This window comes from Somniosus microcephalus, unplaced genomic scaffold (assembly GCF_052327205.1).
Source record: "Somniosus microcephalus isolate GS21.2 unplaced genomic scaffold, FLI_Smic_1.0 scaffold33, whole genome shotgun sequence".
Classification (NCBI taxonomy): domain Eukaryota; kingdom Metazoa; phylum Chordata; class Chondrichthyes; order Squaliformes; family Somniosidae; genus Somniosus; species Somniosus microcephalus.
Genome location: NW_028225220.1, coordinates 773702 through 845790, shown reverse-complemented (window position 1 = coordinate 845790; position 72089 = coordinate 773702). Strand labels below are relative to the sequence as shown.

The 72089-nt window shown below is 49.6% G+C and overlaps 1 protein-coding gene across 1 annotated transcript; it reads left to right on the top strand.

Annotated features, from left to right (window-relative positions):
* The first annotated feature begins 40719 nt into the window (after positions 1 to 40719).
* On the top strand, positions 40720 to 61765 carry LOC147083874 (poly(ADP-ribose) glycohydrolase-like). Its single transcript, XM_085980084.1, has 5 exons — positions 40720 to 40799; positions 44130 to 44238; positions 46288 to 46393; positions 59502 to 59630; positions 60986 to 61765. Exons 2-5 carry the CDS (start codon positions 44194 to 44196, stop codon positions 61099 to 61101), a joined length of 396 nt encoding a protein of 131 aa, XP_085836210.1. The 5' UTR covers positions 40720 to 40799; positions 44130 to 44193; the 3' UTR covers positions 61102 to 61765.
* Positions 61766 to 72089: the final 10324 nt, after the last annotated feature.

The window sequence follows — 72089 nt, the reverse complement described above, 5'->3', positions numbered from 1 at the left end:
GTTAGATACATAGTAAAGCTCCTTCGATACTGCCCCATCAAACACTCCCAGGGCAGGCACAGCACGGGTTAGAAACAGAGTAAAGCTCCGTCTACACTCTCCCATCAACACTCCCAGGGCACGTACATCTCAGTTTCGATACAGATTAAAGCTCCCTCTACACTGTCCCATCAAACACTCCCAGGGCAGGAACAGCACAGGTTAGATACAGAGTAAAGTTCGCTCTACACTGTCTCATCAAACAATCCCAGGGCAGGTACAGCACGGGTTAGATACAGAGTAAAGCTCCATCTAACTGTCCCATCAAACACTTCCAGGGCAGGAACAGCACCGGTTAGATAAAGAGTATAGCTCCCTCTAACTGTCCCATAAAACAATCCCAGGGCAGGAACAGCACGGGTTAGATATAGAGTAATGCTCCCTCTACACTGCCCCATCAAACACTCCCAGGGCAGGTGCAGCACCGGTTAGATACAGAGTAAAGCTCCCTCTACACTGTCCCATCAAACACTCCCCAGGGCAGTTACAGCACGTGTTAGGTACAGAGTAAAGCTGCCTCGACACTGTCCCATCAAACACACCCGGGGCAGGTACAGCTAGGTTTAGATACAGAGTAACGCTCCCTCTACACTGTCCCATCAAACACTCCCAGGACACGTACAGCATGGGTTGGATACAGAGTAAAACTCCCTCTCCACTGTCCCATTAAACTCTCCCAGGATACGAACAGCACGGGTTAGATACACTGTAAAGCTCCATCTATACTGTCCGATCAAACACTCCCAGGGCTGGTACAGCATGGGTTAGATACAGAGTAAAGCTCCGTCTACACAGTTCCATCATACACTACCAGGGCAGGAACAGTACGGGTTAGATACACAGTAAAGCTCCCTCTACACTGATCCATCAAACACTACCAGTGCAGGAACAGCACGGGTTAGATCCAGAGTAAAGCTCCCTCTACAGTGTCCCATCAAGCATCCCCAAGGCAGGTACAGCACGGGTTACAAACAGAGTAGAGCTCTGTCTACACTGTCCCATCAAACACTCCCAGGGCAAGTACAGCACGGGTAAGATTCAGATTAAAGCTCCCTCTGCACTGTCCCATCAAACACTCCCAGGGCAGGTACAGCTGGGGTTAGATACAGTGTAAATCTCCCTCTACACTGTCCCATCAAACACACCCCAGGGCAGTTACAGCACAAGTTAAATAGAGAGTAAAGCTAACCCTGCATTGTCCCAGCAGACACTCCCGTGTCAGGTACAGCGCGGATTAGATACAGAGTAAATCTCCCTCTACACTGTCCCATCCAACACTCACCAAGGCAGGTACAGCACGGGTTAGGTACAGAGTAAATCTCCCTCTACACTGTCCCATCAAACACTCACGGGGCAGGAACAGCACAGGTTAGAGACAGAGTTAAGCTCCCTGTACACTGTCCCATCAAACATCCCGGGCCAGGTACAGCTAGGGTTAGATACAGAGTAACGATCCCTCTACACTGTCCCAACAATCACTCCCAGGGCAGGTACAGCATGGGTTGGATACAGAGTAAAACTACCTCTACACAGTCCCATCAAACTCTCCCAGGGCACCAACAGCACGGGTTAGATACAGAGTAAAGCTCCATCTACACTGTCCCATCAAACAATCCCAGGGCAGGTACAGCACGGGTTAGATACAGAGTAAATCTCCCTCTACACTGCCCCATCAAACACTCCCAGGGCGGGAACAGCACGGGTTAGATACAGAGCAAAGCCCCTTCTACATTGCCCCATCAAACACTCCCGGGGCAGGTGCAGCACGTGTTAGATACAGAGTAAAGCTCCCTCTACACTGCCCATCAAACACTCCCTTGGTCAGTTACAGCACGGGTTAGGTACAGAGAAATGCTTCCTCTACACTGTCCCATCAAACACTCCCGGGGCAGGAAATGCCAGTGTTAGATACAGAGTAACGCTTCCTCTACACTGTCGCATCAAACACTCCCAGGGCAGGATCAGCACCGGTTAGATACAGAGTAAAGCTCCCTCTACACAGCCCCATCAAACACTCCCAGGGCAGGTACAGCACGGGTTAGAAACAGAGTAAAGCTCCCTCTACACTGGCCCACCAGCACTCCCAGGGCAAGTAGAGCACGGGTTAGATACAGAGTAAATCTCCCTCTACACTTTTGCTTCAAACAATCCCAGGGCAGGAACAGCACAGTTTAGATACAGAGTATAGCTCCCTCTACACAGTCCCATCAAATACTCCCAGGGCAGGTACAGCACGTGTTAGATACAGAGAAAAGATCCCTCTACATTGTCCCATCAAACACTCCACAGGGCAGGTAGAGCATTGGTTAGGTACAGAGTAACCCTCGCTCTACAATGTCCCATCAACACTCCCAGGGCAAGTACAGCTGGGGTTATATACAGAGTAAAGCTCCCTCTACACTGTCCCTTCAAACACTCCCAAGGCAGGTACAACACAGATTAGATATAGAGTAAAGCTCCCTCTACACTGTCCTATCAAACACTCCCAGGGGTAGTTATCTCACGGGTTAGAAACAGAGTAAAGCTCCGTCTACAGTGTCCCATCAAACAAGCCCAGGGCACGTGCAGCACGGGTTAGATACACAGTAAAGCTCCCTGTACACTGTCCCATCAAACACTCCCAGGACACGTACAGCATGGGTTGGATACAGAGTAAAACTCCCTCTCCACTGTCCCATTAAACTCTCCCAGGATACGAACAGCACGGGTTAGATACACTGTAAAGCTCCATCTATACTGTCCGATCAAACACTCCCAGGGCTGGTACAGCATGGGTTAGATACAGAGTAAAGCTCCGTCTACACAGTTCCATCATACACTACCAGGGCAGGAACAGTCCGGGTTAGATACACAGTAAAGCTCCCTCTACACTGATCCATCAAACACTACCAGTGCAGGAACAGAACGGGTTAGATCCAGAGTAAAGCTCCCTCTACAGTGTCCCATCAAGCATCCCCAAGGCAGGTACAGCACGGGTTACAAACAGAGTAGAGCTCTGTCTACACTGTCCCATCAAACACTCCCAGGGCAAGTACAGCACGGGTAAGATTCAGATTAAAGCTCCCTCTGCACTGTCCCATCAAACACTCCCAGGGCAGGTACAGCTGGGGTTAGATACAGTGTAAATCTCCCTCTACACTGTCCCATCAAACACACCCCAGGGCAGTTACAGCACAGGTTAAATAGAGAGTAAAGCTCCCCCTGCATTGTCCCAGCAGACACTCCCGTGTCAGGTACAGCGCGGATTAGATACAGAGTAAATCTCCCTCTACACTGTCCCATCCAACACTCACCAAGGCAGGTACAGCACGGGTTAGGTACAGAGTAAATCTCCCTCTACACTGTCCCATCAAACACTCACGGGGCAGGAACAGCACAGGTTAGAGACAGAGTTAAGCTCCCTGTACACTGTCCCATCAAACATCCCGGGCCAGGTACAGCTAGGGTTAGATACAGAGTAACGATCCCTCTACACTGTCCCAACAATCACGCCCAGGACAGGTACAGCATGGGTTGGATACAGAGTAAAACTACCTCTACACAGTCCCATCAAACTCTCCCAGGGCACCAACAGCACGGGTTAGATACAGAGTAAAGCTCCATCTACACTGTCCCATCAAACAATCCCAGGGCAGGTACAGCACGGGTTAGATACAGAGTAAATCTCCCTCTACACTGCCCCATCAAACACTCCCAGGGCGGGAACAGCACGGGTTAGATACAGAGCAAAGCCCCTTCTACATTGCCCCATCAAACACTCCCGGGGTAGGTGCAGCACGTGTTAGATACAGAGTAAAGCTCCCTCTACACTGCCCATCAAACACTCCCTTGGTCAGTTACAGCACGGGTTAGGTACAGAGAAATGCTTCCTCTACACTGTCCCATCAAACACTCCCGGGGCAGGAAATGCCAGTGTTAGATACAGAGTAACGCTTCCTCTACACTGTCGCATCAAACACTCCCAGGGCAGGATCAGCACCGGTTAGATACAGAGTAAAGCTCCCTCTACACAGCCCCATCAAACACTCCCAGGGCAGGTACAGCACGGGTTAGAAACAGAGTAAAGCTCCCTCTACACTGGCCCACCAGCACTCCCAGGGCAAGTAGAGCACGGGTTAGATACAGAGTAAATCTCCCTCTACACTTTTGCTTCAAACAATCCCAGGGCAGGAACAGCACAGTTTAGATACAGAGTATAGCTCCCTCTACACAGTCCCATCAAATACTCCCAGGGCAGGTACAGCACGTGTTAGATACAGAGAAAAGCTCCCCCTACATTGTCCCATCAAACACTCCACAGGGCAGGTAGAGCATTGGTTAGGTACAGAGTAACCCTCGCTCTACAATGTCCCATCAACACTCCCAGGGCAAGTACAGCTGGGGTTATATACAGAGTAAAGCTCCCTCTACACTGTCCCTTCAAACACTCCCAAGGCAGGTACAACACAGATTAGATATAGAGTAAAGCTCCCTCTACACTGTCCTATCAAACACTCCCAGGGGTAGTTATCTCACGGGTTAGAAACAGAGTAAAGCTCCGTCTACAGTGTCCCATCAAACAAGCCCAGGGCACGTGCAGCACGGGTTAGATACACAGTAAAGCTCCCTGTACACTGTCCCATTAAACACTCCCAGGGCAGGAACAGCACAGGTTAGATACAGAGTAAAACTACCTCTACACTGTCCCATCAAACAACCCCTGGGCAGAAAAAGCACGGGTTAGATACAGAGTAAAGCTCCCTCTACACTGTCCCATCAAACAATCCCAGGGCAGCTACAGCACGGGTTAGAAACAGAGTAAAGCTCCATCTGCACTGTCCCATCAAACACTCCCAGGGCTGGCACAGCATGGGTTAGATACAGAGTAAATCTCCCTCTACACCGTTCCACCAAACACTACCAGGGCAGGAACAGCACGTGTTAGATACAGAGTAAAGCTCACTCTACACTGTCCCATCAAACATTCCCAGGGCAGGTACAGCACGGGTTAGATACAACGTGAAGCTCTCTCTACACTCACCAATCAAACACTCCCAGGGCAGGTACAGCATGGGATAGATACAGAGTAAAGCTCCATCTACACTGTCCCATCAAACATTCCCAGGGCTGGCACAGCACGTGTTAGATACATAGTAAAGCTCCTTCGATACTGCCCCATCAAACACTCCCAGGGCAGGCACAGCACGGGTTAGAAACAGAGTAAAGCTCCGTCTACACTCTCCCATCAACACTCCCAGGGCACGCAAATCTCAGTTTCGATACAGATTAAAGCTCCCTCTACACTGTCCCATCAAACACTCCCAGGGCAGGAACAGCACAGGTTAGATACAGAGTAAAGTTCGCTCTACACTGTCTCATCAAACAATCCCAGGGCAGGTACAGCACGGGTTAGATACAGAGTAAAGCTCCATCTAACTGTCCCATCAAACACTCCCAGGGCAGGAACAGCACCGGTTAGATAAAGAGTATAGCTCCCTCTAACTGTCCCATAAAACACTCCCAGGGCAGGAACAGCACGGGTTAGATACAGAGTAAAGCTCCCTCTACACTGCCCCATCAAACACTCCCGGGGCAGGTGCAGCACCGGTTAGATACAGAGTAAACCTCCCTCTACACTGTCCCATCAAACACTCCCCAGGGCAGTTACAGCACGGGTTAGGTACAGAGTAAAGCTGCCTCTACACTGTCCCATCAAACACTCCCAGGGCAGTTACAGCACAGGTTAAATACAGAGTAAAGCTCTCTCTGCATTGACCCAGCAAACACTCCCGTGTCAGGTAAAGCGCGGGTTAGATACAGAGTAAATCTCCCTCTACACTGTCCCATCCAACACTCCCGGGGCAAGAACAGCACAGGTTAGATGCAGAGTAAAGCTCCCTGTACACTGTCCCCTCAAACACTCCCGGGGCAGGTGCAGCTAGGGTTAGATACAGAGTAAAGCTCCCTCTACATTGTGCCATCAAACACGCCCAAGGGCAGGTAGAGCATGGGTTAGGTAGAGAGTAACCCTCCCTCTACACTGTCCCATCAACACTCCCAGGGCATGTACCACTGGGGTTAGATACAGAGTAACGCTCCCTCTACACTGTCCCTTCAAACACTCCCAAGGCAGGTACAACACTGATTAGATAAAGAGTAAAGCTCCCTGAACATTGTTCCATCAAACACTCACAGGGCAGTTACAGCACGGGTTAGTTACAGAGTAAAGCTCCCTCTACATTGTTGCACCAAACACTCACGGGCAGCTACAGCACGGGTTAGATACAGAGTAAATCTCCCTCTGCACTTTCGCATCAAGCACTCCTCAGGGCAGCTACAGATAGGGATATATACAGAGTAACGCTCCCTCAAACACTCCCAGGGCAGGTCCTGCAGAGATTAGAGTAACACTCCCTCTGCAGTGTCCCATCAAATATTCCCAGTTCACTTACATCACAGATTAGAATCAGAGTAAAGCTCCCTCTACACTGTCCCATCAAACACTCCCAGGGCAGGTACAGCAAGGGTTAGATAGAGTAAAGCTCCTTCTATACTGGCCAATCAAACACTCCCAGGACACGTACAGCACGGGTTAGAAACAGAGTAAAGATCCCTTAACACTAGTTCATCAAACACTCCCAGGGCAGAAACAGAACGGGTTAGCTAGAGAGTAAAGCTCCCTCTACACTGGCCCATCAAACACTCCCAGGGCAGGTACATCACGGGTTAGATAGAGTAAAGCTCCTTCTATACTGGCCCATCAAACACTTCCAGGACACCTACAGGCCGGGTTAGAAACAGAGTAAAGCTCCCTCGACACTGACCCATCAAACACTCCCGGGGCAGGTACAGCTAGGTTTAGATACAGAGTAACGCTCCCTCTACACTGTCCCATCAAACACTCCCAGGACACGTACAGCATGGGTTGGATACAGAGTATAACTCCCTCTCCACTATCCCATTAAACTCTCCCAGGATACGAACAGCACAGGTTAGATACACTGTAAAGCTCCATCTATACTGTCCGATCAAACACTCCCAGGGCTGGTACAGCATGGGTTAGATACAGAGTAAAGCTCCGTCTACACAGTTCCATCATACACTACCAGGGCAGGAACAGTACGGGTTAGATACACAGTAAAGCTCCCTCTACACTGATCCATCAAACACTACCAGTGCAGGAACAGCACGGGTTAGATCCAGAGTAAAGCTCCCTCTACCTTGTCCCATCAAGCATCCCCAAGGCAGGTACAGCACGGGTTAGAAACAGAGTAGAGCTCTGTCTACACTGTCCCATCAAACACTCCCAGGGCAAGTACAGCACGGGTAAGATTCAGAGTAAAGCTCCCTCTGCACTGTCTCATCAAACACTCCCAGGGCAGGTACAGCTGGGGTTAGATACAGTGTAAATCTCCCTCTACACTGTCACATCAAACACTCCCCAGGGCAGTTACAGCACAGGTTAAATAGAGAGTAAAGCTCCCCCTGCATTGTCCCAGCAGACACTCCCGTGTCAGGTACAGTGCGGATTAGATACAGAGTTAATCTCCCTCTACACTGTCCCATCCAACACTCACCAAGGCAGGTACAGCACGGGTTAGGTACAGAGTAAATCTCCCTCTACACTGTCCCATCAAACACTCACGGGGCAGGAACAGCACAGGTTAGATACAGAGTTAAGCTCCCTGTACACTGTCCATTAAACATTCCGGGCCAGGTACAGCTAGGGTTAGATACAGAGTAACGATCCCTCTACACTGACCCAACAAACACGCCCAGGACAGGTAAAGCATGGGTTGGATACAGAGTAAAACTCCCTCTACACAGTCCCATCAAACTCTCCCAGGGCACCAACAGCACGGGTTAGATACAGAGTAAAGCTCCATCTACACTGTCCCATCAAACACTCCCAGGCCAGGAATAGCACGGGTTAGATACAGAGTAAAGCTCCCTCTACACTGCCCCATCAAACACTCCCAGGGCGGGAACACCACGGGTTACATACAGAGCAAAGCCCCTTCTACATTGCCCCATCAAACACTCCCGGGGCAGGTGCAGCACGTGTTAGATAAAGAGTAAAGCTCCCTCTACACTGCCCATCAAACACTCCCTTGGGCAGTTACAGCACGGGTTAGGTACAGAGAAATGCTTCCTCTAAACTGTCCCATCAAACACTCCCGGGGCAGGAAATGCCAGTGTTAGATACAGAGTAACGCTTCCTCTACACTGTCGCATCAAACACTCCCAGGGCAGGTACAGCACGGGTTAGAAACAGAGTAAAGCTCCCTCTACACTGGCCCACCAGCACTCCCAGGGCAAGTAGAGCACGGGTTAGATACAGAGTAAATCTCCCTCTACACTTTTGCATCAAACAATCCCAGGGCAGGAACAGCACAGCTTAGATACAGAGTATAGCTCCCTCTACACAGTCCCATCAAATACTCCCAGGGCAGGTACAGCACGTGTTAGATACAGAGGAAAGCTCCCTCTACATTGTCCCATCAAACACTCCCCAGGGCAGGTAGAGCATTGGTTAGGTACAGAGTAACCCTCGCTCTACAATGTCCCATCAACACTCCCAGGGCAAGTACAGCTGGGGTTATATACAGAGTAAAGCTCCCTCTACACTGTCCCTTCAAACACTCCCAAGGCAGGTACAACACAGATTAGATATAGAGTAAAGCTCCCTCTACACTGTCCTATCAAACACTCCCAGGGGTAGTTATCTCACGGGTTAGAAACAGAGTAAAGCTCCGTCTACAGTGTCCCATCAAACATGCCCAGGGCACGTGCAGCACGGGTTAGATACACAGTAAAGCTCCCTGTACACTGTCCCATCAAACACTCCCAGGGCAGGAACAGCACAGGTTAGATACAGAGTAAAACTACCTCTACACTGTCCCATCAAACAACCCCTGGGCAGAAAAAGCACGGGTTAGATACAGAGTAAAGCTCCCTCTACACTGTCCCATCAAACAATCCCAGGGCAGTTACAGCACGGGTTAGATACAGAGTAAAGCTCCATCTGCACTGTCCCATCAAACACTCCCAGGGCTGGCACAGCATGGGTTAGATACAGAGTAAATCTCCCTCTACACCGTTCCATCAAACACTACCAGGGCAGGAACAGCACGTGTTAGATACAGAGTAAAGCTCACTCTACACTGTCCCATCAAACATTCCCAGGGCAGGTACAGCACGGGTTAGATACAACGTGAAGCTCTCTCTACACTCACCAATCAAACACTCCCAGGGCAGGTACAGCATGGGATAGATACAGAGTAAAGCTCCATCTACACTGTCCCATCAAACATTCCCAGGGCTGGTACAGCACGTGTTAGATACATAGTAAAGCTCCTTCGATACTGCCCCATCAAACACTCCCAGGGCAGGCACAGCACGGGTTAGAAACAGAGTAAAGCTCCGTCTACACTCTCCCATCAACACTCCCAGGGCACGTAAATCTCAGTTTCGATACAGATTAAAGCTCCCTCTACACTGTCCCATCAAACACTCCCAGGGCAGGAACAGCACAGGTTAGATACAGAGTAAAGTTCGCTCTACACTGTCTCATCAAACAATCCCAGGGCAGGTACAGCACGGGTTAGATACAGAGTAAAGCTCCATCTAACTGTCCCATCAAACACTCCCAGGGCAGGAACAGCACCGGTTAGATAAAGAGTATAGCTCCCTCTAACTGTCCCATAAAACACTCCCAGGGCAGGAACAGCACGGGTTAGATACAGAGTAAAGCTCCCTCTACACTGCCCCATCAAACACTCCCGGGGCAGCTGCAGCACCGGTTAGATACAGAATAAAGCTCCCTCTACACTGTCCCATCAAACACTCCCCAGGGCAGTTACAGCACAGGTTAAATACAGAGTAAAGCTCTCTCTGCATTGACCCAGCAAACACTCCCGTGTCAGGTAAAGCGCGGGTTAGATACAGAGTAAATCTCCCTCTACACTGTCCCATCCAACACTCCCGGGGCAGGAACAGCACAGGTTAGATGCAGAGTAAAGCTCCCTGTACACTGTCCCCTCAAACACTTCCGGGGCAGGTACAGCTAGGGTTAGATACAGAGTAAAGCTCCCTCTACATTGTGCCATCAAACACTCCCAAGGGCAGGTAGAGCATGGGCTAGGTACAGAGTAACGCTCCCTCTACACTGTCCCATCAACACTCCCGGGGCATGTACCACTGGGGTTGGATACAGAGTAACGCTCCCTCTGCACTGTCCCTTCAAACACTCCCAAGGCAGGTTCAACACTGATTAGATAAGGAGTAAAGCTCCCTCAACATTGTTCCATCAAACACTCACAGGGCAGGTCCAGCACGGGTTAGTTACAGAGTAAAGCTCCCTCTACATTGTTGCACCAAACACTCACGGACAGGTACAGCATGGGTTAGATACAGAGTAAATCTCCCTCTGCACTGTCGCATCAAGCACTCCTCAGGGCAGCTACAGATAGGGATATATACAGAGTAACGCTCCCTCAAACACACCCAGGGCAGGTCCTGCAGAGATTAGAGTAAAACTCCCTCTGCAGTGTCCCATCAAATATTCCCAGGTCACTTACATCACAGGTTAGAATCAGAGTAAAGCTCCCTCTACACTGTCCCATCAAACACTCCCAGGGCAGGTACAGCAAGGGTTAGATAGAGTAAAGCTCCTTCTATACTGGCCAATGAAACACTCCCAGGACACGTACAGCACGGGTTAGAAACAGAGTAAAGATCCCTTAACACTAGTTCATCAAACACACCCAGGGCAGAAACAGAACGGGTTAGCTAGAGAGTAAAGCTCCCTCTACACTGGCCCATCAAACACTCCCAGGGCAGGTACATCACGGGTTAGATAGAGTAAAGCTCCTTCTATACTGGCCCATCAAACACTTCCAGGACACGTACAGCACGGGTTAGAAACAGAGTAAAGCTCCCTCGACACTGTCCCATCAAAAACTCCCGGGGCAGGTACAGCTAGGTTTAGATACAGAGTAACGCTCCCTCTACACTGTCCCATCAAACACTCCCAGGACACGTACAGCATGGGTTGGATACAGAGTAAAACTCCCTCTCCACTGTCCCATTAAACTCTCCCAGGGTACGAACAGCACGGGTTAGATACACAGTAAAGCTCCATCTATACTGTCCGATCAAACACTCCCAGGGCTGGTACAGCATGGGTTAGATACAGAGTAAAGCTCCGTCTACACAGTTCCATCATACACTACCAGGGCAGGAACAGTACCGGTTAGATACACAGTAAAGCTACCTCTACACTGATCCATCAAACACTACCAGTGCAGGAACAGCACGGGTTAGATCCAGAGTAAAGCTCCCTCTGCAGTGTCCCATCAAACATCCCCAAGGCAGGTACAGCACGGGTTAAAAACAGAGTAGAGCTCTGTTTGCACTGCCCCATCAAACAATCCCAGGGCAAGTACAGCACGGGTAAGATTCAGAGTAAAGCTCCCTCTACACTGTCCCATCAAACACTCCCAGGGCAGGTACAGCTGGGGTTAGGTACAGAGTAAATCTCCCTCTACACTGTCCCATCAAACACTCCCCAGGGCAGTTACAGCACAGGTTAAATAGAGTAAAGCTCCCCCTGCATTAACCCAGCAAACACTCCCGTGTCAGGTACAGCGCGGATTAGATACAGAGTAAATCTCCCTCTACACTGTCCCATCCAACACTCACCAAGGCAGGTACAGCACGGGTTAGGTACAGAGTAAATCTCCCTCTACACTGTCCCATCAAACACTCACGGGGCAGGAACAGCACAGGTTAGATACAGAGTAACGATCCCTCTACACTGTCCCAACAAACACGCCCAGGACAGGTACAGCATGGGTTGGATACAGAGTAAAACTCCCTCTACACAATCCCATCAAACTCTCCCAGGGCACCAACAGCACGCGTTAGATACAGAGTAAAGCTCCATCTACACTGTCCCATCAAACACTCCTAGGGCTGGTACAGCATGGGTTCGATACAGAGTAAAGCTCCGTCTACACTGTTCCATCAAACACTACCAGGGCAGGAACAGCACGGGTTAGATGCAGAGTAAAGCTCCCTCTCTACTGTCCCATTAAACATACCCAGGGCAGGTACAGCACGGGTTAGATACAGACTAAAGCTCCCTCTACACTCTCCAAACAAGCACTCCCAGGGCTGATACAGCACGGGTTAGATGCAGAGTAAAGCTCCATCCACACTTTCTCATCAAACACTCCCAGGGCTGGAACAGCATGTGTTAGATACAGAATAAAGCTCCTTCTTTACAGCCCCATGAAACACTCACAGGGCAGGTACAGCACGGGTTAGAAACAGAGTGAAGCTCGGTCTACACTGTCCCATCAAACACTCCCAGGGCAGGAACAGCACAGGTAAGAGACAGAGTAAAGCTCCCTCTACACTGTCCCATTAAACAATCCCCAGGGCAGGTATAGCACGAGTTAGATACAGAGTAATGCTCCCTCTGCATCGACCCAGCAAACACTCCCGGGTCAGGTACAGCACGGGTTAGATACAGAGTAAAGCTCCCTCTACACTGACCCATCCAACACTCCCCAGGACAGGGAAAGCACGGTTTGGGTACAGAGTAAATCTCCCTCTACTCTATCCCATCAAACACTCCCGGGGCAGGAAAAGCACAGGTTATCTACAGAGTAAAGCTCCCTGTACACTGTCCCATCAAACACTCCCGGGGCAGGGACATCTAGGGTTAGATATAGATTAACGCTCTCTCTAAACTGTCCCATCAAACACAACCAGGACAAGTACAGCATGGGTTGGAAACAGAGTAAAGCTACCTCTGCACTGTCCCATCAAACTCTCCCAGGGCAGGAAAAGCACGGGTTAGATGCAGTGTAGATCTCCTTCTACAGTGTCCCACCAAACACTCACAGGCAAGGTACAACACAGATTAGATACAGAGTAAAGCTCACTCTACAGTGTCCCATCAAACTCTCCCAGGGCAGGTACAGCACGGGTAAGATACAGAGTAAAGCTCCCTCTAAACTGTCCCATCAAAAACTCCCAGGGCAGTTACTACACAGATTAGATGCAAAGTAAAGCTCCCTCTACACGATCCTATCAAACACTCCCAGGCCAGGAATAGCACGGGTTAGATACAGAGTAAAGCTCCCTCTACACTGCCCCATCAAACACTCCCAGGGCGGGAACAGCACGGGTTAGATACAGAGCAAAGCTCCATCTACATTGCCCCATCAAACACTCCCAGGGCAGGTGCAGCACGTGTTAGATACAGAGTAAAGCTCCCTCTACACTGCCCATCAATCACTCCCCTGGGCAGTTACAGCACGGGTTAGGTACAGAGAAAAGCTTCCTCTACACTGTCCCATCAAACACTCCCGGGGCAGGAAATGCCAGGGTTAGATACAGAGTAACGCTTCCTCTGCACTGTCGCATCAAACACTCCCAGGACAGGATCAGCACCGGTTAGATACAGAGTAAAGCTCCCTCTACACAGCCCCATCAAACACTCCCAGGGCAGGTACAGCACGGGTTAGAAACAGAGTAAAGCTCCGTCTACACTGTCCCACCAGCACTCCCAGGGCAAGTAGAGCACGGGTTAGATACAGAGTAAATCTCCCTCTACACTGTTGCATCAAACAATCCCAGGGCAGGAACAGAACACATTAGATACAGAGTATAGCTCCCTCTACACAGTCCCATCAAATACTCCCAGGGCAGGTACAGCACGTGTTAGATACAGAGGAAAGCTCCCTCTACATTGTCCCATCAAACACTCCCCAGGGCAGGTAGAGCATTGGTTAGGTACAGAGTAACCCTCGCTCTACAATGTCCCATCAACACTCCCAGGGCAAGTACAGCTGGGGTTATATACAGAGTAAAGCTCCCTCTACACTGTCCCTTCAAACACTCCCAAGGCAGGTACAACACAGATTAGATATAGAGTAAAGCTCCCTCTACACTGTCCTATCAGACACTCCCAGGGGTAGTTATCTCACGGGTTAGAAACAGAGTTAAGCTCCGTCGACAGTGTCCCATCAAACAATCCCAGGGCACGTGCAGCACGGGTTAGATACACAGTAAAGCTCCCTGTGCACTGTCCCATCAAACACTCCCAGGGCAGGAACAGCACAGGTTAGATACAGAGTAAAACTACCTCTACACTGTCCCATCAAACAACCCCTGGGCAGAAAAAGCACGGGTTAGATACAGAGTAAAACTCCCTCTACACTGTCCCATCAACCAATCCCAGGGCAGTTACAGCACGGGTTAGATACAGAGTAAAGCTCCATCTGCACTGTCCCATCAAACACTCCCAGGGCTGGTACAGCATGGTTAGATACAGAGTAAGTCTCCCTCTACACCGTTCCATCAAACTCTACCAGTGCAGGAACAGCACGTGTTAGATACAGAGTAAAGCTCACTCTACACTGTCCCATCAAACATTCCCAGGGCAGGTACAGCACGGGTTAGATGCAACGTGAAGCTCTCTCTACACTCACCAATCAAACACTCCCAGGGCAGGTACAGCATGGGATAGATACAGAGTAAAGCTCCACCTACACTGTCCCATCAAACACTCCCAGGGCTGGTACAGCACGTGTTAGATACATAGTAAAGCTCCTTCGATACTGCCCCATAAAACACTCCCAGGGCAGGCACAGCACGGGTTAGAAACAGAGTCAAGCACCACCTACACTCTCCCATCAACACTCCCAGGGTACGTAAATCTCAGTTTCGATACAGATTAAAGCTCCCTCTACATTGTCCCATCAAACACTCCCAGGGCAGGAACAGCACAGGTTAGATACAGAGTAAAGTTCGCTCTACACTGTCTCATCAAACAGTCCCAGGGCAGGTACAGCACGGGTTAGATACAGACTAAAGCTCCATCTAACTGTCCCATCAAACATTCCCAGGGCAGGAACAGCACCGGTTAGATAAAGAGTAAAGCTTCCTCTATCTGTCCCATAAAACACTCCCAGGGCAGGAACAGCACGGGTTAGATACAGAGTAAAGCTCCCTCTACACTGCCCCATCAAGCACTCCCGGGGCAGATACAGCGCCGGTTAGATACAGAGTAAAGCTCCCTCTACACTGTCCCTTCAAACACTCCCCAGGGCAGTTACAGCACGGGTTAGGTACAGAGTAAAGCTGCCTCTACACTGTCCCATCAAACACTCCCAGGGCAGTTACAGCACAGGTTAAATACAGAGTAAAGCTCTCTCTGCATTGACCCAGCAAACACTCCCGTGTCAGGTAAAGCGCGGGTTAGATACAGAGTAAATCTCCCTCTACACTGTCCCATCCAACAGTCCCCGGGCAGGAACAGCACAGGTTAGATGCAGAGTAAAGCTCCCTGTACACTGTCCCCTCAAACACTCCCGGGGCAGGTACAGCTAGGGTTAGATACAGAGTAAAACTCCCTCTACATTGTGCCATCAAACACTCCCCAGGGCAGTTACAGCACGGGTTAGGTACAGAGTAAAGCTGCCTCTACACTGTCCCATCAAACACTCCCAGGGCAGTTACAGCACAGGTTAAATACAGAGTAAAGCTCCCTCTGCATTGACCCAGCAAACACTCCCGTGTCAGGTAAAGCGCGGGTTAGATACAGAGTAAATCTCCCTCTACACTGTCCCATCCAACAGTCCCCGGGCAGGAACAGCACAGGTTAGATGCAGAGTAAAGCTCCCTGTACACTGTCCCCTCAAACACTCCCGGGGCAGGTACAGCTAGGTTTAGATACAGAGTAAAACTCCCTCTACATTGTGCCATCAAACACTCCCAAGGGCAGGTAGAGCATGGGTTAGGGACAGAGTAACCCTCCCTCTACACTGTCCCATCAACACTCCCAGGGCATGTACCACTGGGGTTAGATACAGAGTAACGCTCCCTCTACACTGTCCTTTCAAACACTCCCAAGGCAGGTACAACACTGCTTAGATAAAGAGTAAAGCTCCCTCAACATTGTTCCATCAAACACTCACAGGGCAGGTACAGCACGGGTTAGTTACAGAGTAAAGCTCCCTCTACATTGTCGCACCAAACACTCACGGGGCAGGTACAGCACGGGTTAGATAGAGTAAAGCTCCTTCTATACTGGCCCATCAAACACTCCCAGGGCAGGTACAGCACAGTTTAGCTAGAGTAAAGCTCATTCTATACTGGCCCATCAAACACTCCCAGGACACGTACAGCACGGGTTAGAAACAGAGTAAAGCTCCCTCGACACTGTCCCATCAAACACTCCCGGGGCAGGCACAGCTAGGTTTAGATACAGAGTAAAGCTCCATCTACACTGTTCCATCATACACTACCAGGGCAGGAACAGTACGGGTAAGATACAGAGTAAAGCTCCCTCTACACTGATCCAACAAACACTACCAGTGCAGGAACAGCACGGGTTAGATCCAGAGTAAAGCTCCCTCTACAGTGTCCCATCAAACATCCCCAAGGCAGGTACAGCACGGGTTAGAAACAGAGTAGAGCTCTGTCTACACTGTCCCGTCAAACACTCCCAGGGCAAGTACAGCACGGGTAAGATTCAGAGTAAAGCTCCCTCTGCACTGTCCCATCAAACACTCCCAGGGCAGGAACAGCACAGGTTAGATACAATGTAAATCTCCCTCTACACTGTCCCATCAGACACTCCCCAGGGCAGTTACAGCACAGGTTAAATAGAGAGTAAAGCTCCCCCTGCATTGACCCAGCAAACACTCCCGTGTCAGGTACAGCGCGGCTTAGATACAGAGTAAATCTCCCTCTAGATTGTCCCATCAAGCACTCCCCAGGGCAGGTAGAGCATGGGTTAGGTACAGAGTAACCCTCGCTCTACAATGTCCATTCAACACTCCCAGGGCAAGTACAGCTGGGGTTATATACAGAGTAAAGCTCCCTCTACACTGTCCCTTCAAACACTCCCAAGGCAGGTACAACACAGATTAGATATAGAGTAAAGCTCCCTCTACACTGTCCTATCAAACACTCCCAGGGGTAGTTATCTCACGGGTTAGAAACAGAGTAAAGCTCCGTCTACAGTGTCCCATCAAACACTCCCAGGGCACGTGCAGCACGGGTTAGATACACAGTAAAGCTCCCTGTACACTGTCCCATCAAACACTCCCAGGGCAGGAACAGCACAGGTTAGATACAGACTAAAGCTGACTGTACACTGTCCCATCAAACAACCCCAGGGCAGAAAAAGCACGGGTTAGATACAGAGTAAAGCTCCCTCTACACTGTCCCATCAAACACTCCCAGGACACGTACAGCATGGGTTAGATACAGAGTAAAGCTCCGTCTACACTGTTCCATCAAACACTCCCGGGGCAGGTACAGCTAGATTTAGATACACAGTAACGCTCCCTCTACACTGTCCCATTAAACTCTCCCAGGGCACGAACAGCACGGGTTAGATACAGTGTAAAGCTCCATCTATACTGTCCGATCAAACACTCCCAGGGCTGGTACAGCATGGGTACGATACAGAGTAAAGCTCCGTCTACACTGTTCCATCACACACTACCAGGGCAGGAACAGTACGGGTTAGATACAGAGTAAAGCTCCCTCTACACTGTCCCATCAAACATTCCCAGGGCAGGCACAGCAAATGTTAGAAACAGCGTCAAGCTCCCTCTACACTCTCGAATCAAGCACTCCCAGGGCTGGTACAGCACGGGTTAGATACAGAGTAAAGCTCCATCCACACTGTCCCATCAAACACTCCCGGGGCTGGTACAGCACGTGTTAGATACAGAGTAAAGCTCCCTCGACACTGTCCCATCAAACAATACCCAGGGCAGGAACAGCACGGGTTAGATACAGAGTAATGCTCCCTCAGCATTGACCCAGCAAACACTCCCATGTCAGGTACAACACGGGTTAGATACAGAGTAAAGCTCCCTCTATACTGTCCCATCCAACACTCCCCAGGGTAGTTACAGCACGGGTTAGGTACAGAGTAAATCTCCCTCTACACTATCCCATCAAACGCTCCTGGGGCAGGAAAAGCACAGGTAAGATACAGAGTAAAGCTCCCTGTACACTGTCCCATCAAACACTCCCGGGGAAGGTACAGCACGGGTTAGATACAGGGAAAAGCTCCCTCTACACTGTCCCATCAAACACTACCTAGGGCAGGGAGAGCATTGGTTCGGTACAGAGTAACCCTCCCTCTACAGTGTCCCATCAAACACTCCCAGGACACGTACAGTATGGGTTAGAATCAGAGTAAAGCTCCCTCAACACTATTTCATCAAAGACTCCCAGGGCAGGAACAGCACGGATTAGATACAGAGTAAAGCTCCCTGTACACTGTCACATCAAACACTCCCAGGGCAGGTGCAGCACGGGTTAGATACAGAGTAAAGCTCCCTCTATACTGTCCCATCATACACTCCCAGGGCAGGTACAGATAGGGTTATATACAGAGTAACGCTCCCTCAAACACTCCCAGGGCAGGTCCTGCAGAGATTAGAGTAACGCTCCCTCTGCAGTGTCCCATCAAACAGTCCCAGGTCAGTTATGTAACAGGTTAGATTCACAGTAAAGCTCCCTCGACACTGTCCCATCAAACACTCCCAGGGCAGGAATAGCACAGGTTAGATACAGAGTAAAGCTCCCTCTACACTGTTCCACCAAACACTCCTAGGGCAGGTACAGCACGGGTTAGATACAGAGTAAAGCTCCCTGTACACTGTCCCATCAAACAGTCCCGGGGCAGGTACAGCTAGTGTTAGATACAGAGTAATGCTCTCTCTAAACTGTCCCATCTAACATTCCCAGGACATGTACAGCATGGGTTGGAAACAGAGTAAAGCTTCCTCTACACTGTCCCATCAAACTCTCCCAGGGCAGGAGAAGCACGGGTTAGATGCAGAGTAAAGCTACCTCTACACTGTCCCATTAAACAGTCCCAGGCAAGGTACAACACAGTTTAGATACAGATAAAGCTCACGCTACACTGCCCTATCAAACACTCCCAGGGAAGGTACAACACAGATTAGATACAGAGTAAAGCTCACTCTACAGTGTCCCATCGAACTCTCCTTGGGCAGGTACAGCACGGCTAAGATACAGAGTAAAGCACCCTCTACACTGTCCCATCAACAACTCCCAGGGCAGTTACAACAAAGGTTAGATGCAAAGTAAAGCTCCCTCTGCACTATCCTATCAAACACTCCCAGGGCAGGAATACCACGGGTTAGATACAGAGTAAAGCTCCTACTACATTGCCCCATCAAACACTCCAGGGGCAGTTGCAGCACGGTTTATGTACAGAGTAAAACTCCCTCTACACTGTCCCATCAAACACTCCCAGGACAGGAACAGCATGCGTTAGATACAGATTAAAGCTCCCTCTAAACTGTCCAATCAAACACTCCCAAGGCAGTATCAGCACCGGTTAGATACCGAGTAAAGCTCCCACTACACTGTCCCATCAAGCACTCCCAGGGCTGGTACATCATGGGATGGAAACAGAGTAAAGCTCCGTCTACACTGTCCCATCAAACACTCCCAGGGCAAGTAGAGCACGGGTTAGATACAGAGTATAGCTCCCTCTACACTGTTGAATCAAACACTCCCAGGGCAGGAACAGCACAGTTTGATACAGAGTAAAGCTCCCATAGCATTGTCCCATCAAACACTCCCGGGGCAGGTACAGCACGTGTTAGGTACAGAGTAAAGCTCCCTCCACACATTCCTATCAAACACACTCAGATCAGGTATAGCACTGGTTAAATAGAGTAAAACTCCCTGTACACTGTCCCATCAAATACTCCCAAGGCAGGTACAGCACGGGTTAGATACAGCGAAAAGCTCCCTCTACATTGTCCCATCAAACACTCCCCATGGCAGGAACAGCTCCGGTTAGATACTGAGTAAAGCTCCCTCGACACAGTCCTATCAAACACACTCAGATCAGGTATAGCACGGGTTAAAAAGAGTAAAACTCCCTGTACACTTTCCCATCATATACTCCCAGGCAGGTACAGCACGGTTAGATACAGAGTAAATCTCCCTCTACATTGTCCGATCAAACACTCCCCAGGGCAGGTAGAGCATTGGTAAGGTACAGAGTAACCCTCCCTCTACACTGCCCCATCAACACTCCCAGGGCAGGTGCAGCTGGGGTTAGATATAGAGCAATGCTCCCTCTACACTGTCCCTTCAAACACTCCCAAGGCAGGTACAACACAGATTAGATATAGAGTAAAGCTCCCTCTACACTGTCCTATCAAACACTCCCAGGGAAGTTATCTCACGGGTTAGAAACAGAGTAAAGCTCCCTCTACACTGTTCCATCAAACACTCCCAGGGCAGGAACAGCACGGGTTAGATACAGGGTAAAGCTCCCTCTACACTGTCCCATCAAACACTCACAGGGCAGGTACAGCACGGGTTAGATACAGAGTAAAGCTCCCTCTACATTGTCCCATCAAACACTCACGGGGCAGGTGCAGCACGGGTTAGATGCAGAGTAAATCTCCCACTATACTGTCCCATCAAGCACTCCACAGGTCAACTACAGATCGGGTTATATACAGAGTAATGCTCCCTCAAACACTCCCAGGGCAGGTCCCACAATGATTAGACTAATGCTCCCTCTACAGTGTCCCATCAAACAGCCCCAGGTCAGTTACATCACAGGTTAGATTCAGAGTAAAGCTCCCTCTACACTGTCCCATCAAACACTCCCAGGGCATATACAGCACGGGTTAGATAGAGTAAAGCTCCTTCTATACTGGCCCATCAAACACTCCCAGGAAACGTACAGCACGGGTTAGAAACCGAGTAAAGCTCCCTCTACACTGTTCCATCAAACACTCCCAGGGCAGGAACAGCACGGGATAGATATAGGGTAAAGCTCCCTCTACACTGTTCCACCAAACACTCCTAGGGCAGGTACAGCACGGGTTAGATACAGAGTAAAGCTCCCAGTACACTGTCACATCCAGCACTCCCAGGGCAGGTACAGCACGGGTTAGATACAGAGTAAAGCTCCCTCTACACTGTCCCATCAAACACTCCCAGGGCAGGTACAGCACGGGTTAGATACAGAGTGAAGCTCCATCTATACTGTCCCATCAAACACTCCCAGGGCTGGCACAGCATGGGTTAGATACAGAGTAAAGCTCCCTCTACACTGTTCCATCAAACACTACCAGTGCAGGAACAGCACGGGTTAGATACAGAGTAAAGCTCCCTCTACAGTGTCCCATCAAACATTCCCAGGGCAGGTACAGCACGGGTTAGAGACAGAGTAGAGCTCCATCTACACTGTCCCATCAAACGCTCCTAGGGCTGGTAGAGCACGTGTTAAATACAGAGTAAAGCTCTGTCTACACTGTCCCATCAAACACTCCCAGGGCAAGTACAGCACGGGTTAGATACAGAGTAAAGCTCCCTCTACACTGTCCCATGAAACACTCCCAGGGCAGGAACAGCCTAGGTTAGATACAGAGTAAAGCTCCCGCTGCACTGTCCCATCAAACACACCCCAGGGCAGTTACAGCACAGGTTAAATACAGAGTAAAGCTCCCTCTGCATTGACCCAGCAAACACTCCCGTGTCAGGTACAGCGCGGCTTAGATACAGAGTAAATCTCCCTCTACACTGTCCCATCCAACACTCACGGGGCAGGAACAGCCTAGGTTAGATACAGAGTAAAGCTCCCTCTACACTGTCCCATCAAACACACCCCAGGGCAGTTACAGCACAGGTTAAATACAGAGTAAAGCTCCCTCTGCATTGACCCAGCAAACACTCCCGTGTCAGGTACAGCGCGGCTTAGATACAGAGTAAATCTCCCTCTACACTGTCCCATCCAACACTCACGGGGCAGGAACAGCACAGGTTAGATACAGAGTAAAGCTCCCTGTACACTGTCCCATCAAACACTCCCGGGGCAGGTACAGCTAGGGTTAGATACAGAGTAATCCTCCCTCTACACTGTCCCATCAAACACTCCCAGGACACGAGCAGCACAGGTTATATACTGAGTAAGGCTTCACCTACACTTTCCCATCAAACACTCCCAGGGCTGGTACAGCATGGGTTAGATACAGAGTAAAGCTCCGTCTACACTGTTCCATCAAACACTACCAGGGCAGGAACAGTACGGGTTAGATACAGAGTAAAGCTCCCTCTACACTGTCCCATCAAACATTCTAAGGGCAGGTACAGCATGGGTTAGAAACAGAGTAATGCTTCCTCTACACTCTACAATCCAGCACTCCCAGGGCAGGTACAGCACGGGTTAGATACAGTGTAAAGCTCCATCCACACTGTCCCATCAAACACTCCCAGGGTTGGTACAGCACGTGTTAGATACAGAGTAAAGCTCCTTCTATGCTGCCCCATCAAACACTCCCAGGGCAGGTGCAGCACGGGTTAGGAACAGAGTAAAGCTCTGTCTACACTGTCCCATCAAACACTCCCAGGGCAGGTACAACACGGGTTAGATACAGAGTAAAGCTCCCTCTACACTGTCCCATCAAACATTCACAGGGCAGGAACAGCACAGGTTAGATTCAGAGTAAAGCTTCCTCTGCACTGTCCCATCAAACAATCCCTAGGGCTGGAACAGCACGGGTTAGATACAGAGCAATGCTCCCTCTGCATTGACCCAGCAAACACTCCCGGGTCAGGTACAGCACGGGTTAGATACAGAGTAAAGCTCCCTCTACACTTTCCCATCCAACACTCCCCAGGGCAGGTACAGCACGGGTTGGGAACAGAGTAACTGTCCCTCTACACTATCCCATCAAACACTCCCGGGGCAGGAGCAGCGTAGGTTAGATACAGAGTAAAGCTCCCTGTACACTGTCCCATCAAACAGTCCCGGGGCAGGTACAGCTAGTGTTAGATACAGAGTAATGCTCTCTCTACACTGTCCCATCTAACACTCCCAGGACATGTACAGCATGGGTTGGAAACAGAGTAAAGCTTCCTCTACACTGTCCCATCAAACTCTCCCAGGGCAGGACAAGCACGGGTTAGATGCAGAGTAAAGCTACCTCTACACTGTCCCATTAAACAGTCCCAGGCAAGGTACAACACAGTTTAGATACAGATAAAGCTCACGCTACACTGCCCTATCAAACACTCCCAGGGAAGGTACAACACAGATTAGATACAGAGTAAAGCTCACTCTACAGTGTCCCATCGAACTCTCCTAGGGCAGGTACAGCACGGCTAAGATAGAGAGTAAAGCACCCTCTACACTGTCCCATCAACAACTCCCAGGGCAGTTACAACAAAGGTTAGATGCAAAGTAAAGCTCCCTCTGCACTATCCTATCAAACACTCCCAGGGGAGGAATACCACGGGTTAGATACAGAGTAAAGCTCCCTCTACACTGCCCCATCAAACACTCCCAGGGCAGGAACAGCACGGGTTAGATACAGTGCAAAGCTCCTACTACATTGCCCCATCAAACACTCCAGGGGCAGTTGCAGCACGGTTTATGTACAGAGTAAAACTCCCTCTACACTGTCCCATCAAACACTCCCAGGACAGGTACAGCATGCGTTAGATACAGATTAAAGCTCCCTCTAAACTGTCCAATCAAACACTCCCAAGGCAGGATCAGCACCGGTTAGATACCGAGTAAAGCTCCCACTACACTGTCCCATCAAACACTCCCAGGGCTGGTACATCATGGGATGGAAACAGAGTAAAGCTCCGTCTACACTGTCCCATCAAACACTCCCAGGGCAAGTAGAGCACGGGTTAGATACAGAGTATAGCTCCCTCTACACTGTTGAATCAAACACTCCCAGGGCAGGAACAGCACAGTTTGATACAGAGTAAAACTCCCATAGCATTGTCCCATCAAACACTCCCGGGGCAGGTACAGCACGTGTTAGATACAGAGTAAAGCTCCCTCCACACATTCCTATCAAACACACTCAGATCAGGTATAGCACTGGTTAAATAGAGTAAAACTCCCTGTACACTGTCCCATCAAATACTCCCAAGGCAGGTACAGCACGGGTTAGATACAGCGTAAAGCTCCCTTTACACTGTCCCAACAAACACTCCACATGGCAGGAACAGCTCCGGTTAGATACTGAGTAAAGCTCCCTCTACACAGTCCTTTCAAACACACTCAGATCAGGTATAGCACGGGTTAAAAAGAGTAAAACTCCCTGTACACTTTCCCATCAAATACTCCCAGGCAGGTACAGCACGGGTTAGATACAGAGTAAATCTCCCTCTACATTGTCCGATCAAACACTCCCCAGGGCAGGTAGAGCATTGGTAAGGTACAGAGTAACCCTCCCTCTACACTGCCCCATCAACACTCCCAGGGCAGGTGCAGCTGGGGTTAGATATAGAGCAATGCTCCCTCTACACTGTCCCTTCAAACACTCCCAAGGCAGGTACAACACAGATTAGATATAGAGTAAAGCTCCCTCTACACTGTCCTATCAAACACTCCCAGGGAAGTTATCTCACGGGTTAGAAACAGAGTAAAGCTCCCTCTACACTGTTCCATCAAACACTCCCAGGGCAGGAACAGCACGGGTTAGATACAGGGTAAAGCTCCCTCTACACTGTCCCATCAAACACTCACAGGGCAGGTACAGCACGGGTTAGATACAGAGTAAAGCTCCCTCTACATTGTCCCATCAAACACTCACGGGGCAGGTGCAGCACGGGTTAGATGCAGAGTAAATCTCCCACTCTACTGTCCCATCAAGCACTCCACAGGTCAACTACAGATCGGGTTATATACAGAGTAATGCTCCCTCAAACACTCCCAGGGCAGGTCCTACAGTGATTAGAGTAATGCTCCCTCTACATTGTCCCATCAAACAGCCTCAGGTCAGTTACATCACAGGTTAGATTCAGAGCAAAGCTCCCTCTACACTGTCCCATCAAACATTCCCAGGGCATATACAGCACGGGTTAGATAGAGTAAAGCTCCTTCTATACTGGCCCATCAAACACTCCCAGGAAACTTACAGCACGGGTTAGAAGCAGAGTAAAGCTCCCTCGACACTGTCCCATCAATCACTCCCAGGGCAGGAATAGCACAGGTTAGATACAGAGCAAAGCTCCCTCTACACAGTTCCAAAAACACTTCCAGGGCAGGTGCAGCTGGAGTTAGATATAGAGTAACGCTCCCTCTACACTGTCCCTTCAAACACTCCCAAGGCAGGTACAACACAGAATAGATATAGAGTACAGCTCCCTCTACACTTTACTATCAAACACTCCCAGGGAAGTTATCTCACGTGTTAGAAACAGAGTAAAGCTCCCTCTACACTGTTCCATCAAACACTCCCAGGGCAGGAACAGCACGGGATAGATATAGGGTAAAGCTCCCTCTACACTGTCCCATCAAACACTCACGGAGCAGTTGCAGAACGGGTTAGATGCAGAGTAAATCTCCCACTATACTGTCCCAACAAGCACTCCCCAGGTCAACGACAGATCGGGTTATATACAGAGTAACGCTCCCTCAAACACTCCCAGGGCAGGTCCTACAGAGATTAGAGTAATGCTCCCTCTACAGTGTCCCATCAAACAGTCCCAGGTCAGTTACATCACAGGTTAGATTCAGAGTAAAGCTCCCTCTACACTGTCCCATCAAACACTCCCAGGGCATGTACAGCACGGGTTAGATAGTGTAAAGCTCCTTCTATACTGGCCCATCAAACACTCCCAGGACACGTACAGCACGAGTTAGAAACAGAGTAAAGCTCCCTCGACACTGTCCCATCAATCACTCCCAGGGCAGGAATAGCACAGGTTAGATAAAGAGTAAAGCTCCCTCTACACTGTTCCATCAAACATTCCCAGGGCAGGTACAGCACGGGTTAGATACAGAGTAAAGCTCTCTCTACACTGTCACATCAACACTCCCAGGGCAGGTACAGCACGGGTTAGATACAGAGTAAAGCTCCCTCTACACTGTCCCATCAAAGACTCCCAGGGTAGGTACAGCACGAGTTAGATACAGAGTAAAGCTCCCTCTACAGTGTCCCATCAAACATTCCCAGGGCAGGTACAGCACGGGTTAGATAGAGAGTAAAGCGCCATCGACACTGTCCCATCAAACACTCCTAGAGCTGGTAAAGCACGTGAAAGATACAGAGTAAAGCTCCTTCTATACTGGCCCATAAAACACTCCCAGGGCAGGTACAGCACGGGTTAGAAACAGAGCAAAGCTCTGTCTACACTCTCCCATCAAACACTCCCAGGGCAGGTACAGCACGGGTTAGATACAGAATAAAGCTCCCTCTACGCTGTCCCATCAAACACTCCCAGGGCAGGAACAGCACAGGTTAGATACAGAGTAATGCTCCCTCTGCCCTCTCAAATCAAACGCTCCCAGGGCTGGTACAGCACGGGTTAGATACAGAGTAATGCTCCATCTACACTGTCCCAACAAACACTCCCAGGGCTGGTACAGCAAAGGTTAGATGCAGAGTAAAGCTCCCGCTACACCGTCCCATCAGACAATTCCCAGGGCAGGTACAGCACGGGTTAGATACAGAGTAATGCTCCCTCTGCAATTACCCAGCAAACACTCCCGGGTCAGGTACAGCACGGGTTAGATACAGAGTAAAGCTCCCTCGACACTGTCCCATCCAACACTCACCAGGGCAGGTAAAGCACGGGTTAGGTACAGAGTAAATCTCCCTCTACACTTTCACTAACTGAAAAAGACTTTCAAAACTTTACCTAGCCCTTTACTAGCTACATTGGTGAACAGCAGTCAGTTTCTTAGTAAATTCAAAAAAATTCTGATCAAAAGCTTTTAAAACGTGCCCATTAGTGTCTTTGCGTCTAAAAGGTTTTTTGGAGCCTCCTCGAAGGACCGCAAATGGGCGCAGTTAGCGGAAGTGCGCCGCGGTGTTTAATCCGATCTGGGGGCGTGGCAGGTTTCGTGGGAGGGGCCGGCTTTAAACCGGCGCAACAGATCGCGGAAACTCGATTCCCGCTGAGTGTAATTTGCACTTATAAATTCCGCGATCCTTGGCACTAATTTCAGGCTAATTGCGCAAAAAAACAGCGCAACTGAGCGGAGACTCCAGGTCTGCTGTCTGTGCGCACTTCCTGTCTACAAAACCTTACTTCCTGGTGTCACACATCCGTGCACAAGTTCCCCAATGTAATTTCCTCTGTTCAGAATGAGAACTGCAGATTGATCTTGTAATGACATCCTCCCACCTGCGGTGGTGCTGCTTTTCTGCTATACCATTTGTTATTTAACTGCAAATATAGTCTTGTATAAAACGAGGACAGAATGTGTGACTTTATGTTGGAGGAAGGAGTTAAAGAGAAACATAGAAAAATATAAAACAGGAAAGACCCTTCGAGCCTGCTCCGCCATTCAATATGAACATGGCTGGTCCTCTATCTCAATGCCATATTCCCGCTCTCTCCCCATACCCCTTGATGCCTTTTGTGTCGAGAAATCTATTTACCTCCTTCTTAAATATATTCAGTGACTTGGCCTCCACAGCCTTCTGTGGTAGAAAATCCCACAGGTTACGTCAGCACACCCTCCAATTATTCTTCACCTTTAACCTTGCTTCACTTGCTCCTTGACTCCCTGTGTTCAAAGCCATGAAGGATCAACTGGTAATGGGCAAAAGTGGCATGTCGTTTCTTTTCTTTAAATTAATTCATGGACATTTATTGCCCATCGCTAGTTGCCCTTGAGAAGGTGGTGGTGAGCCGCCTTCTTGAACCACTGCAGTCCGTGTGGTGAAGGTACTCCCACAGTGCTGTTAGGGAGGGAGTTCCAGGATTCTGACCCAGCAACGATGAATGATCGGCGATATATTTCCACAGTCAGGATGGTGTGTGATTTGGAGGGGAACTTGGAGGTGGTGGTGTTCCCATGCATCTGCTGCCCTTGTCCTTCCAGGTGGTAGAGGTCGCAGGTTTGGGAGGTGCTGCCGAAGAAGCCTTGGCGAGTTGCTGCAGTGCATCTTCTAGATGGTACACACTGCAGCCACGGTACGCTGGTGGTGGAGGGGGTGAATGTTTAAGGTGGTGGATGGGTGCCCTTTTAAATGCCAATAGAAAGTGCTGTAAGGGCAGCTTCGGTTATTCCCAGATAGCGCCTTGGTGGACGGCAGCAAATGGCCGAGAGTGTCTTTTTATTTGTCGAACTGCTTATGCAAAACTTACACTGCTGAAAGTTGCATCTCACAACCTTCCCAAATTCAACGATAGAACTTTCCCCCTCGCTCAGTTCAGAGCTCATTGCTGAGTTGCACCGAGTCGGATCGCCAGCGGGGGGAGGGGGGCACACATCAAGTCAGCAGGGGGGGGGAAACGTCACTGCAGCTTGGGGGGGCACGTCACTACAGCGGGGGGCACACGTCACTCCAGTGGGGGTCAGTGGGAGGGGCACACGTCACTCCAGCGGGGGGGCGTTTGTGGGGGGCACACATCTTTCCAGCGGGGGGGGGGGTGGTTGGGGCAGCACACGTCACTCAAGTGGGGGGCAGTGGGGGGGCACACGTCACTCCAGCGGGGGGGAGGGGAGGCTCAAATCACTCCATCGGGGGGTGGAGGGGGGGCACACGTCACTCAAGCGGGGGCGGGGGGGGGCACACATCACTCCTTTGGGGGCGGGGGGGCACAGGTCTCTCCAGTGGGGGCGGGGGGGGCACACGTCAATCCAGCGGGGGCGGGGGGGGCACACGTCAATCCAGCGGGGGCGGGGGGGCACATGTCAATCCAGCGGGGGCGGGGGTGCACACGTCACTCCAGCGGGGGCGGCGGGGCACACATCACTCCAGCGGGGGCGGGGGGCACACATCACTCCAGCACGGGCGGGGGGGGCACACATCACTCCAGCGGGGGCGGGGGGGCTCACGTCACTCCAGCAGGGGCGGGGGGCACACATCACTCCAGCGGGGGCGGGGGGGCACACGTCACTCCAGCGGGGGCGGGGGGGCACACGTCACTCCAGCGGGGGCGGGGTGAGGCACACGTCACTCCAGCGGGGGCGGGGGGTGGGGGCACACGTCACTCCAGCGGGGGGTGAGGGCACACATCACTCCAGCAGGGGCGGGGGGGCACATGTCACCACAGCGGGGGCGGGGGGCACATGTCATTCCAGCAGGGGCGGTGGGCGGGGGCACACTTCACTCTAGCAGGGGCGGGGGGTGGGTGCACATGTCACTCCAGCGGGGGCTGGGGGCACACTTCACTCCAGCGGGGGCGGGGGGGCACACGTCACTCCAGCAGGGGCGGGGGGGCACACGTCACTCCAGCGGGGGTTGTGGGGAATCAGGAAACATTTACTTTGTGCAAAGTGTGGTGGAATTCTGGAACACTCTGTCCCCCGAAAGGCTGTGGCTGCTGGGGTTCTCGAGACTAGGAACAGCGGCTTTTTGTTGGGTGAGGGTATCGAGAGCTATGGAGAAAAGGCGGGTAAATGGAGTTGAGGTAAGAACAGCTATGATCTAATAGAATGGCGGAACAGCATCGAGGGGCTGAATGGCCTCCTCCTGTTCCTTTGAAATTGGCCAAGGTTTCTGCCCCTGAGCACCAGCCGGCAACCTCCCGGGAAATGCTCTTGTGAACATCGAGTGTGGATACAGTCAGACCCTGGGTCTTGTTGTGTATGTACATTTAAGGGAGAACTGCTTTTATGCTGTAGTACCGGCAGTGACCACACCTGCATATAAAGCCATAGCAGGCTTCTGTACTTTCAGTTTCAGCATACCCTCTGTTCAGTGCATACCTGTTATTACCGTTCTCCTGCAGTCCGTGTGTTATTGATGCGCGGACACTATAGTGGTGACGAGCAGGTTCAAACTCACCTGCAGTACTGCATCACCTCACGGGGATCCATCCCTGAAAAGAAGCTTCTTGGAGGTCGAAGCCAAAGCAACGGGCGTTGACCGTGGGCAACCGCCCAGTGATCCATCGGAGTTCAGAGAATCGCAGGGGAAGCTGTGTAGAGCTGGGCTTGGTTCTCCAGTCAAGGTGTCCCAGCAAATCGGGCTGGTAGCAGGTAGTGCGCTGACCTTTCCTGGACTGCGGCCGGCTAGAGCTCGATCGAGCGGCTCTGCAAAGGGGCTGAGCAGTGTCATCGGGAAGAAAAAGAGAGAGAGATGGTGGAGCGCACAGGGCGTGGCCGGTGATCAAGAGTCGGGCTGCATTAAGAAAAAGAAAGGGGACGGAACTGAGAGACGCTCAGCGGACAACATCGAAGAAAAATTAATTAACAAAAGAGAGACGTGCAGAAAGCCGCGGGGCGCCGCCATTATGAGTTAGAACGCTAAGAGCAGCATTGGCAGCAGGGGGAATAAGGAAAAGCGCGGGAGGCGCCATTTTAACCCATTGGGGAAGAAGGAAAAGCGCAGGAGGCGCCATTTTAAACCACCCAAGATGCCGAAGAGTGGCAGCATCATTGCTTTTGACAACGAAGTAGAAGACTGGACCACGTATGTGGAAAGAATTGAAGTGTACTGCAAGGCAAATGAGGTGGCCGATGGAAAGAAGGCATCGGTATTATTGAATTTGATGGGTGCGAGAACATACGGCCTATTGCGGAATTTAATTACCCCAGCTAAACCAATGGAGAAAAGTTTTGACGAGATTGTCAATATCTTACAAGAACATCTAAACCCTACGCTGCTGCTGATAGCAGAAAGATTCAAGTTCCATAAACGAAACCAGCACAAAGACGAGAGTAATGCTGACTATCTTACGGAACTATGCAAGTTATCAAAACACTGCCAGTTCGGAGCAGGACTGGCAGATACCTTAAGGGATAAGTTTGTCTGCGGGCTCCAGAGTGAAGGATCCCAGAAACGACTACTTTCGGAAAAGGACCTTACGCTAGAAAAGGCTTTCAGCGAAGCAGCAGCACGGGGAGCTGCGGAAATACAACATAAACCACAAGAGTATAGCGCTAATGAAATGGCATATGGAGCAGAAAAGTGCTATCGCTGTGGCAGAACAACCCATGACCAGAAGGATTGCTGGTTTAAGGACAAAGTATGCAGGCAATGTGGAAAATTGTGACACATAGCACAAGTCTGCAGGTCAGGAAAGAAAACCAACACTAAAAGAACTACTAAGGAAAAGTACAATAAAGTACAAAAGATGACGGACGGTAGTTCGGAAGATCAGAAGAGTGATACTGACTCTGGGAGCAGAAGACTAATTGTTTAAAGTTACACAACGTGATCGCAAAGGAGGATCACCGAACCATTTGGGTCACCCACATGATAGCAGTGTCCCAAGTAAAGATGGAATTGGACACAGGATCAGCCCTAACAGTCATGAATCGACGAGACTACGAGCGGCTATTCTCACACATTCCCTTGAAGGATACTTCCATTGTCCTGAAGACATATACGGGGCAAAAAGTCTACCCCAGAGGAAAAATAAGGGTGCCTGTTAAATACAACGACAAGGAAACACAGGAACTGTATCTGTATATACTACAAGATGGAGGACCACCATTATTGGGACGTGAATGGATCCGAAAAATACAATTGGATTGGCATTCCATTTAGGCGCTAACTGTGGCTGACAAAAAGGATGACGACGTCACACCTGGACGACTGTCAAAAATTCTAACTGACGTGAAAGAGGTGTTCCAGCAAGGACTTGGGACTCTAAAAGGCATAACGGCAACGATAAAAATGGAAGATAAAGCAAACCCAAAATTTTTTAAGGCCGAATGCGATCCGCCCAGCCATCGAAGCAGAGCTGGAGAGTCTGGAGCATTCGGGTGTGCTGTCCAAGGTGGACTGGAGGGAGTGGGCCACACCCATCGTTCCTGTAATGAAGAAGTCATTGAGCAGCAGGCCTGGGGAACTGAAGAAGGTTCGCATCTGTGGGGACTTTAAGGTAACTGTGAACCCAGTCCTTCACACAGTACAATTTCCACTTCCACGGATGGAAGATATTTTCGCCTCACTATCTGGAGGGAAATGCTTTACGAAGATTGATCTGGCCCAAGCGTATCTACAAATGGAGGTAGAAGAAGCATCTAGGAAATACCTCACGATAAACACTCACAAAGGCCTTTACCAGTACAACCGACTGGTATTCGGAGTCGCATCAGCTATGGCTATTTGGCAGAGGGTGATGGAACAAGTCCTGCAAGGGATCCTGGGGACCCAGTGTAATTTGGACGACATCCTGGTTACGGGTGGAAATGACAGTGAACACCTTGCCAACCTGGAGCAGGTGCTCACTAGATTGCAAGAATATGGGCTACGAGCCAACCACCCCAAATGCGAGTTTTTCAGGAAACAAATCTCGTATTGTGGTCACGTGATTGATGAAGAGGGGTTACATAAGTCCCCAGACAAGATTGAGGCAGTAGTCAAGGCTCCAGCACCGGAAAATGTGTCACAACTGAGGTCGTTCCTCGGGCTGGTGAACTACTACCATAAGTTCTTGCCAAACTTGTCTACAATTCTGCACCCGCTGAATGCCCTGCTGCAAACTGGAGGAGCATGGAAATGGAGTGATGAGTGTAAGCGTGCCTTTCAGAAATGTAAATGCCTAATCACCTCAAAAGATGTATTGGCCCACTACAATCCATCACTACCGATTAGGTTGGCATGTGATGCGTCTCCCTACGGAATTGGAGCGGTGCTGTCGCACAAATTCCTTGACGGTTCAGAGAGGCCAATAGCCTTTGCGTCACGCTCGTTAACTTCAGCCGAGCGTAACTATGCCCAGATTGACAGGGAGGCCCTTAGCCTGGTGTGGGGGGTGAAGAAGTTCAATCACTATCTGCATGGGCAGAAATTCACCTTACTGACTGATCACCAGCCTCTTGTCTCCATGTTTAACCAAAAGAAGGGCGTTCCGGTGATGACGACGCAACGGCTGCAAAGATGGTCCATTTTTCTAGGGGCTCATCAATACGACATAGAGTACAAGGGCACGAAACAGCATGGAAACGTTGATGGACTGTCGCGCCTGCCACTGCCTATGGTGGAGGAAGCACCTGCAGTGGACCCTGTTGAGATATTCCATTCAACCATAGTCGAATGTCTACCTGTTACAAACTCAAGTATAGAAAAGGAAACCAGAAATGACCCGACACTCTCTCGGGTCTATGATTTAACGGTGAAGGGTTGGCCAGCACATGGCGACTCACTGTTGCCAGCATTCTCGCCAAGGAGAGAACAGCTGTCAGTGTGCCGGGGGACCTTGATGTGTGGACCCGAGTGGTAATTCCACCTAAGTTGAGAAAAAGAGTGCTCAATGAACTTCATGAGGGTTATCTGGGAGGGGTGAAAATGAAGAGCGTAGCCAAGGCGTTTGTGTGGTGGCCGGGAATCGATAAAGAAATCGAAGAAATGACCAAGAGATGCACAGGATGCCAGAAGGTCCAAAACGCTCCACCACAGGCCCCGCTACACCCATGGGAGTGGCCCTCATCTCCATGGCAACGGGTACACATTGATTTTGCTGGTCGATTTATGGACTCAATGTTTTTAATCGCCGTGGATGCATATTCGAAATGGCCAGAGGTCATCAAAATGTCCTCCACCACCATGGAGAAAACTGTTGCAGTCCTACGGACCATCTTCGCCAGGACTGTCTTGCCAGAACAGATTTGCTCCGACAATGGGCCACAGCTTATGTCCGAGGATTTCTGGAGGTTTTTGAGGAATAATGGGGTAAAGCATTACCCATCCGCCCCATATCATCCAGCCTCAAATGGATTGGCTGAGAGGTTTGTTCAAACCTTTAAAAAAGCAATAAAGGCGATGTATAACGACAACCTACCACTGCAACACAAGGTGGATAATTTCTTGTTTGCTTACCAAAATGCGACACATGCAGTCACCAACCAAACTCCAGCCATGATGTTCGTTAACCACGGGTTAAGATGTCGCCTGGACTTGCTCAAACCAAACATAAGACGAGAGGTTGAGAATAAGCAATTCCAGCACATCAATGAAAAGCCAACCAGGAACTTCAAGATAGGGCAACCAGTCTTGGCCCGCAATTACCGAATGGAAAAATGGCAGCCAGGAACGATATGCACATGGCAGGGACCACTAATGTACACAGTGGACGTTGGAGAGAGCATCCTGAGACGCCATGCTGACCAGATTCTAGAGTCACAGGAACAAGTCAAACCCATACCACGAGCAGGCACACCTGGTGATGAACCCGAAGTACAGATTGCGTCTACCTCAGAATCAGTGGTATTGGAAGCTGATGAACCAACCAATGACAATGACCCAGAATCGACTCTGCCGCAAGAACAGGATACTCGAGAAAGGTGCTATCCAGACAGGATCAGGAAGCCGCCTCAAAGACTGAATTTATAAATGATTACTTTCAGCTGATGTATATAGTACAAAGAAAATTGTAATTGTAATTAGTTATTATTCAATTGTTAAATGAATGTTTATCTAAAAGGGGAGGAATTGTTGTGTATGTACCTTTAACAGAGAACTGCTTTTATACTGCAGTACCAGCAGTGGCCACACCTGTATATAAAGCCGCAGCAGGCTTCTGTACTTTCAGTTTTAGCATACCCTCTGTTCAGTAATTACCTGTTATTACCATTCTCCTGCAGTCTGTGTGTTATTGATGCGTGGACACGATAGGTCTGATGTCCTCCACAGATAGGCTGCCAACACTTGGTCAGAACCTGCACAGGGACAATGATCACTGAGGCTGGGTATCATTGGGTGAGCACTGCCTGTGGAGCCCAAGTGAGAATTCAGTGACTTCCGGAGACAGAGAGAAGGGAAATTGTGGGGGGTCGGGGGTTGGAGGGGGGCGGGGGGTAAATATGTGGTCATTTATAATCCTTGGTCATTTCGTTTCTTGCCCAGTGCCTGCACAACAACGGCTGCTTTCCACCATCTGTTCCAATAAATGTTTCTCTTGTTTCCAGATCTATGTACAAGGTGACTAAGCTTCATATCACCTGTAAGGGCAGAATAGAAGAGGAACATGACATGCTGCAGGTAACAGAGGACTGGCAGATGCAAAGGTCTAACACCGCTCACAGTCCCACCACTTGTAGGAGATGTCCCACACCTCCCTCCGTGTATCGTTCCACACCGGCTTCAGCTGTCAGCTCAGTTCACTGGAGAGACGTATGTTTAAGACGTGTTAAAGTATCGTGCGGAGTGATTTTCAGCTTTGGCCTCAAGTTGGAAAGAGCCCATCTGGTCTGGACCCCCTTCCTGGAAGTATATGAATAAGAGCCTGCTCAACATCTCCACAGCACAGGCCCATGTTGCGGAAGGGCGAGTGCCATATATTGGTATGGGGAGCAAAGTGGAAGTACACCAGCAGCCAATCAGGAAACCCAATGGCAGACAGGACAACCCTTGTCATCTCGCTGCTCATGGTCACTGCCAGAAACGGGCCCTGACCGCTGGCCTGTGCAACATTACTGTACATTAGTGAAAGGCTCAGGAGAAGGGGTGAAGGAAGGAAACTGGAATCAAAATCTGCATTTAAAGCGGATACTAAATCTCGCAGATACAGCGGGGTGTAGCGTAGTTTTGCAGCCTGCTCGTGGGGTTGAAAGCCCATGCAAGTTATTTCATTCCCGTCACCTGGCTTGTGTAATTGCACCATGTTTACACTGACCCTGGATGTCAGAATTACCAATTGGACCTGACCAATGCATGGCCAAACTGGGAATTGCCTGTGGCACCACAACACAAGCATAAAATAATGGTTTGATCGAAGAAGGCCCTTCTGCCCCTTTGACCTCGCCCGCTGAGAATATAAATCCCACTGTTTCCCCATGGCAGTACCTAGCTGTTCTTCTCAATGAGTTCAGTGTCCTGGTCTCAGGCAGCCTTCCTGCCAACCCATCCGAACAGTTCATCACCCGCTGTGTAAAAACAGAAATCTTCGGTTGACTATACGACTCATTCATTGGCTGCGAGGCACTTTAGGACATGTTAGAGACATGATAGGTCATACATGCAAATTTTTAGAGGGAGGGACAGACAGAATTCTGGCCTCTTGCGCCTCCTCGATATTAATCGCTGCAAAATTTGTGGCCGTGCCTTCAGCTGCCGAGGGCCTGAGCTCTGGAATTCCCTCCCTAAACCTCTCCACCTCTCCGCCCCCCTTTCCTCCTTTAAGACGTTCCTCAAAACCTCCCTCTTTGACCGAGCTTTTGGTCACCTGCCGTACTTCGTCCTCATGTGGCTCGGGGTCAATCTTTGTCTGCTTTACACTCCTGTGAGGCACAGCGGGCCATTGTTACTACGTTAAAGGTCCTATAAAGGTACAAGTTGTTGTTGAGTTCCCATGTAGTAAAGGAACCAGATGCTGAAACATGGTATTTTCCAATCTTACAAAGGATCCACATTGAAGTGCCATTCTCCAGGCTGGAGCGGTGCGTGGTGTGACCAGTGTGGGCTGGAGCGGTGCGCGGTGTGACCAGTGTGGGCTGGAGTGGTGCGCGGTGTAACCAGTGTGGGCTGGAGCGGTGCGCGGTGCGACCAGTGTGGGCTGGAGCGGTGCGCGGTTTGACCAGTGTGAGCTGGAGCGGTGCACGGTGCACAGTGTGGGCTGGAGCAGTGTGTGGTTTGACCAGTGTGGGCTGGAGCGGTGAGCGGTGTGACCAGTGTGGGCTGGAGCGGTGCGCGGTGTGACCAGTGTGGGCTGGAGCAGTGCGCGGTGTGACCAGTGTGGGCTGGAGCAGTGCACGGTGAGACCAGTGTGGGCAGGATCGGTGCGCGGTGTGACCAGTCTGGGCTGGAGCGGTGCGCGGTCTGACCAGTGTGGGCTGGAGCAGTGCACGGTGTGACAATTGTGGGCGGGAGCATTGTGACCAGTGTGGGCTGGAGCAGTGCGCGGTGCACAGTGCGGGCTGGTGCAGTGCGCGGTGTGACTAGTGTGGGCTGGAGCAGTGCGTGGTGTGACCAGTGTGGGCTGGAGCAGTGCATGGTGCAGTGCACGGTGTGACCAATGTTGTCTGGAGCAGTACGCGGTGTGACCAGTGTGGGCGGGAGCAATGCGCGGAGCACAGTGCGGGCTGGTGCGGTGCGCGGTGTGACCAGTGTGGGCTGGAGCGGTGCACGGTGTGACCACTGCGGGCTGGAGCAGTGCGCGGTGTGACCAGTGCGGGCTGGAGCGGTGCGCGGTGTGACCAGTGCAGGCTGGAGCAGTGCACGGTGTGACCAGTGCGGGCTGGAGCAGTGCGCGGTGTGACCAGTGTGGGCTGGAGCGGTGCACGGTGTGACCAGTGTGGGCTGGAGCGGTGTGACCAGTGTGGGCTGGAGCAGTGCGCGGTGTGACCAGTGTGGGCTGGAGTGGTGCACGGTGTGACCAGTGTGGGCTGGAGCAGTGCGTGGTGTGACCAGTCTGGGCTGGAACGGTGCGCTGTGCGCGGTGTGACCAGTGTGGGCTGGAGTGGTGCGCGGTGTGACCAGTGTGGGCTGGAGCGGTGCACGGTGTGACCAGTGTGGGCTGGAGCGGTGCGCGGTGTGACCAGTGCGGGCTGGAGCGGTGCGCAGTGTGACAGTGTGGGCTGGAGCAGTGCGCGGTGTGACTAGTGTGGGCTGGAGCAGTGCGCGGTGTGACCAGTGTGGGCTGGAGTGGTGCACGGTGTGACCAGTGCGGGCTGGAGCAGTGCGCGGTGTGACCAGTGTGCCTGTTGATTCCAGGAGGATTTTGCTGCAGCGTTGGTGGGAGGTGGAGTTCTTGGCTCTGGACTTGTCCAGGAGGAAATCCGATTTCTCATTAACACGGAGCTGATCGTGGCACGTCTCTTCACCGAGAAGATGCTGGAAAACGAATGTCTGGTTATTACCTGTAAGGTTTCAGCTCTGTTAACTCAGTTACTTTGCGCTGCAAGCGGCAGCGAGCCTCCTGGTTAAATAGTTCGGATTCGGGAGAGCTCAGGGTCTGATGGAATAGACAGTCAGCATTTGGAAGGGAGGAAAGCCGGGTTGATGCTTGGATGAGGGTCCATCGTCTGCACTGCTTCTGGTGAACCTCCCATTCGGAACATTCTCAGCATTCCCAGTTCTTTCTCCATGGGTGTAATTCGGGATCTGCTTGGATTTATTGGGATTTACTGCCCGGTTCAGATGGATTTTTTTAAATAATGGTTCAGGCAGACGCAGCTCCCAAACTCTGAAACTGCGCTAAGCAAACGCTCGCTGCCTGAAGGAACACTAGCAAACGTGTGAGAGAAAAGCTGGGAGTTTCTCAATGCGTAGCTGCACTCTCCCTCCCTCCCCCTCGCTACTTGTCTCCCTGCCTTTAAAAAATCTCCTCCAAACCTGCCGTTTTGCCCATGGTTTTCCTGTACCATCTCCAGTGCCGTGTGACGGTTGCTGCATTAATGGTGCTGTAGAAAATGTACCATTTACAGGGTTTATTTATGTTCATTCCCATAAGAACATAAGAAATAAGAGCAGGAGTCGGCCATTCGGCCTCTCGAGCCTGCTCCGCCATTCAATAAGGTCATGGCTGATCATCGACCTCAAGTCCACTTTCCCGCCCGATCTCCATCGCCCTTGATTCCCCTAGAGTCCAAAAATCTATTTGTCTCAGCCTTGAATATTCTCAATGACTCAACAACCACTGCCCTCTGGGGCAGAGAATTCCAAACATTCACAACACTCCCATGTGAAGAAATTCCTCCTCGTCTCAGTCTAAAAAGGCCGGCCCCTTATCCTGAGACTATGGCCCCTAGTTCTAGACACTCCAGCCAGGGGAAACAACCTCTCAGCATCTACCCTGTCAATCCCCTTCAGAATCTTGTATGTTTCAATGAGATCACCTCTCATTCTTCTAAGCTCCAGAGAGTATCGGCCCATTCTACACAATCTCTCCTCATAGGACATCCCAGGAATCAATCTAGTGAATCTTCGCTGCACCGTCGCCAAGGCAAATATATCCTTCCTCAGATAAAGAGACCAAAACTATGCGCAGTACGCCGGGTGTGGTCTCACCAAGGCCCTGTACAATTGTAGCAAGACATCCTTACTCTTATACTCCAACCCCTTGCAATAAAGGCCAACATGCCATTTGCCTTCCTTATTGCTTGCTATACCTGCGTGCTAGCTTTATGTGTTTCCTGTACGAGGACACCTAAATCTCTCTGAACACCAACATTTAATAGTTTCTCACAATTTAAAAAATATTGGCCTAGAAATTAGCTATAGCCCCGCCAGCTCGCTGGCGGCCAGAATTTAGCGCTGGGCGAGGAGCCACTCGCGCCCAGCCGATATTCAGTTTCAGCGCCCAAAGTCGAGGACGGCCGCTGTTCAAGAGTGTGGCCGCCCCCGCTTGGGGCGCTGAAACTGAATATCGGCGTGCTACTGGCTGCAGCGCCACCCGCAGCGGAGCGGCAGGCTGCGGTACTGCAGGCCTTCCTCCCTCTCTTAAGGAGGAGGTGCCTGCAGCAGCCGGAGCCCCGATCGGGAGTGCCGGCAAAAGAGCCCGGCACAACGGAGAAGTGCCGGGCTCCCGGAAACCAGCCGGCAATGCCGCGGGGGGGGGTGTGGAGGAGGCCGGGGAAGGAGGTGTGGGCAGGCGGCCGCCGAAAAAGCGTCCGGCCGCACCTCCACCTTAAAGCGCCCCACTAAGGCTGCTGTACGGACCCGGTCTCCGAAAGTTATTAGCGGCCGCCACGGAAGAGGCGGCCGCTACTGAAGATGGGGATCAGGCCGGTGTCGGAGTGGAACCGGGGCGCTGCGCACACCGATGACGTCATCGGTGGCGGCGCAGCGCTAACGGCTACCGCCGCAATTAGCGCGTCAATGAAGCTCGCCCGAAGTTTGCAGACTGGCGCAGAAGCCCTCTTTGGGCGGTAACTGGGCGCAAAGCCCACTGAATTTCTAGGCCATTGTTTTTCTATTCTTCCTACCAAAGTGAATTACCTCACATTTCCCCACATTAGACTCCATCTGTCACCTTATTGTCCAATCACGTAACCTGTTGGGATGTGGGCGTCGCTGGCAAGCCCGCCATTTACTGTCCATCCCCAGTCACCCTGAACAACCGAGGGGCTCACTGGGCCACTTCGGAGGGCAGTTAAGAGTCAGCCAGGTTGGTGTGGGACTGGAGTAACATATAGGCCCGGACCGGGTAAGGACAGCTGATTTCCTTCCCTAAAGGACATTAGTGAACCAGTTGGGTTTGTACGACAATCCGACAGCTTCACGGTCACTTTTACTGAGACCAGCTTTTTACTTCCAGATTTTTTTAACTGAATTCAAATTCTGAAACTGCCCTGGTGGGATTTGAACTGGCTCTACTCTGGATTAACTAGTCCAGTGTCATAACCACCACACCACCCCTGCTGGAAGTGTGCGGGTGTCTGGACAGTGGCTTCGAACTGGATTGGGCTCAGTTCAGATAGCGTGCCGATACTCACTGATGGTACTCATACCTAAAGAATGGTCGATTGGACGAGGTATTGGAGGGCCAGTGCCCCCCCTGTAAAACTGTCCCCACCACGGGCAGCATCTTCAGGAGAGATGGGGAGGTGGCTCTAACTCACAAGGAAGGCTGGGGAAACGGATGGGCCAGTTAATCCCCGGGAGTCTCCCATCCATCAGCGAGCATGGAGGGGCAGATTTCCAGTCTCATCCCCTGGTGCAGGCCGGGTGACAATCTGAGACTCGGAACACAAAGAGGGGAGAAACAGAACCAGTGCGCGGAGGAAGAGAGCAGACAATGAGAGTGATCGAATGCTGAGAGATTCCACTGATCCCAATCATCTGATTTCCAGGAGCTCAGCGTTACAGTGAATATAATGGATACAGTGACTCGTACAGATGGGCCAGATTTTACAATGATGAGACGCCAAGGTGAGTGACATCCCATTCAGGTAGAGAATATGGTGCTTGGGTGTAGGGGGCTATCGTAACCATGGCTGCTCAAAGTGGAGATCTGGAGCCCTCTGTCCTGTCGATGCTTAGAGCAACAATTTGCCTGAAATAGTGATTATCAGAATTGGCCATCTGAGCGCTTTTAGTACTCCCGCTGTTGATGGTGACCTTGAACAAAAACCACCCGTGTTCCAGCTCGGCTCACTTGGAAGCACTCTCGTCTCGGACTCCAAAGGCTGTGGGCTCAGGCCTCGATGCAGGATGAGGGCACATAGTCTAGGCTGCCCGAGGTGCCACCTGCCTTTTGAAGTGGATGTTAAAGATCCCGTGTCATCATTGTAGAACAGCGGGAAGTTCTCCCAGTATCCTGGCCAACACACCTCCCTCAACTAACACCCCCAAAAATGGATTAACTGGTTATTCACCTGATTGCTGTTTGTGTGATCTTGCTTTGTACGGATTAGCTGCTGTGTTTGCCCATATAACAGTGACTTCAATGTATTTCATTGAGTGTGAAGTGCTCTGGGACATTTCTGAGATGATATGAGGTGTTGCGTCAGAGCGATTCCGCCTGACCGCCTGGGCCCCTGAAGGTGTTGGGACTCCAGCTGAACACAAAGTGCAGATCTGGATACCCTCTTCTTTTGGAATGGGATTATGTATCTCCGGCTTTGATTTGGGTTGTAGAACAGAAAGAAAGTGAGTGGGGAAGAGTGCAGGAAGTGGGTCTCTGAGCGCCCACTTTATAGAACTTAAAAAAAAAATTATTTTGGGGGCAAGTTATCAAAAGACTCTCCAAACTTGAGCTATTTGCATGGGGAGAAGTGCTGATTGAGAGACAAGGTCAGGCAGGTTTGAATTATGTGAAGAATGCAAGATAATTGCAGAAGACACAAGACCTAAATTAAAGCTCATGGAATTGAAGGCAAATTACTGACCTAGTGAGGAGATTGGTTCTGCGGTGGAAGACAGGGAGCAGGGATAATGGGCGTGTACTCGAGTTGGATGGAAGTGACTAGTGGTGTCCCACAAGGATCTGAGCTGGGGCCTCAACTATTCACTATATTTATTAACACATTAGAGAGCCGTACATCCAAGTTTGCCGATGACACAGATTGGTGGTATAGTAAGTCGTGTAGACAGGAGCATAAAATTACAAAGAGCCATTGAGAGATTCAGTGAGTGGGCAAAACCCTGGCAGATGGATTTCAACCCAGGTAAGTGTGAGGTCATCCATTTTGGGCCAAGAAAGGATGGATCTGAGTATTCTCTAAATGGTGAAAAGCTGGGAACAGCGGAGGGCCCAAGAGATTTAGGGCTCCGTGTACACAGATCACTAAAATGTAGTCAGGTACAAAAAATAATCAAAAGGCAAATGGAATGTTAGCCTTTATATCGAGAGGGGTAGAATTTTTTTAAATTCGTTCATGGGATGTGGGCGTCGCTGGCAAGGACAGCATTTATTGCCCATCTCTAGTTGCCCTTGAGAAGGTGGTGGTGAGCCGCCTTCTTGAACCGCTGCAGTCCGTGTGGTGATGGTACTCCCACAGTGCTGTTAGTGAGGGAGTTCCAGGATTTTGACCCAACAACGATGAAGGAACGGCCGATATACTTCCAGGTCAGGATGATGTGTGACTTGGAGGGGAACTTGGAGATGGTGGTGTTCCCATGCGCCTGCTGCCCTTGTCCTTCTAGGTGGCAGAGGTCACGGGTTTGGGAGGTGCTGCCGAAGAAGCCTTGGCGAGTTGCTGCAGTGCATCTTGGAGATGGTACACACTGCAGCCACGGTACGCCTGTGGTGGAGGGAGTGAAAGTTTAAGGTGGTGGATGGAGTGTCAATCAAGCGGGCTGCTTTGACCTGGATGGTGTCGAGCTTCTTGAGTGTTATTGAAGCTGCAAGTGGAGAGTATTCCATCACACTCCTTACTTGTGCCTTGTAGATGGTGGAAAGGCTTTGGGGAGTCAGGAGGTGAGACATTCGCTGCAGAATACCCAGCCTCTGACCTGCTCTTGCTGCCACATATTTATGTGTCTGGTCCAGTTAAGTTTCTGGTCAATGGTGACCCCCAGGATGTTGATGCTGGGGGATTCGGCGATGGTAATGCCATTGAATGTCGAGGGGCGGTGGTTAGACTCTCGCTTGTTGGAGATGGTCATTGCCTGGCACTTGTGTGGCACGAATGTTACCTGCCACTTATCAGCCCAAGCCTGAATGTTGTCCAGATCGTGCTACATGGGGGCATGGACTGGTTCATTATCTGAGGAGTTGCGAATGGAACTGAACACTGTGCAGTCATCAGCAAACATCCCCATTTCTGACCTTATGATGGAGGGAAGGTCATTGATGAAACAGCTGAAGATGGTTGGGCCTCAGACACTGCCCCGAGGAAGTTCTGTTACAGAAGGTTAGAGGCTAAAGTCAGAGAAACGCGAGCTGATGTCTCCAGTAACTCACTCCCGGGTATCCATTATTGTATATATAAACCCCCGAACCCCTCAATTAGAATCCAGCCTGTAACTCACTCCCGGGTATCTGTTATTCTATATATAAACTCCCGAACCCCTCGATTAGATTCCAGCCTGTAACTCACTCCCAGGTATCTGTTATTCTATATATAATCCCCCCCGAACCCCTCGATTAGATTCCAGCCTGTAACTCACTCCCGGGTATCTGTTATTCTATATATAAACCCCCGAACCCCTCGATTAGATTCCAGCCTGTAACTCACTACCGGGTATCCATTATTCTATATATAAACCACCAAACCCCTTGATTAGATTCCAGCCTGTAACTCACTCCCGGGTATCCGTTATTCTATATATAAACCACCAAACCCCTTGATTAGATTCCAGCCTGTAACTCACTCCCGGGTATCCGTTATTCTATATATAAACCCCCTGTAGGACAGAACTGAATAAGGTAGAAAATTGCGTTAGACTAATATCCTGGCAATACACTCGGCATCAGTGAGAAATTTCAGGGTTTTACCTTGTTAGAAAATGCCGCTGATGTTGGTCACTGCTCCAGTGAGGGAGGCACCACCTTCAGGAGAGTGGGCAGAGACAACCTGTCTGTGAAAGGGCAGATTGTACATGGTCTGTGAAAAGAAAGTGTCTGAAGGGGCATTTGCTGTCCGTAGTTTCATTTGTTCTGGTGGATTGCCAATATTTCAGTTGCTCTGGGAATTAAGTTTATTTTCACTATCTAAATAAATCACCAACCGTGCCACATTAATACCTTGGGGAGGGGGGAGTGAATATTCGGGGTCTTTGCAAACAGAAATATTCATCCCATTTCCATTTTTCCAGGGATTCCTGGCTGAGGCGCAGTACAGAGATAGTGGCCATTGATGCTATTAACTTTCGCAACCCCATGGACCAGTACCAACCTCGGTTTTTGGAGAGGGAGCTGAGAAAGGTAAGTCCTGAGACAGGAAGAACACAACCCAGCAAAGGAAACTGGCCGCCTTTGACATCCGTGGTCACACAGCTTGAAACGGATGCAAAGTGTGTAGTAACCAACTTAAAGGCGAGCAGGTCCTGTTGGGAACCCACACACAGTACCAGCGTATAGTGAGAGCGGCCCACAGGTTAGCTCCTGATCTTAATCACAGGGCTTCAGGGTGACAGCCAGGCAAGGATTACTGCGCACTACATTACTTCACCTCGTGCGTTTTTAAGTTTCAGGATTCATTGAAGTCCGAGGTTGATTGAAACAGGTACAATTTTTTGAAGATCTAAAACCGCAATCAGCGGCCCCTGCAGACTTACAAACTGTATCTTGCAGCCGGCCTGAACTCCAGTCTGCATCTAACCAGCTGTCTGATTGTCGAGCTGGATGTGAAAAGTGGACCCTTGCCTGAGCCTGCCTGCTCGGTCCTGATCTCGGTCACACACCGAGGTGACCATGGTTGCAGCCACCTGGTGTCCACTAGCGGGAACCCCTGGACATCGCTTCATTGATGCCAATTTACAAATGATCTAAATTTACACATTTTAGTTGGGACGAGCCAAGGGGGTTTCTCATTAGTGGTCACCATTAGTGGTCACCTCCTTCTGGAGGGTGTGGGCCCTTGGAGCTGCTCTCCGGGCTTGGCTAGAGTCACCCCACTGGCGTGAGCAAAGCGGTCTACTTTGCTTCAACTTTCTGCTCTCGCCTCCCAACAGCCAGTTTCACAGCAGAGGCCAGGGAGAAGGTTCACCCATTCGTAGCCAACGACGTCCATTTGGGAAAAGGGAGAGAATAACTTATTATTTAAAATACTTAAAGGTATCAGCAGCAAAAGTAGAATTATAGATTTTAGTCACTGGTCACAGATAAGATTGTGGAAATGATTTGGGTTTCTGCCCCTCTCCTCTCGACCTGCTGGTGTGGCTTGGGGCTGTCACAGTCGCTGCTGTTCCACTCACTGCTAAAGGATCTTGTCCCATCTGGTACTGAACCACAGCGATCCTTGCTTAGATCTCTGGTCAGTGTGGAGTTAGCTGGGCCTTGCCAGCCCAGTGTTGGGACTGCTGCGGTGGGGGAGGTGATGGTGGGGGAGGGGACGGTCGGGGAGGGGACGGTGGGGGAGGGGACGGTGGCGGAGGGGGAAGGTGGCGGAGGGGGATGGTGGGGGAGGGATGGTGGGGAGGGGACGGTGGGGGAGGGGATGATGGGGGAGGGGACGGTGGGGGAGGGGATGGTGGGGGATGGGACGGTGGGGGAGGGGATGGTGGGGGAGGGGATGGTGGGCGAGGGGATGGTGGGGAGGGGGACGCTGGGGAGGGGACGGTGGGGGAGGGGATGGTGGGGGAGGGGACGGTGGGGGAGGGACGGTAGGGATGGTGGGGGAGGGACGGTGGGGGAGGGATGGTGGGCAGAGGGGATGGTGGGTGGAGGGGACGATGGGGGAGGGGACGGTGGGGGAGGGACGGTGGTCGGAGGGGATGGTGGGGGAGGGGGCAGTGGGAGAGGGACGGTGGGGGAGAGGACAGTGGGGGAGGGACGGTGGGGGAGGGGACGGTGGGGGAGGTGACGTTGGGGGAGGGGACGGTGGGGGAGGTGACGGTGGGGGAGGGACGGTGGGGGAGGGGACGGTGGGGGAGGGGATGGTGGGTGGGGGAGGGGACGGTGGGGGCAGGGGATGGTGGGGGAGGGGATGTTGGCGGAGGGGATGGTGGGGGAGGGGACGGTGGGGGAGGGACGGTGGGAGAGGGGACGGTGGGGGAGGTGATGCTGGGGGAGGGGACGGTGGGGGAGGGATGGTTGGTGGAGGGACGGGATGGGGTGGGACGGGATGGGGTGGGGGTGGGACGGGATGGGCAGGACGGTGGGGGGGGCGAGACTGGACCAAGCCAGTGTCAGCACCTTCAGGAGAAGAGAGGCGAAGGCTGGAAATAAAAGGCGTCTCTGACTGCATTTTGTTTGTTGGTCAGATTTAACGGCTTTGAGTCTGGTGCCTTTAATGCTGTGTCTCCTCTGAAGGCTTTCTGTGGATTCTCACACTGTGTGATACCAGCCAATCAGCATTCCGCCATCGCCACCGGCAACTGGGGCTGTGAAGCGTACAAAGGGGATGTACAGCTTAAAGGTTGGTTGATTGTTAAACTGCCATTAGTAAAAGACCACCTCAAGTGGAGTACAACCATCTGAGGCCACTGTGGGCGAGAAATTCATTATAGCCCAGGAGTGGACGCTAACTTTGGAAAAGTTTGAGATTTAGCGCCAGGCGCGAATGAATCTCGCTGCACACAAAATTCAGTGTAGTCGCTCAGAGAATGGATGGCAGCGCTAAATCAAGTGCTAACGGCTTAGCTCAGTGGCGTTACACTCAAAACACTAACCAATGTCAGGTGCAGTCTAATCGAAGGTCATCATTGCCACAGGCTCTTTCCAGTTCTTAGAGGGGAGGTTCATTGATGCTGCAGAACCTCATTCTCAGCATTGCTGCCTGTGAACCTGTGTCAGCAAGCAGGAGCAGGCCAAGCCCAAGGAGCCGGATGATTCAAGCAGCTGTATTCATGGCAGATCAACGGCCCAGGGAGAGAGCCCGCAGATTCTGCAACCAAGCATTGGAGGAGTTGGTCTTCGCTGTGGAGAGACAGAGGGCCGTGCTGTACCCAGCAAGTGGCAGGAGGCCCTCACCGCAAGTCTTCCACACCATGTGGAGGGAGGTAGCCCAGCAGGTCTCGGGCAGCACTGTGGTCCCCAGGACCCACACACAGAGCAGGAAGAAATTTAACAACCTCACTCATGTGGTCAGGGTGAGTCAACGCTTCAACAAATGCTACATACCACTATCTGAGCCACAATCTTCATACACTGCCCAAAGCACCACTCCCCCAGCACTCATCCACCAACAATCTCTACCTACCAACACTCACACCCACATCTCACACCTTGCAAACAATGGCAGCTATTCAACTGTGGCAGGCACATCTCCCAAACACCTTGCTCCGCACTCACTCTCACACTTTCCTTTCTCTTGCAGGCCAAGGTCACTCACAACAGGAGGGAGCAGGAGCACACAGGCGGGGGAAAACCTGACACCCGACCACTGTCTGAGCTGGAGGAGAGTGCTGCAGATTACTGGGTGCCAGGTGGTGGGCGTTGTGGCCACCAGCGATGTTGACCCTCTTAGGGACAACAATGGTATGTTCATCCCTACTCCTCCTCCTCACATCCCACTTCCCCCTCACCACACAAGCCTTTCCCACTTTCCAGCTAATCATGCTGTATGCATGTCTTTCTCCCTTCCTGCCCCCTCCCCTCACCTTAAGGAAAGATAGGCAAAAAGGAAAAGGAGGTGGGGTAGCATTGCTGGTTAAAAAGGGATTAACACAATTGTAGGAAAGATATTGGCTCTGAAGATGTGGAATCTGTATGGGTAGAACTGAGAAATACCATAGGGCAGAAAACGTTAGTGGGAGTGGTATATAAACCACCAAACAGTAATGTGGTGGTTGGGGATGGCATTAAAAGGGAAATTAGAGATGCGTGCAATAAGGGCACAGCAGTTATCATGGGTGACTTTAATCTACATATAGATTGGGCTAACCAAATTAGTAACAATACAGTGGAGGAGGAATTCCTGGAGTGTATACGGGATGGTTTCCTGGACCAATATGTCGAGGAACCAACTAGACATCAGGCCATCTTATATTGGGTATTATGTAATGAGAAAGGATTAACTAGCAATATTGTTGGGCGAGGCCCCTTGGGTCGGAGCGATCATAATATGATAGAATTCTTAATTAAGATGGAGAGTGAAGTAGTTGACTCAGAGACTAGGGTCCTGAATTTAAATAAAGGAAACTATGATGGTATGAGGCAAGAGTTGGGTACGATTGATTGGGGAATGTCACTCAAAGGGTTGACGGTGGATAGGCAATGGCAAACATTCAAAGATCGCATGAATGAACTACAGAATCTGTTCATCCCAGTTTGGCATAAAAAAAAAGCTGACTCAAACGTGGCTAACAAGGGAAATTAGGGATAGCATAAGATCCAAGGAGAGGACATATAAATTGGCCAGAAAAAGCAGTAAACCTGAGGATTGGAAGCAGTTTAGGATTCAGCAAAGGAGGAAAAAAGGGATTAATTAAGAGGGGGAAAATAGAGTATGAGAGTAAGCTTTCAGGGAACATAAAAACTGACTGAAAAAGCTTTTATAGATATGTGAAGAGAAAAAGATTGGTGAAGTCAAGCGTAGGTCCCTTGCAGTCAGAATCAGGGGAATTTATAATGGGGAACAAAGAAATGGCAGAACAATTAAATACATACTTTGGTTCTGTCTTCACAAAGGAGGACACAAATAACCTCCCAGAGATGTCGGGGAACATAGGTTCTAATGAGAGGGAGGAACTGAAAGAAATCAATATTTGTAGGGAAATGGTGTTAGGGAAAGTGACAGGATTGAAGGCCGATAAATCCCCAGGGCCTGATAATCTACATCCTAGGTACTTAAGGAAGTGGCCCTAGAAATAGTAGATGCATTGCTGGTCATCTTCCAAAATTCTATAGACTCTGGAACAGTACCCATGGATTGGAGGGTAGCTAATGTTACCCCACTATTCAAAAAAGGTGGTAGAGAGAAAACGGGGAATTATAGACTGGTAAGCCTGACATCGGTAGTGGGGAAAATGCTAGAGTCCATTATAACAATGTAATAGCAGAGCACTTGGAAAACAATGACAGGATCGGACAAAGTCAACATGGATTTACAAAAGGTAAACCGTGCTTGACTAATTTACTGGAATTTTTTGAGGATGTAACTGGTAAAATTGATAAGGGAGAACCAGTGGATGTGGTGTATTTGCACTTTCAGAAGGCTTTCGATAAGGTCCCGCATAAGAGATTAGCGTGTAAAGTTAAGGCACATAGGATTGGGGGCAAGGTATTGACTTGGATAGAGAACTGGTTGGCAGACAGAAAGCAAAGAGTTGGAATAATCGGGTCTTTTTCCAAGTGGCAGGCAGTGACTAGTGGGGCACCGCAGGGATCGGACGTGGGACCCCAGCTATTCACAATATACTAATAATCTAGGCGAGGGAATTGGATGTAATATCTCCAAGTTTGCAGACGACACAAAGCTGGGTGGGAGTGTGTGCTGTAAGGAGGATGCCGAGAAACTCCAGTATGATTTGGACAGGTTGGGTGATTGGGCAGACACATGGCAGATGCAATATAATGTGGATAAATGCGAGCTTATCCACTTTGGTGTCAAAAACAGGAAGGCAGATTATTATTTGAATGGCAATAGATTGGGAGAAGGGAAAGTGCAACGAGACCTGGGTGTCCTTGTGCACCAGTCGCTGAAGGTAAGCATGCAGGTGCAGCAGGCGGTTAAGAAGGCAAATGGTATGTTGGCCTTTGTAGCGAGAGGGTTTGAGTACAGGAACAAGGATGTCTTGCTGCTGTTGTACAGGGCCTTGGTGAGACCGCACCTTGAGTACTGTGTGCAGTTTTGATCACCTTATCTGAGGAAGGATGTTCTTGCCATGGAGGGAGTTCAGCAAAGATTTACCAGGCTGATACCTGGGATGGCAGGAATGACGTATGAGGAGAGATTCGGTCGATTGGGCTTATACTCGCTGGAGTTTAGAAGAATGAGAGGGGATCTCATTGAAACTTATAAAATACTAACAGGACTAGATAGACTGGATGCAGGAAGGATGTTCCCGATGGCCGGGGAGTCCAGAGCCAGGGGTCACAGTCGAAGGATAAGGGGTAAGCCATTTAGGACAGGGATGAGGAGGATTCTCTTCACCCAGTGAGTGGTGAACCTGTGGAATTCTCTACCACAGAAGGCAGTAGATGCCATTTCATTAAATATATTCAAGAAGGAGTTAGATATATTTCTTAAGGCTAAAGGGATCAAGGGATATGGAGAGAAGGCAGGAACAGGGTACTGAATTTGGATGATCAGCCATGATTGCATTGAGGGCGGAGCAGGCTCGAGGGATGAATGGCCTATTCCTCCTCCTGTCTTCTATGTTTCTATGTTAACCCGACTCTTGTGCCTTTATGCTTTCAGATAATGAGCAAGCAGCTGAGCATCCTGTCCCTGACGGTACCACAGAGAGTGAGGCGGAAGAAGAGGAGGACGAAGAACACACTGTGTCACTGCATGTCTCACCCACAGACACCAGCTCAGATACTGGCACTACGCGTTCTTTAGAGGCTAGTATAGTAGCGGGATCTGCACAGGGTCATGCACCGGGGACAAGTGGGCTGCAGCAAGGCCAGGGGGATAGGGTAGCGCGAGCGTCAGCTCCCCGGAGGGCGAGTTCTGCTGCACAGGACTCAGTTGAGGACGTTGATGGGGAGCTCTTTAGAAGAAGGGTGATGGGCATGCACACGGAGATGATAGGTGCAATGGCAAGGGTGCCCGAGAGCCTCTCGGCAATGGTAAGGAGCATGGAGGAGTCCGCCTCCAACATTGCACAGAGCTCTGTGCACACCATGGAGCCTGTCATTTCCAGTCTGGAAAGGACGGTGAACTCCCTGAGAAACAGTGGAGACCCAGACCTGTTGCCGCGTGTGATGGGCAATGTCGCAGCTTCCATTGCAGCAAAGACTGAAGCCATGCAACGTCTTAGTGCTGTAATGCAGACTATGCTTGGTGCCATCGATTCTCAGACTGCTTTCACGCAGTCTCAGCTTGATGCCACATAAGCTCTGGCTGCTGCCATCGTGGCTGGGTCGACCACCGTCCACCGGAGTTTTCACGGTCATAGAGTTTAGAGTCATAGGCCTAGAAATTCAGTAAGGCGCTGCCAGCTTTGCAGCCAGTTACCGCCCAAAGAGGGTTTCTGCGCCAATAGAGGAGTTTGCACTGATATTCAGCGCTGCGGTAATGGCGGCGGTAGCTGTTAGCGCTGCGCCGGCACCGATGACGTCATCGGTGTGCGCAGTGCCCCGCTACCGCCCCGCCACCGGCCCGAACCCCATATTGAGTTGCGGCCACCTCTTCCGCGGCGGCCGCAAACAGCGATCAGAAAACGGGGCTGTACTGTAGCCTTAATGGGGCGCTTTAAGGTGGAGGTGCGACCGGCCGCTTTTTCGGCGGCCTCCTGCCCGCACCTCCTTCCCCGGCCTCTTCCACCACCACCCCCCCATGGCATTGCCGGCTGCTTTCCGCGAACCCGGCACTTCTCCGTGGTGCCGGGCTAATTTGCCGGCACTATCCAGTGGCGACCTCCCCGTTGCAGGCACCTCCCCCTTAAGAGAAGGAGGAGGCCTGCAGTACCGCAGCCTGCCGCTCCGCAGCGGGTGGCGCAGCGGCGCCTAGAGCGCTGAAATTCAGTTTCAGCACCCCAAGCGGGGGCGGGCACACCCTGGAATAGCACCCGGTTCCGACTTGGGGCGCAAAAACTGAATATCTGACGGTCGCAACTGGCTCCGCTCTCAGCGCTAACTTTTGGGCGCACGCCAGCTGGCGGGCCCAAAGTGAATTTCTAGGCCATAGACTTTTACAGCACAGAAAGAGGCCCTTCGGCCCATCGTGTCTGCGCTGTTCATCAAGCCCTGTCCAATCTAATCCCATTTTCCAGCATTTGGTCCATAGCCTTGTATGCAATGGCATTTCAAGTGCTCATCCAAATGCTTCTTGAATGTTGTGAGGGTTCCTGCCTCTACCACCCTTTCAGGCAGTGAGTTCCAGACTCCAACCACCCTCTGGGTGAAAAAGTTCCTCCTCAAATCCCCTCTAAACCTCCTGCCCCTTACCTTGAATCTAGGCCCCCTTGTTATTGACCCCCCTACTAAGGGGAAAAGTTCCTCTTTATCTACACTATCTATGCCCCTCATCATTTTGTACACGTCAATCAGGTCCCCCCTCAGCCTTCTTTGCTCCAAGGAAAACAACCCCAGCCTGTTTACTCTTTCTTCATAGCTGAGGCGCTCCATCTCAGGTAACTTCCTGGTGAATCTTCTCTGCACCCTCTCCAAAGCAATCACATCCTTCCTATAGTGAGGCGACCAGAACTGCACACAGTACTCCAGCTGTGGCCTTACCAGCGTTTTGTACAGCTCCATCATAACCTCCTTGCTCTTATATTCTATGCCTCGGCTAATGAAGGCAAGTATCCCATATGCCTTTTTAACCACCTTATCTACCTGTTCCGCTGCCTTCAGGGATCTATATACATGTACACCAAGGTCCCTCTGACCCTCTGTACTTCCTAGGGTCCTACCACTGATTGTGTATTCCCTTGCCTTATTTGTCTGTCCAAAATGCATCACCTCGCACTTTTCAGGGTTAAATTCCATTTGCCAGTTTTCCACCCATCTGACCAACCCGTTTATATCGTCCTGTAGCCTGAGGCTTTCCTCCTCGCAATTTACCACCCCACCAATTTTCGTGTCATCTGTGAACTTACTGATCATACCTTTTACATTCTCATCCAAATCATTTATGTAGATCACAAACAGCAAGGGACCCAGCACCGATCCCTGAGGTACCCCACTGGACACAGGCTTCCAGTCACAAAAGCAACCTTCGACCATCACCCTCTGCCTCCTGCCACTCAGCCACTTTAGGATCCAACGTGCCAAGGCACCCTGGATCCCATGGGCTCTTACCTTCTTGACCAGTCTCCTATGCGGGACTTTGTCAAAAGCCTTACTGAAGTCCATGTATACCACATCCACAGCATTTCCCTCATCCACACACCTAGTCACCCCCTCGAAAAATTCAATCAGATTGGTCAGGCATGATTTACCCTTGACAAAGCCATGCTGACTATCCCCGATTAATCCTTGCCTCTCCAAGTGGAGACTAATTTTGTCCCTCAGAATTTTTTCCAATAATTTCCCTACCACAGATGTTAGGCTCACTGGCCTGTAATTCTCTGGTTTATCCCTGCTACCCTTCTTGAATAATGGTACTACGTTAGCTGTTCTCCAGTCCTCTGGTACATCCCCTGTGGCCAGAGAGGTTCTGAAAATTTGTGTCAGAGCCCCTGCATTCTCCTCCTTTGCCTCACTCAGCAGCCTGGGATACATCTCGTCCGGGCCTGGGGATTTATCCACTTTTTGGCCTGCTAAAACCGCTTGTACCTCCTCCCTCTCGATGCTAATATGTTCAAGTATATCACAGTCCCCTTGCCTGATTTCTAGGTCTACATCGTCTTTCTCCATAGTGAACACAGATGCAAAAAATTCATTTAAAACCCCGCCTACATCATCTGGCTCTACACACAGATTGCCACTTTGGTCCCTAATGGGCCCTACCCTTTCCCTGGTTATCCTCCTGCCCTTAATATACTTATAACACATCTTAGGGTTTTCCTTTATTTTGCTCGCCAGTGTTATTTCATGGCCCCTCCTCGCTCTCCTAATTTCTTTTTTTAAATATGCCCCTGCACTTTTTATACTCCTCTAGGGCTTCCTCCGTCTTAAGTCTTTTGTAACTGCCAAAAGACCCCCTTTTTTTCCTAATGCATTTTTGTATATCCCTTGTCATCCAAGGTTCCCTTTGCTTGTTGGTCCCACCCTTGACCTTTACGGGAACATGTTGGCGTTGTACTCTCTCTATTTCCCTTCTGAAAGTCTCCCACTGCTTTGATGTGGATTTTCCTATAAGTAGCTGCTCCCAGTCCACTTTGGCCAGATCCTGCCTTATCATATTATAATCGGCCTTCCCCCAATTTAGAACCCTTATTTCCACGCCGTCTTTGTCTTTTTCCATGACCACCTTAAATCTCACCGAATTATGGTCACTGTCGCCAAAATGCTCTCCTACTGACACTTCCACCACTTGCCCGGCTACATTCCCTAGAATTAGGTCCAGTACCGCCCCCTGTCTTGTAGAACTTTCTACATGTCGGCTCAAAAAGCTCTCCTGGATGCACTTTAAGAATTCTGCACCCTCTAAGCCTTTCACACTCTGACTATCCCAATTAATATTGGGGAAGTTGAAATCCCCCACTATTATTACCCTATTATTTTCGCACTGCTCTGAGATTTGCCTACATACCTGTTCCTCTCTCTCCCCCTGACTGTTGGGGGCCATATAGTACACTCCCAGCAAAGTGCTTGCCCCCTTTTTGTTTTTATGTTCTACCCATATGGCCTCATTAGAGGAACCCGCTAATATATCATCCCTCCTTACAGCAGTAATTGACTCCTTAATTAATATTGCAACACCCCCTTCCCTTTTACACCCCCTCTGTCTCGCCTGAAGATTCTATACCCCGGAATATTGAGCTGCCAGTCACAGAATCACAGAAACCCCACAGTGCAGAAAGAGGCCGTTTCTATCTCCCTCAACCATGTCTCCGTGATAGCAACAATATCGTACTCCCATGTGTTCAACAACAACTTCAGTTCATCCACCTTATTTGCAAGACTCCTTGCATTAAAATAAGTGCCTTCCAGCCTTGCCATATTCACTTTTGCCTTCACATATTTGTTCTGCCTTCCCAGCTGACCTGTTTTTTCCTCCGTATTTGGCTGTAAATCACCCCCTACTATAGCTCCACTCTGTATCCCATCCCCCTGCCAAGTTAGTTTAAACCCCCCCCCAACAGTGCTAGCAAACCTCCCCGCAAGGATATTGGTCCCCCTCTGGTTCAGGTGTAAACCGTCCGACTTGTACAAGTCCCACCTTTCCCAGAAGCAGACCCGGTGATCCAGGAAACTAAAGCCCTCCCTCCTGCACCATCCCTTTAGCCACGCATTCATCTGTTCTATCTTTCTATTCCTATACTCACTAGCACGTGGCACCGGGAGTAATCCAGAGATTAAAACCTTTGATGTCCTGCTCTTTAATCTTCTACCTAGCTCCTTAAATTCTTGCTGCAGGACCTCATCCCTCTTTTTAACTATGTCGTTGGTACCAATGTGGACCACGACCTCTGGCTGTTCGCCCTCCCCCTCCAGAATGCCCTGCAGCCGCTCAGTGACATCCTTGACCCTGGCACCAGGGAGGCAACAAACCTTCCTGGATTCACGTCTACAGCCACAGAAATGCCTATCTGTTCCCCTTACTATAGATTCCCCTACCACTATTGCTCTCCCACTCTTTATCCTCCCTTCCTGGGCATCAGGAGCACACCCAGTGCCAGGAAGTTGGCTGCTGCTGCCTTCCCCTGATAAGTCATCCCCCCCAACAGTATCCAAAGCGGTATACCTGGTTGAAAGGGGGATGGCCACAGGGGTCCCCTGCACTACCTGCCTGCTTCTACTGTTCCGCCTGGTGGTCACCCATTTCCCTTCTGCCTGTGCAGCCCTACCCTGCGGTGTGACCAACTCACTGTACGAGTAATTCGCGACTCTCTCAGTACCGTGAATGCTCCACAGCCCATCCACCCACAGCTCCAGTGCCCCAAGACGGCCCGTTAGTAGCTGCAGCTGGATGCATTTCTGGCACGCGTGTTGGTCAGGGACACTGGCAGCATCTCTGAATTCCCACATAGAGCAAGAGGTGCATATCACGGGGCTGGGATCTCCTGGCATGACCTACCCCTTTAATCAATTTAAATTAAATTAATTCAATACCACCAGTAAAGTAAGCCTTACCTGGTCTCTGGAGCCCTTTGTAGGCCCACTCTACCGCTGAAGCACCCGCCGAAGCTCTGAGGCCTTGCCTCACCTTGACTCACCCAACTCTCAGCACTCTGTTGAAAACCACACTCAGTGCAAAATCGCACTTCAAAGCCTGTTTTAATAGGCCCTGAAACAAAGACTTGCTGAGCCCAGCTACAGGAGAACCAGGTTAACCAGATTACTCCAGTTTCCCGTGTTAACTGCCTTCAGCTGCTCGGAGTTGTAGGACTTGTTTATCCCTTTTTAACCCTGCTTAAATCTGGGAATTTTAGATTTTAAACAGTAAACAGTACACAGTAAATGTGAAACAAACAAAAGTTTGATTTCAGCAAACAGTTAAGACTCCCTGACTTACCCAATTCTCAGCACTCTGTTGAAAACCGCACTCAGTGCAAAATCGCACTTCAAAGCCTGTTTTTATAAGCCCTGAAACAAAGACTTGCTGAGCCCAGCTATAGGAGAACCAGGTTAACCAGATTACTCCAGTTTCCCTTGTTAACTGCCTTCAGCTGCTCTGAGTTGTAGGACTTGTTTATCCATTTTTAACCCTGCTTAAAGCTGGGAAATTTAGATTTTAAACAGTAAACAGTACACAGCAAATGTGAAACAAACAAAAGTTTGATTTCAGCAACCAGTTAAGACTCCCTGACTCACCCAACTCTCAGCACTCTGTTGAAAACCGCACTCAGTGTCACAGTGTCGCAGCAGGCCAGCAATCTGTGCTCCAGCAGATTGGCAGTGATGCTGAGGTGCTGCTTCGGGGGAGTGGCAGTGTGTCAGTGGAGCAGGAAGTTACCGTCCTCTCTCAGGATGACAGCATTCCTGCGCCCACCACTGGCACTCCGCCATTGCCCTTGTCACTGCCTGTCATCCAGCCAGCCCAGACTGCTGCCGCCAATGCTGAGGTGGTGCAGTCTACAGCCGGGCCTTCCAGGCCCAGAGCTGGTCGAGTGCGATCCGCAAGGCCATCTGATGTCTCCCGCACGTACACTCAGCAGCCTTCCACCCACCGTGCTGCAGCCACTGGGCCAACATTTGGTAGGAGCACTAGGGTAGGCAAAGGCACAGCAACAAGAGGCACTAAGGGATCGCACGAGGGTGAAGAGTTAATATTGTTGTTGTAAATATGTGTTCACTGATTATTATTAATTGGCTTTGGATGATTTTGTGATGTCGCTCATTTCAGCGTTGTGCTGTGATGTGACCTGCGACAGGGATGGAATGATGGGGATGTGGTGAGCAGCGGGGATCTGGGGTTTAATTTATTGGAACTGCAGTCTGATGAGGCAGTCACGGACCGCCCTTCCAGAAGGCAGATTGAGTGGCTGCCTCCTCCCTCGCTCCTGCTCCTCCTCCTTCTCTTTCTCTTCCTCCTCGTCCTCATCCTCCTCCTCCTCCTCTCTCTCTTCCTCTTCCTGAGGTTGTTTCGCAGTCCCTGGTGGCAACAGCTGGGCCCTCATGATGGCCATGTTGTGGAGCATGCAGCAGACCACAACGAAATGGGACACCAGCTCAGCCGAGTACTGAAGGGCTCCTCCCGAGCGGTCAAGGCACTGGAACCGTTGCTTGAGCACTCCAATGGTCTGTTCGATGATGTTCCTGGTGGCAGCATGGCTCTCAGTATATGAGTGCTGAGCAGGAGTGTTGGGGTTGTGGAGGGGAGCCATGAGCCAGGTGGAGACCGGATAGCCCTGGAATGTAACCAGCCAGCCGCGAGCTTGATGTGGTGGCTGGAAGAGTGCTGGCACACCAGTCTGGCGCAGGATGAAGGCATCGTGGGTGCTGCCAGGATAGCGGGCATTCACATTGAGGATTTGCTGTCTGTGGTCACACACCAACAGCACATTAAGTGAGTGGTAGTCTTTGCGGTTACAGAGGCCTCAGGCAAAGCCATGTGGGTGCAGTCATTGGCGCCCTGCACCATGGGGAAGCCCGCTATCCTGGCAAAGCCACATGCACGTTTGTCCTGCTTCTCTCTGGTGATGGGGAAGGAAATGTAGTCCCTTCTCCTACTGTAGAGTACCTCTGTGACCTCCCGGATGCAGTGATGGTCTGCGAACTGGCACCTGTTGCAGACTGGAAGGAACCGCTGGCGAAGAAATTGAGGGCGATGGTGACCTTCACTGCCACAGAGAGAGCCATGGTCGACCTGATCTGAGGCTCGAGGTCTGGTTGCAGGAGGTGGCCACATCCTTGCTGAAGCAGAGCCTTCTAATGCACTGCTCCTCGCTTAATTGGAGGAAGGAGAAGTGCTCTCGGAATACCCTCGGAGGGTAAGGCCTCCTGTTGAGAGCCCTGATGGCCCTCCTCCTCCCTCAGGCCACATCTTGCAATCTTTCTCGCTTCCTCTGCTCCCTCTGCTGTAGACCCTGGAGGGCGAGGTTGACTGCCAGTACAGCCCCCATTAATGTAACGATGTGTAGCACTTTGAAATTTTGTCAGAATAAATGTAACTAATTTTTAGTAGCCACAACACTACTGATACTAAAGAACTTTTAAATGACTGAATTAAACTCTTGTACAATCGCAAACTGAAACAGCACTAACCTGACAGCTGCGACTGATCCCTTTAAATAGCGCCCCTGGAGCCGACATATGCCTGCTTCACGCCCCCTCCCATTACCGCTGTTGGGCGAGTCGCTAAGGCAGGGGATGATGCTTAATTTGGCAGATTGGGCGCCCAGTGACCTTTGCACACTCACTGACGTTACGATTTGCCTGCTGCTGAAGTCCCCGGCGCTAATCGTAGCGGCGGTGCTACGGGGGTGGGAGGTCGAATTTGGCATGCGCTGCTGGATTCACCTCACCGCGGTGCTACTGCCTCAGTGCCCCGTTAGCGCCCCACCAGGCGCTAAGCTACCGAATTTCTCCCCGTGAGTTTTGCAAGTTGGGTAAATACTGCAGTTGTAGTACCAGCACGCTGCTGCTGGTGGAGCTATCGATTCAGTGGAAGGTGCTGGTCTCAGCACTGCCACCTGAAGGAAGTGGGTGGCATTAGCGCCCAGGAAGAGAAGAGAGACTTGCATTTCTATAGCGCCTTTCACGACCACCAGACATCCCAAAGCACATCACAGCCAATGAAGAACTTTTTGGAGTGCAGTCACTGTTGTAATGTGGGAAACGCAGCAGCCAATTTGTGCACAGCAAGCTCCCACAAACAGCACTGTGATAATGACCAGAGAAGCTGCAAATCTTCTGCAGTGCCCTGAATGGAAAATAAAAATCCACCAGAGACAAAGAGCCAGGTGCTTGCATCCATGGGAACAATTCTAGAAACAACCATTTGTATAGCGCCTTTAACATAAAATGGCTCAAGTTACACAGACAAAGATTGCTCACACTGGCACAGATACAGGGAATAAGAGGGCGTCAGCACCAGGATCAGAAGAATTTTTGATCGTGCAGAGGGTTATTTGAACCTGGAACATTTTACCACGCGTGGCTGCTGTGGCAGAGCCCCACACATCATTTAAATGGGAATTGGATTCAGTATTTGAAAAGGAAGACGGTAAAGGTATAGAGGAAGGGCAGGATTAGAGTAGAAGGCTGCAGTTGCAGAACGTGCACCAGTGCAGACCTGAGGTGCCTCACGGCCTCCTTCTGTGCTGTAATTATTATGACTCTGAAATCATGCTTTCTTTCCACAGCTCTCCTTCAGATAATGGCAGCTGCTCAGGCACAGAGGGACGTGGTGTACTTTACTTTTGGGGACAGGGCCTTGATGAGAAGCATATATGAAATGCATCAGTTTTTGCAAAGGAAAGATGTCACAGTGGGTAAGTACCAACCAAACTAGAAGATGGATAGTGTATGGTGTGAGCTCAGAGACAGCAGCGGTTTCTGGTATTTTCTGTTCGACGCCATTGGATAGTGATCAGGAACAGGAGCCACAGCTGCTCAAACATTAGGTCAATGTGTAGTTGTCAATGCTTTTGTGGCGGTTCTAACTGTCGAGAACATGAAAGAGCAGGAGTAGAGAGCCCATCAATAAAGCCATCCAGTGGCATCACTCGGGGAAAGATGAGGAATACCTACACCACCAGTTTACCGAGACCTTCAGCACTTGTGTGAAGGCGAGCTGCTGTAATGGCTCAGTTCAAAATTAACCTCCCAACGTGAGACTGGGGTTTAGAGGAGGATCCCAGGTTCCATTCCTGCTTCGTGCTTTGTTAGCAGAGTTAAAGCAGGGCCTTGGTGAGTTGCTATAATTCACATCATCATTCTTATCGGGTGTGGGGGAATGGGCCAAAATCAGCCCAGCTCCTGGTCTTGATTAGTATATCTTGCTTGTATGTAGTTGTGTGCGTGTTCGTGGGTGGGTGTGTGTTCGTGGGTGGGTGTGTGTTCGTGGGTGTGTGGGTGTGCGTGGGTTCGTGTATGCATGTGGGTGTGTGTGCGTGCGTGTGTGTTCGTGTTCTTGGGGTGTGTATGTGTTCATGTGTGCGTGCGTGTTCGTGGGTGCGTGTGTGTTCGTGTTCATGGGTGTGTTCGTGTGGGTGTGAGTGAGTGTGGGTGTGAGTGTGAGTGCGGCTGTGGGTGTGAGTGTGGGTTTGAGAGTGGGTGTGGGTGTCAGTGTGTGTGTGGGTGTGTGTGTGGGGTATGGTGTGTGTGTGTGCGTGCGTGTTCATGGGTGTGTGTGTGTTCGTGTGTGTGCGTGTTCGTGGGTGCATGTGTGTTCGTGTTCATGGGTGTGTTCATGTGGGTGTGAGTGTGGGTGTGGGTGTGAGTGTGGCTGTGGGTGTGAGAGTGTGTGTGGGCGTCTGTGTGGGTGTGGGTTGGTGTGGGTGTGAGTGTGTGTGTGGGCGTCGGTGTGGGTGTGGGTTGGTGTGGGTGTGAGTGTGGGGTGCGGTGTGGGTGTGTGTGTGTGCGCTTGTGTGGACAGACAGACATGGTAAAGGTAGAATCAGGTGCATATGTGAAGCCCCAAGCGGCTGAATAGCCTGCCACTACTTACTGTCCAAGCACAGATTAACACACTGGTCCGGGGGAGGGAGGCTACGGCTAACACCCGTGGGATTGTACCCCAGCAAGCGGCGGTACCTTCAGGAGAGGAGGCGAGAAATTAAGTGAAAAACCTTGGCGAGCTGGTTTGAGTGTAATGTCATCAAACATTCTGCTGCTTTTCTCATAGGGCAACTTTACAACATTTTGGAGAAGTACTCGAGAACAGATTTTGGAACAAGCAGAGCCAGAGATCTATACGAGTTCATTCAGAACAATGTGAACTGTTTAAAGGTGCGAATCTGATCACCAGCAGCAAATGACAGAAAGACGCTCAGTACATTGATGGAGGAGAGGATCTCATTTATAATTCATTCCTCAAATCAACAGGGTTCTTAAACATTGAAAATCAGGGGCCAGAGATTTATTAAGCTTACAGCACAGGCAATAGTCCTTAAACATACACTTAAAAAAGACAGCATTTACAACTGAGGCTGGCTGCTTTAGTCGGGGACTGAAACGTGTCACAGCTTCGAGCTCAGTGTACAGGTTGATCAGACCTTGTGGTATCTGTACAAACACACACCTTTTATATCTTTTTCTTACCCCGCTCGATGTGACTACCCACATGTTTCTGCATTAAGATTGTACAAAAGTTAAATTACGGCCCTATATAAGGTGAATTTTAATCAGCTTGTCCCCTTATCAATAATTTTAGTTTTGTTTACTTAGAGTTATTTTTCTGTTGTGTTAATGAGACTCCTTACTCTGTTATCTTATCGCTAGTTTCTGCTATTCTACCAGGTGAAACCTTTGATTGTAAGTGTGTCTTTGATTCGGTGCCATTCCATACCAGCCAATCTTCTGCTTCTACAGAAACCCCAATTAAAAAGGAGGATGTATCCCCAGAGGGTTTCCTTTGTTTTTCACACACTTGTTATCAACTGATTAAAGTTCTGTGAAATATCTGGATCAATCTGCACTGGGATGTCTTTAGGTTTACTGAAGTGATTAAACTGACCACTGCTTCGAGATCAGCCTTAGTTCAGTGGTCACCGCATCTAAATTAACTTAACAAGCAAAGGTGAAAGGTTAACATTGCCACACTATGAAGAGAGCTCAGCAGCAGTACAGCGTCAGTCGGCTTCGGGCCAGTCTGATTAACCCTGTGCTTACAGCATTAGGGTCAGGGTTGGTTTTACAGAGATTGTGAGCACAGGAAGCGATGCTACAGCTGGGCAAATACCAACCAGGTGCGAAGTGAGAGCCTGAAGCTGTCTCATGCATTTTTACACAGATTCCCAAGGGCCGTTTCATTTCATAGTGAGTCATCCGTCTTTCGGATGAGACGTTAAACCGAGATCCAGTCTACTCTCTCGGGTGGATGTAAAAGATCCCATAACACTATATTGTAGAGCAGGAGAGTTCTCCCCGGTGTCCTGGCCAATACTTATCCCTCAATAAATATCACTGAAACAGATTAACTGGTCATTATCTCATCGCTGTTTGTGGGAGCTTGCTGTGCACAAATTGGCTGCCACGTTTCTACATTACAACAGTGAGTCCAGTCCAAAGTCCTTCGTTGGCTGTAAATCCTTTGGGACATCCTGAGGTCGTGAAAGGCGTTATATAAATGCAAGTCTTTCTTTCTTTATAAGTGTTAAGTGGTTCTCCCACCCAAATTGTTCTTATCTTGTACATCCTAATCCAAATTAAAAACTTAAAATAATGTTGAAAGGAACGAGAATTTCTTTTGATGGGGAACAGGAGCACTCACTACATTTCACCGTCACTGTCAGTGACTGACTGACACATCAACCCGTGGGATGTCTGTACAACCGCAATAGGATAGAATCAGAGCAATGAACCCAAGCCGAGGCCTCTCACCTGTCCCTCACTCTCTCTCTTAGATCCGCCGGTCTAATGTGCACAGCAGTTGTTCAGATCAGCGCCCGTACGGTGAGGGGCCAACACGCCTGCTTTCACACCAGGGCGGCTGAGACATAGACCCAGCTTATTTTTTTATTTGTTTATGGGATTTGGGCATCGCTGGCAAGGCCGGCATTTATTGCCCATCCCTAGTTGCCCTTGAGAAGGTGGTGGTGACCCGCCTTCTTGAACCGCTGCAGTCCGTGTGGTGAAGGTGCTCCCACAGTGCTGTTAGGGAGGGAGTTCCAGGATTCTGACCCAGCGACGATGAAGGATCGGCGATAATTCTGCTTATAAAAGCAGAAGTCCCTTTTGCCCCATGATGTGGTGGGGTGGGGGCATTAGTTAGTAAAGTTCTCAATGAACTCTCACCAACAGTAAATATCACACCTTCAGCTATCAGGCTGTCCTGGTGCTAGTCCGTGACGCTCCCATCCAGTTTTGGACGGGGAGGGGGTGGTGGGGGGCAGAAGGTCGCAACCTTTCATTTAGCTGGTACATCCTCTGGGAGCCTCGTACCAATGAGCAGGAAGATGATGTTGAAAGAGCTCCAGGCTGGCATGAACAGGCACCGTCACTGACAGGCCCGGCTCCCAGCATGGATCTAACAGGAGGCAGCAAGAGCTGAAGGTGTTTAGTCTGAATAACCATGAAATCGGTTTCAGTTTGACATATGGGATGAACTTTTCAGCGCATCCTATTGCTGAACTTGCGTGTGTTTCACGAGTAAGGGTGGAACTCATTTTGTAATTGTTTGTGGAGTGGACAGAGAAGTCATCAGGCCCCTGAATGGCAGCTCAGAGAGTGAGCGAGTCAGGCCACCATTCACAGTTTGGAGGGAAGGACAGAAACCCACATCAGTGCTGTCACTAGGATTTCTGTAAAAGTGGAGTGCGGAACTTTCACTCTTTAAAAAGCCTCCCTGTGGGACAATTCTAGAAAGTATCCCTTCAAAGCTGGGCTGCCTGAAGAGAGCATTCGGAGCCGGATAAAACAACAGTGAGGAGCGAACTGGTACAAGACTGTCACTGGAGTTGGGAGCAGTGCGAGGGGATGAACAAGAATTGCGCACCATGAAATCAGTGGGATTAAAAGTGATTTTCCTTCACTGCATTTCCAACAAGATGTTAAATGCTTGGCAATTACGGAGTTCTTCACCATCAGAGGAAGTGACTGAGAGCTGGTCTTGTAGAGGTAAGCAAGATAGTCAGTGGAATACCCGTGCCACAACTAACACCGCCTATTTCCAGCATCGCAAACTCACCTGACTGCCATTGCCTCAGCTCATCCGCTGCTGAAACCCTCATCCATGCCTTTGTTACCTCGAGACTTGACTTCCAACACACTCCTGGCTGGCCTCCCACATTCTACCCTATGCAAACTTGAGGTCATCCAAAGCTCGGCTGCCCATGTCCTAACTCACACCAAGTCCCATTCACCCATCACCCCTGAGCTCACTGACCTACATTGGCTCCCGGTTAAGCAACGCCTCGATTTCAAAATTCTTATCCTTGTTTTCAAATCCCTCCATGGCCTCGCCGCTCTCTATCTCTGTAACCTCCTCCAGCCCTACAACCCCCCTGAGATATCTGCGCTCCTCTAATTCTGGCCTCTTGAGCATCCCTGATTATAATCGCTCAACCATTGGTGGCCGTGCCTTCTGTTGCCTCGGCCCTAAGCTCTGGAATTCCCTGCCTAAACCTCACCGCCTCGCTACCTCTCTTTCCTCTTTTAAGACGCTCCTTAAAACCTACGCTTTGATCAAGCTTTTAGTCACCTGCCCTAATTTATCCTTATGTGGCTCAGTGTCAAGATTTATTTGCTGCTTCTGCGAAGCACCTTGGGAGGTTTCACTACATTAAAGGCACAAGTTGTTGTTGTTGTGATAAGCATTCTGCTGAACAAACACAAAAACTGACAAGAACGGCTAAAAATGAGTTGGATACAGTTAAAAAAATAATGGCCGTATCTTGTGTACCGCCATACCGCCTTTGAAAAATACCGCAAGTTAATGGTGAACTGGCGGCCTGTCAAGGTACTCGGGAACGACGCTGCTGGCCACAGTGTTTGGGCCAATAATCCACAACAGGTAAAGCTGGAACTCAGTGAAATAAGCACTTTTGTTGAAAGATATCACAAAGTGACAAGGCAGACTAAAAATTACCTGCTGAGTATTTCCAGCATTTTCTGTTTTTATTAAAAATTGAAAGTTCAGTGAAAAGCTAGCAATCTACGACAGGGAAATCTTTAACTCAATGAAATGACTGAATTGACAAATTGAAAGAATGATGGTTGGAATGACTGAATGTCAGAATGAATTAATAACTGAATGAACGACTGAATGAAAGAGTCTCAGAGTCATAACGGCACAGAATGAGGCCATTTGGCCCATCGAGTCCGTGCCGGCTCTCTAGAGCAAGCCAGTCAGTCCCATACCCCCGCTCTATCCCCATAACTCTGCAAGTTCATTTCCCTCAAGTGCCTATCCAGTCCCCCCTTGAAAGCATTGTGTCTCCATTGGCAGCGAGTTCCAGATCATCACCACTCGCTGCATAAAAAAGTTTTCCCTCACATCCCCCCTGTATCTCTTGCCCAAAACCTTAAATCCGTGTCCCCGAGTCCTTGTACCATCAACTTGTAGGAACAGCCTTTCCACATCTAGCCTATCCAAACCCGTCATAATCTTGTACACCTCTATCAAATCACCCCTCAACCTCCTTTGCTCTAATGAAAACAAATCCAGCTTCTCCAACCTGTCCTGGTAGCTAAGATCCCCCATCCCCGGAACCATTCTGGTAAATCTCCTCTGCACCCTCTCAAGGGCCTTCACATCCTTCCTAAAGTGTGGTGACCAGAACTGGGCGCAGTACTCCAGTTGTGGCCTAACCAGCGCTTTATAAAGGTTCAGCATAACTTCTCTACTTTTGTACTCAATACCTCTATTTATGAAGCACAAGATCCCATATGCTTTGCTAACCACTCAATATGTCCTGCCACCTTCAGGGACCTATGCACATTAACTCCCAGGTCCCTCTATCCCTGCACACTCTTTAAAACTGTGCCATTAAGTGTATATTGCCTCTTCCTGTTCCTTCTGGCAAAATGCATCACCTCACACTTGTCTGTATTAAATTCCATCTGCCACTTGTCTGCCCATTCTGCTAGCCTTTCTATGTCCTGTTGCAGTCGATTGGTATCATCCTCACTGTTTGCCACACCTCCAAGTTTGGTGTCATCGGCAAATTTAGAAATTCTACTCTGTATTACAATATCCAGGTCATTTATATACATCAAAAAAGCAGTGGCCCCAGCACTGACCCTTGGGGAACACCACTGTCTACCATCCTCCAGTCTGAAAAACAGCCATTTACCACAACTCTCTGTTTTCTGTCCTTAAGCCAATTCCTTATCCAAGCTGCCACTGACCCATCTATTCCCATGAGCCTCAATTTTGTTAACCAGCCTTTCATGTGGTACTTTGTCAAATGCCTTCCTAAAATCCATGTCGACAACATCCATTGCATTCCCTTCATCAATCCTCCCTGTTACTTCATTAAAAAATGCAATTAGTTTCGTCAAACATGATCTGTCTTTTACAAATCCGTGTTGGCACTCCTTAATTAGCTTAAACCTCTCCAAGTGCCTGTTAATTTTTTCCTTGATTATTGTTGCTAAAACTTTACCCACCACTGATGTTAAACTGACTGTCCTGTAGTTACTAGGATTGTCCTCACATGCTTTCTTGAACAATGGTGTCACATCTGCCACTTTCCAATCCTCAGGCACCTCCCCCACATCTAGAGAAGATTGGAAAATTATGGCAAGCCCTTCTGCTATCTCCTCCCACAATTCCCTTAGCAACCTGGGATGCAAGCCATCTGGACCAGGTGACTTATCTACTCTAAGCATACCCAGCCTTTCTAGTACATCCTGTCTATCAATTTTCACCCCTTCCATTGCTTCTACCTTTTCCACTTCTGCTGATATTTTGTCAGCATCCACCTCCTTAGTAAACACCGATACAAAGTACTCATTGAGTATTCTAGCCTTGCCCTGCACCTCTAAGCATATATCACCTTCTTTGTCTCTAATGGGCCCCACCCCGCCTCTTACAACCTGCTTACTGTTTACATGCCGGTAGAAGATTTTTGGGTTCCCTTTTATGTTAACCGCCATTCTGCTCTCATATTCTCTCTTTGCCAATCTTATTTTCATCTTTACTTCCCCTCTCAACTTACTGTATTTGGTCTGGTTCTCCCTTGAAGAATTCACCTGACATGCATCATACACTCTCTTTTTTTGTTTCATCATCTTCTCTATCTCCCCCGTCATCCAAGGAGCCCTTGCTTTGGTTCCCTCACCCTTCCCTCTTGTTGGAATGTACCTAGCTTGTACTTGGAACATCTCCTCCTTAAAGATCACCCATTGTTCTGTTATAGTTTTTCCTGTCAGTCTTTGGTTCCATTTTACCCTGGCTAGATTTTAGCCCAGAATGTGCTCCCCTCCTCCAATCCCCACACACTGACTCCTGCCCTGCCATTGGCCCAGAGGCTGCTCACCTAATCCAATGCCCACACACTGACTCCTATGCTGCCATTGGCCCAAAGCCTGCTCCCCTCCTCCAATCCACATACACTGAATCCTGCCCTGCCATTGGCCCAGAGGCAGCTCACATCCTCCAATCCACATACACTGACTCCTGCCCTGCCATTGGCCCAGAGCCTGCTCACCTAATCCAATCCCCACACAGTGGCTCCTAACCTCCCATTGGTCCAGAGGCTGCTCACATCCTCCAATCAATACATAAAAACATAATATAAGAACATAAGAACATAAGTAGGAGCAGGAGTAGGCCATACGGCCCCTCGGGCCTGCTCCACCATTCAATAGGATCATGGCTGATCCGAACCTAGACTCACGTCCACGTCCCTGCCCATTGCCCGTAACCCCTAATTCCCTTATCAGATAGGAAACTGTCTATCTCCGTTTTAAATTTATTTAGTGTCGCAGCTTCCACAGCTCTCTGAGGTATGAAATTCCATAGATTTACTACCCTCTGAGTGAAGAAGTTTCTCCTCATCTCAGTTTTGAAAGGGCAGCCCCTTATTCTAAGATTATGCCCCCTAGTTCTAGTCTCACCAATCAGTGGAAACATCCTCCCCGCATCCACCCGATCAAACCCGCTCATAATCTTATATGTTTCGATAAGATCGCCTCTCATTCTTCTGAATTCCAATGAGTAGAGGCCCAACCTACTCAACCTTTCCTCATAAGTCAACCCCCTCCTCTCCGGAATCAACCGAGTGAACCTTCTCTGAACTGCCTCGAGAGCAAGTATATCTTTTCTTACATATGGAAACAAAAACTGTGCGCAGTATTCCAGGTGTGACCTCACCAGTACCCTGTATAACTGCAGCAAGACTTCCCTGCTTTTATACTCCATCCCCCTTGCAATAAAAGCCAAGATTCCATTGGCCTTCCTGATCACCTGCATACTAACCTTCTGTGTTTCATGCACCAGGACCCCCAGACCCCTTTGTACTGGAGCACTTTGCAGTTTCTTTCCATTTAGATAATAACTTGCTCTTAGATTTTTTCTGCCAAAGTGCATAACCTCACACTTTCCAACATTTATATTCCATCTACCAAATTTCTGCCCAGTACTCACTTAGCCTGTCTATGACCTTTTGCAGGTATTTTTATGTCCTCCTCACGCAATGCTTTCCCTCCCATCTTTGTATCTTCGGCAAACTTGGATACGTTGCACTTGGTCCCCTCCTCCAAATCGTTAATATAGATTGTAAAGAGTTGGGGTCCCAGCACTGACCCCTGCGGAACACCACTAGTTACTGATTGTCAACCCAAGAATGACCCATTTATCCCCACTCTCTGTTTTCTGTTAGATAGCCAATCTTCCACCCATGCCAGTATATTACCCCCAATCCCGTGATTTTTTATCTTGTGCAGTAATCTTTTGTGTGGCACCTTGTCAAATGCCTTTTGGAAGTCCAAATACACCACATCCACTGGTTCCCCTTTATCCACCCTGTTTGTTACGTCCTCAAAGAATTCGAGCAAATTTGTCAAACATGACTCCCCCTTCATAAAACTATGCTGACTCTGTCCGTTTAAGTTATGCTTATCCAAGTGTCCTGTTACTGCTTCCTTAATAATGGGCTCCAACATTTTACCAACCACAGATGTTAGGCTAACTGGTCTATAGTTTCCAGCCTTTTGTCTACCTCCCTTTTTAAATAAGGGCATTACATTAGCAGTTTTCCAATCTTCTGGGACCTTTCCTGAATCCAGGGAGTTTTGGAAAATTACCACCAATGCATCCGCAATCCCTAACGCTACTTCTCTCAAGACACTAGGATGTAAGCCATCAGGTCCAGGAATTTATTCGCCTTAAGTCCCATTATCTTACCGGGGAGACGGCAGGGAATTGGACGTGAGTCTATATTCAGATCAGCCATGGTCCTATTGAATGGCGGAGCAGGCCCGAGGGGCCGTATGGCCTACTCCTGCTCCTATTTCTTATGTTCTTATGTACCATCTCCTTAGTGATTTTAATCATGTTTAGCTCCTCCCCCCCATAACCCCCTTTTTGTCCAGTGTTGGGATATTTTTAATGTCCTCTACTGTAAAGACTGATACAAAATAATTGTTCAGCGTATTTGCCATCTCCATGTTTCCCACTACTAATTTCCCGGTCTCGTCCTCTAAGGGACCAACATTCACTTTAGCCACCCTTTTTCTTTTTATATCACTGTAGAAACTCTTGCTATCTGTTTTTATATTTTTTGCTAGTTTACTTTCCTAATCTATCTTCCCTTTCTTAATTAATCTTTTAGTTATTCATTGCTGGCTTTTAAGTGCTTCCCAATCTTCTATCCTCCCACTAGATTTGGCTGCTTTATATGCCCTTGTTTTCAGTCGGATACTGTCCTTTATTACTTTACTTAGCCACGGATGGCTGTCTTTTTTTTACGCCGCTTTTTCCTCAGTGGAATATATTTTTCTTGAAAGTTGTGAAATATCTCCTTGAATGAACACCACTGCTCATGTACCAATACGATATCACATTGCAATATTTTAGTCACTTTCAATGCAATAGCACATTGCAATGGAATATCACTTTGAAATATAATCGTCACTAGCAATTCAATAAAACATTGCAATGGAATATTACTTTGCAATATAATAGTCATTTGCAATGCAATAGCATATTGCAATGGAATATCGCTTTGCCATATAACCGTCCTTTGCAATGCAATACAACATTGCATTGGAATATCGCTTTGCAATATAATCGTCATTTGCAATGCAATAGAACATTGCAATGTAATATAACATTGCAATATAATTGACATTTGCAATGCAATAGCACATTGCAATTGAATATCACTTTGCTATATAATAGTTATTTGCAATGCAATAGCACATTGGAATGCAATGTCGTTTTGCAATATAATCCTCATTTGCAATGCAATATAACAATGCAATAGAATATCATTCTGCAATATAATAGTCAATTGCAATGCAATATCTAATTGCAATGGAATATAAATTTGCAATGTAATAGTCATTTGCAATGTATTATCACATTGTAATGGAATATCGCTTTGAATTATAATCATCATTTGCAATGCAATAGAACATTGCAATGTAATATTACTTTACAATATAATAGACATTTGCAATGCAATAGCACATTGCAATTGAATATCACTTTACTATTTAATAGTCATTTGCAATGCAATAGCACATTGGAATGCAATGTTGCTTTGCAATATAATAGTCATTTGCAAGGCAATATAACAATGCAATGGAATATCACTTTGCAATATAATAGTCATTTGAAATGCAATAGCAAATTGCAATGGAATTAACATTTGCAATATAATAATAATTTGCAGTGGAATAGAGCATTGCAATGGAATAACATTTTGCAATATTATAGTCATTTGCAATGCAATAGCGCATTGCAATGGAATATCACTTTGCAGTATAATATTCACTTGCAATGCAATAGAAATTTGCATTGGAATTTTACCTTGCAATACAAGTCATTTGCAATGAAGTAACACATTGCAATGGAATATGGCTTTGCAGTATAATAGTAATTAGAATATTGCAATGGACTATCTCTGCAATATAATTGTCATTTGCAATGCAATAGAACATTGCATTGGAATATCGCATTGCATTATAATCATCATTTGCAAAGCAATAGAACATTGCAATGGAATAGAACATTGCAATAAAATCGTCATTTGCAATGCCATAGTACATTACAATGCAATAGAACATTGCAATGTAATATCACTTAGCATCTTGGGCAGCACGGTGGCATAGTGGTTAGCACTGTTACCTCACAGCGCTAGGGACCTGGGTTCGAATCTGGCCTCGGGTGACTGTGTGGAGTTCCGAAGGGACCGCTCCCTCTGTGACACCCTGGTCCACTCCTCAGTCACCCACAACAGCCCTTCTCCTTCACCTGGCACCTTCCCGTGCAAGCGCAGGAGATGCAACTCATGCCCTTTTACCTCCACCCTTCCCACTGTCCAAGGCCCCAAACACCCCTTCCACGTGAAACAGCAATTTACCTGTTCTTCTTGCAATTTAATATACTGCATTCGCTGCTCACGATGCGGTCTCCTCTATATTGGGGAGACCAAACGCAGATTGGGCGACCGCTTTGGGGAACACCTCCGTTCAGTTCGTAAGGGTGACCCTGAGCTTTCGGTCGCGTGTCACTTTAATTCATCGCTTCACTCCCGCTCTGTTTTCTCTGTCCTCGGCCTATTACATTGTTCCAATGAAGCTCAAGGTAAGCTCGAGGAACAGCACCTCATCTTTTGATTGGGCACTTTACAGCCTGCCGGACTCAACATTCAGTTCAACAATTTCAGATAATTAGCCCTGCCCCCATTTTTCATGCAGTATGATTTTTGCCATTCCCATTTGCAACATTTTATCTTTTCTGCCTCTTTCAAAAGTACAGGATGTTCTTTCAATTCCTTCCTCCCCTCCTAACAACCCCCCCGCCGCCCCGCGCCCCCGTCTCTGCTCCTGCTTAATATCTGTTACATATCCAGCTTTTTCCAGTTCTGATGAAGGGTCCCAGACCTAAAACGTTAATTCTGTTTCTCTCTCCACGGATGCTGCCTGGCCTGCAGAGTATTTCCAGCATGTCCTGTTATTATTTCAGATTTCCAGCATCTGCAGTATTTTGCTATTTAAGAAGATTTCGATGCCTAATCCCCGAACTAGCGTGGAATCTACGGACACATGCACACCTTGTACACACCCGTATTGGCCGCAAAATACAGCCCAAACTCTGACATCTCCTTGTCCCTCCC

Excerpts from the sequence above, each read along its gene's own strand:
- LOC147083874 (XM_085980084.1), top strand. The coding sequence starts at position 44,194 with ATGGACCAGTACCAACCTCGGTTTTTGGAGAGGGAGCTGAGAAAG. Across the intron at positions 44,239-46,287 it reads TGGAGAGGGAGCTGAGAAAG|GCTTTCTGTGGATTCTCACA; the intron begins GTAAGTCCTGAG and ends TCTCCTCTGAAG. Across the intron at positions 46,394-59,501 it reads AGGGGATGTACAGCTTAAAG|CTCTCCTTCAGATAATGGCA; the intron begins GTTGGTTGATTG and ends TTCTTTCCACAG.